We start from the raw sequence: 72,089 nt of genomic DNA, 5'->3' as shown, positions 1-72,089 counted from the left end.
TCTGTGTTTGTGTCAAGTTGGCAAAAATGAAGTATGAAAAAGGATGAGGACATGTCACAAAATCTGGAGAGCATCGTAGAAGTAGGAAATCATGCTAAAGTTGAAGTCAGGAAGAGTACTTCAGAGGATGAGCCCCATGCAAGGTAAGTTATGTAAGAGTGCATGAGACATGAGCTGGAAGAAAGGTCCATTTGTTAAGATAAGGCAATTAGCTCAGCAAATGAAGGAAAACAATGCGAATCTATAGTCAGTCACTTTTTACAGTTAGGATCTTACAAATAGTCCCACCCTACCCTGTCCCTCCATCTGAACACTAACTGCTTTTGTTGAGTACCAAAACAAGTCATTTGACACCATCATATAAAATAACTTTCCTTTCATGTATGATATGAGCAATTCAGTTATGCCTAAAATTTTCATGTTTATCGTTATCTTTAAATAATCTACACTGATTTACATTCGGTTTGTTTATATTGGATCAAACGTGCCAGTGTCCTTTTATGTTCCCAAGTATTTAAAGAGAGTGCTTAGTGTCACCTTTCCTCAGCTCTGTACACACCTAGTAGTATGGAGTCAGAAGCAGCCCTATCTACTAACATCATCCATTAGCATCCACAATAGTCCACAAAAGGCAGGCTAATAGATTAAGAAAGGCCACATAGTAATGGTATGAACATATTGCATAGTATTAATCTTAAAAGATTTAAATGTTAGAAAGAATAACTGATGAGGTAAGAACCATTACCCTGGGGCCTCCCATTCTGCAAGTCCCTTGAAGAGGAGAGATTAGCTGAAATGCAACTCTCTGTAGAGAAACCGCAAAAGGGTTCGCCCTACCCTCAAAAGAGGAAGTATCTAAGACATGCTGGACAAACCTACACTGTCTACGTAGATTTAACAGGACTGCACACCATGTGGGTAGGGATAAGATGCCCAACTGACCTTGACATTGGACTGTAGGGCTAGATGTTATGTCAGCTGTGATGTGTGTTAAGAGGGAATCCTAGAAGACTCGGAGTCAGAAAATATTCTAACTAGTAAGACAATTGATTTCATGTAGGGATACTTAGTGGGAATGTGAGAAAATTTATATGAGAGAAGGTAGTTATTCTCACATAAAAAATGTTGATTGTTATGACAGAAAGTAAAACAGGATGCATTACAGTTTAGGGAGGACTCCCATAGGCCAGAAATCCTGTTAAACAGAGACTTTTGTAAAACAGAGAAGTCTGCAATGGAATGCAAAAGCTGCTGGATGGGTATGGGAAACATCTATTTGAGGTTGGATGTCAATCAAGATGGTCTCTGTGGGGCTGCAGATCCCAGATTCTCTTGTTATAGATCTGCATACACGTGAAAAAGTAGTCTGCTTAGTACCACACAGCTCAACTCAAAACACTGTTCTTTCTGCTGAAGATGTGAGTAACCGCCCCTCAAAAAGATGGGCTGAATTTGCTGTATATGTGATATCTTTGTAAATACTTTTTTGGTTCATTTATTGGTTCTCTGGATTTTGCTTAAAGCAAAAAAGGTTGAAGTATTCCAAAGGACTCTTTAAAATTTGGGGACCAGGCTCTTCAAGTTGCTGATACCCCATAGGGCTGAGTTAATGTTTCCCTCTCAGAGCTGGTGTAAACAAAATGAAAACAACAGTCTCAAGCATTTCCTTTGCAGATATCTTGAAGACTGTCTCTCCTGAAGTCTTAATCCTGATCCTAAATATTTGCATCCTAAATTGAGATAAAGTCATGTCTGTAACCATATTGTCTGTTCTTCTTCATACTCATCCTCAATGCCAAGGGGCAATTCTTCCTGGAAAAATTCATTGTTTGTGATAACAACATGCAATGTGTTCCTAATTAATAAAGTTGCTTTCTACTGGCAGAGTGGAAGTATCTTATCGTCACATGCGAGGGGAATTCATGCAGGGTCCTGTCTGTGCATGCTGAGCCCTGGAGCCAAAGAAAAATCTCCTGTCGTTAACTGCTCTGCTTAACTAGCCTGCTTATTAAGAACCAAGCCATCCGTCATGCTGGATAAGCATATCAGATGCAATGGATGCCAGAAGCTGATGAAATACTTTGGCGAGAGCAATGACCAGTTTTGTTATATTAAGTTGTGGTTTGTTTCCAGCGTGGAAGGAGAAAAAGTCATTTTCGATTGCTCAACATTCTTGGGTAAAATATTCCTGTCATCTGAATCCAGAGGTAGAGAAGAGGCTTTATTTATTTGTTTGTTTTGCTTCATTTTTAAGGAGAAATATGGTTTTTCAGTGGAGGGGCATTGGGAGCAGAGCTGACTTTGGGGACAATCCTGGCTTGGATACAGTACTCAAAGCTGTCACTTCTCTGTTCTTGTCGCCTCTCTTCCCCTTGACCATGCCCCCTCGTTGCAGGGGAAGGATAGGGGCCCCCACACTGTGATGGGTACATGAGATACAGCATGGAAAGCCGTGGGCGTGGGCTGTGCAGATAAAGACATCATCCTTCTTTCTTGAAACAATAATTTTTATTCTGAGAGACTCCACTAATGAAATAGCTGGGGGAAAACTATCCTGACTGTTTGCTAGAAGAGAATTATCAGGCACTTCCTTTTCAATGTCTGACAATGTTTTAAGCTTAAATCTGATCCACAAAGGCTACTTGGGAATTCATCCCTGAAGGAAACCAAAATTAAATGTAGGTATGGAATGCAGAGAACTTTCTGATAATGAGGGAAGAAAGGTATTTATAGTTTGGGAAATCATTTCCTGGAAACATTTATAACTGTGGGATTAATAAAAAATGATGGGTTCAAATGTAAGTACCCTGTAAGGAAGAAGGGGTGTTGCAGGCTCATATACCCCCGTATTACTAAGCAAACTCTCATATTTACACACACACACACACACACACACACACACACACACACACACACACACAATGTTACATGGAGGTTTCCTGCAAGGCTAATGCAATACCCAGCAACTAAGCAAAGGTAACTTAGAATGAAGAGCAGTTGGGGAAGGAGAAATTAAACTAATTGCTTTTAATCACAGAAATACAAGCCAGGTTGAGTCATCACTAAAATGGGATAATTTTCATAAGCATTGAGTACTCTTCTAATGTTAGAAGGATTAGTCTGATATTGTCTTTAAATTATAAGCTAAGGGACTAAGAATGAAAACCCAGGCAAGCCTGGGACACACTGGGTACAAATAAAATGCTTCAGCCAAAGGCAGACCTTTAAAAGTAAGGCTCTGTTTCTGTCACAATGTCTGCAGATGACGGAGTCTATGAAGACAGTTGAGACAGTAGATGAAAAAAAGTGGTGAAGATGCTAATGGGTCAAGCAGACCTTGTTCTTTCGTTTTCTTGGTATAGCAGAGTAAGGAATGATTTCCACACAATCTGCCTGCTTTATCCTCTGATGTCTTCCATAATCAGTAACCTCTTCACAATATACTCCCCAGTGTCTCCTACATATCCTCTTTCTTCCCATCCAAGCCTCTAACAAATTTAGTGAGGGTTGGATCAAAGATATATTAAGTTTTGGTACCCCAGTACTTCTGGGCAGTATGACACACATAAAATAGACTGAATCACAAAAGAGTGATCCTTTTGAGTTGCTGAACTGGGTTTATCCTACTGGGTGTAGAAGAGGAAGTGGTGATATTGGCCGTTCAGGGTAGGCAAACTTGTCTGGAGACCTCCTTTTATCAGGATGATATACTTCCTAGCTAGGTATGGTGGTGCATGCCTTCAATCCTAACTCTCAGGAGGCAGAGATAGGTAAGTGTGAGGCCAGATTGTTCTACATTTCAAATTCCAAGCAAGCTTGATGGCTGGGTAATGCTAATACCACAAAGCAAATGTGAGACCTTTCATACCAAGATGATACTTTCAATGACAAGAGAAAAATGCAAATTTTGGTTCATCTCCATTTCATGAAGTAAGTTCTCTGTGGACAGGAATATTTCTTTCTCTTTCTCTGCTGTGGCTCTGACATGTGGACAGCATTTCAAATCAAAATACCCACTCTGGCAGTACAACAGGAACAGGATGGGGACTGACCTGAACTCCTGAGTACCTTGTGTTTTCAGTGTATCAAAGGACAATTGGTGTCTCATCAGGATAATGGAGATGTTATTATTCAAAATAAACAGGAAAACTCATATATCCACACATGTGGCATAGATGTGGAGAAACTACAGACCAACAGATCCTTATAGGGCCACATTCAAAAATTGTGTAGACTCCAGCACAGAGTCATTGTTTAATACTAGGTTCCCTCCAACATCCTGCTGAAGAGAAGGGAGAGTGAAATATGCAGGTTGTATAGTATAAGTGACTTTTCATGAACTGGAATGCAGAAGAACACAGCAGTCAAATGTTAGGGATTATTTGACTCACATGGCTCCCTCTTCCTTAAAAATAGGAAGAATTCCTCTAGCTGGTCGCCATTCAGTGTTACATGCATGCATTCATTCATTCAAGTTAGTCTTCTTGAGTACACGCTGAGATTCTGCTCCACACCAGAGAAGCTAGAGGAGAAGAAGAACCTCCTCTTAAGACACACCAGAGGAGCATCTAGCCACAGTTTAAAGCTGGCCACACTGAGGCTGTGATGCTACTGGTAATGTAGGAAGATCACACTGAGAGAGAGATGAAGATGGGAAGAAAGGGGAGAGACAGAGAGAGGGAGAGAGTGATGCAGAATGAAACCTGGAGACCCAGCCCCCAAGTGAGTCCAGACCCAGACATCAGACACTGGAGTGAAGAAACCTTAAATCCCACATCTAACACAAAAGCCTAAGAGAGGAATGCAAGATACAAGAGGCGGCACCTGAGTGGAGAGGTTGGCAGGCCTCTTTCAATAAGGACTTGAAGAAAGGGAGATGATAATATTAGAAACCCAAGGCAAAGGCACTGTGCTATGGGTAAGTCAGCAATATGGCCACAAGAAGTGATACAGCAAAGAGCAAATTCCAGAGCAATCCAGGATGGGTTTAGGAGACTAAAGTGTGATTGGTGTATGTTAGCTAGGTGTGTATTAAGATGAGCATAAAACCAGGAGTAGTCTTCAGTGTCCACCTAAAATACCTAAGGCCCTGTCTCAAACACACACACACACACACACACACACACACACACACACAAACACAAACAAGCAAGTGAGAAAAGAGAGACCACTGTTTTTCATGCAAAACTTAAAGATTAAAAAAAAGCTGCCATGTCTCATAGATTTGAAAATAAAATTCATTTACCATTATTAGCATAGACAAGTTGCAGACAATAATAAAATGATACAGATGTTCAATTGGTGGTCAGAGATGAGCAGATATCCTCAGGTCTGGACCTCTCAGACTCTTTCAGTTGAAAATAGGGTTTCTTAGGCTCTGAGGTACCTGCACCAACTACCACTGTACAGAAGACCAAAGACCAGAGGGCCTGTGATTAGGCACCTGCTAGTTGAAATAGGTTCTGAAATTGTAGCTTCTGAATATCCACCAATCTTTTTAAATGCTTGCTATATGGAAACATGAGTACTTTGGGGGGAAATATATATATATATAAATGAAGGTGTTGTTGGTCTTAAATTGCCAGGGGTAATGATGTAGGGGGCACAGCTCTAAAGTAACCAGCTGCCAGATCCCAGCCTCCACAGGACATGAATTTATCCTCAGCCAGTCCAGCGCTTTTCTAGCTGCATCTGTTAACATAATCAGAAGTGATTATGATCCAAAACACACTGGCCTTAAGAAAGTAAGCTATCCAAGGGAGCTTTACCCAGTTGGTGAACCCCCTAAGTGAAGTGAGTGTGGAGCAAAAGGGACATCCAAAGAAACATACCCTGTCCCTGAAACCAGAGCCAAAAGTTTAAAAAGGGACAGTGAGTAGAAACACACTTTGGCCCTGTGCCGGTTCAGTTGGGAGCTGCCCTTTTCCACTAAGGCATATGGCAGAGGCTACCACTCTCCTGGATTCTCCCCTCCTAAAAAATCCCTTGAGTGAGGTTTGAGTGAGACCTTCTTTCTCTAGAGTGGAGTGGAGCAGAGAAGTAACAACTTCCGATGGAGCCCGAGCTGAGCAGAGCTAACTGCTACACTTTTGCTGGAGAAACCTTCCCTTAGCCAAGCAGAACTGTTGCACTCCTGGGACCTAAGCAGAACTGCCATCACTTCGATGAGAGTTCCGGGGAGCAGGGCCTGAGCAGGGCCTGATACACTTACTGTGAGTTTGTGGTATTCCTTGGCTCCTGACTGCCAGGATCCCTCTCCATCCGACCTGCAATGCTTACATTGAGACCACCCTAGCTAGTGGCAGGAGATCAAATTATTTTCATTATGTGTTTTTCTCATGCAAGGGATGGTGGGTAGCCTCTGGCCACTGAGAACCAGCAGGGAATCCCAGAAATAAATTCCACCAGAAACTGGTGTGCCTGAAGGAGGATTATGGCCAACACTCAACTCAGTCTTGTGACTCTAGCAGGGATCTCGGCTATGTTTGACATGGGTTTAGAACTCATGGAGACCTTGAAACACAAACTTACATTTTAAAGCCACTAATCTGTCAGTTTGTTGCCCAATGAGAATAAAGCTGTGGAAAGTCCTGAGATTAAGAAACCTTCCCACCATTTCTTATGGGAAAAGAAGGACCACTCATAACTCAGAGAATGGAACCAGAAGCCACAAATAGCATCATTTGACAGTGGCCTAGACTTGGCACACTGACTGAGCTGATCAATATCTGACAGGTTCCCAGCTGATCCAGACCAGGGAGCTTCATGGTCCCTTCACTTCTTCCAGAAAGGAAGAGTCTATGCTGATCATTCTAGTTCTTCCCCATTGTGGTCCACAGATGCTTGAGGGATGGAGAGTCTGTCTCTTATCCCCAGGCTTTTAGCTATAGGAAGAGAACTGTAGAAACCCCGTAGGAAGCATTTTCTTGAGCCCTGGGTGGCCTGAGACACTGCCATGGTGTGGAGGAAGTGATGCTGTGTGCTGTCTGAGGTTTCCTGATGGCCACAAACCCACTGGCTTCTCCTGCTCCCTCCTACAACCCAGAGAAGTGCCCACTCAGAGTCCAGTACACAGAAAGGTCATATGGATGTTGAAGAGAGAGAAAGAGAATTGTCATCCCAGGACAAGACTTAGGTGGTATGCTGGACAGGTTTATGTCACCTTGATACAAGCTAAAGTCATCTGAGAGGGGACCTCAATTAACAAAATCCCTCCATCACTTTGGGCTGTAGGCCAGCATGTAGAGCTTCTTCTTAATTATGATTGGTGGGGGAGGGCCCAGCCCACCATCACTGGGCTGGTAGTCCTGGGTTCTATAAGAAATCAGGCTGAGCAAGGCATGGGAAGCAAGCCAATAAGCAGAGCCTCTCTATGGCTTCTTCATCACCTCCTGCCTAAATGTTTTGGATCTGATTGAGTTCCTGTACTGACTTCCTTCAATGATGAACTATGATGTAGAATTGTAAGGCAAATAAACCCTTTCCTCCCCAAGAGGCTTTGGTCATGGTGTTTCATCACAGCAATAGTGACCCTAACTAGGACAGGAGGTAGGTGACTTTGAGAATGCGCCAGCTCCAGCTGCTGTCTGAGGCAGCCATGGTCAGATAGATACAGGATGAAAACAACCCTGTAAGCCATCTTAGGCTGAGATACTTGAGCAAAATCAGTGACCCACAAATTCTGTAAAAGGAACTGAAGATAAAGTGATTACTCAAACAATAGTTTGATTCAACAGTTACTAGAGATTGTTCTAAAATGTAGATGTGAATGGGGAGGGGATAAATTTGTTTTTATTTATTTATGTTTAGGATATAATTTTAAAGGTCCCCTGACCAGGAAAGAAAAAAAACTTTTAAGTTTAAATTGAAATGACCTTAGAAGTGTGGTGATATTGTGTTCCCCAATATATCGTGCACCCTAATAAATTTATCTGGGGTCAGAGAACAGAACAGCTACTAGAAAGACATAGAGGCCAGAAAATGGTGGCACTCACACCTTTAATCCTGTCATTTGGGAGGCAGAGATCCATCCGGATCTCTGTGAGTTTAAAGCCACACTGGAAACAGCCAGGCATGGTGACTCTCGCCTTTAATCCCAGGAAGTGAGCCTTTAATCCCAGGAAGTGATGGCAGAAAGCAGAAAGGTATATAAGGTGTGAAAACCAGGAACTAGAGCTGGTTCAGCTGAGATCCATTTGGATGGGGACTCAGCGGCTTCCAGTCTGAGGAAACAGGATCAGCTGAGGAACTGGTGAAGTGAGGTTAGCTGTGGCCTGTTCTGCTTCTCTATCTTCCAACATTCACCCCAATAACTGGCACCGGGTTTGTTTTTATTAATAAGAACTTTTAGGATTCGTGCTACATAGAAGTGTTCACAATCATTCAGAAACAAAATTAATTGTATTGGAAGATATTCTGGGGAGAGAATTGAGTTTGAAGGCACAGCATGCTGTCTTTAGTGACTCCATTAGGCAAAAATGCCAACAATGGCTCCTTTCTTACATGCCTGACACTCCTTTCCATGCTAAGTTTGGACATCTACCTCAGTACATCCTTATGGAATCTCTAGGATAAAGGCTTTGTGTTTCATGGAAGTCCATAACAATTTTCCTAAAATGAGAGTTCAATGTGCCCCCAAATCATTGTTTTTATATATATTATGGCCATTTTGAGGACTGACATTTTCTGTCTGCAAAATTTTGTCAAGCACAATGATTGCAAGTGTGCATGTAATAAATTAAAACAAATGTCTACAAAAATCACATGCAAATACTAAGCTTTGATGAATTTTAGGCAGTTAGGAAATGTTCAAAGGACCAAAGTAGAAAACATGCAAATATTTGTATTCTGCCTGAATGCACAAGTCATTAAAAGTCACCCCGTGTTCGGTCTTCATCTCCTTCTCATGTCTAGCTCCATCCATCATGCACAGTGGTCCTCCATTCCTCTGTCTCTGTGTGGGGTGTGACTTATGTGCTCTAGGACTGCTTACTGAACTTGGTATTTGCGAATACCAAGGGCCCATTCTATTAACTGTAATGGAAAGGCTTTGCACATCCAATGGTAATCACAAAAGTTCAAGTTTTTGTAACTCATCACACCGTGTTTGCTATTTAACCAGTGCCCAGTGTGCTAGATCAGAAATGGGAGCTATGATTTTATACAGGGAGCTAAAGACAAGTGAAATGTAATATAACCAGTGCCAACATGGCCATGAGTGGGGATAGCTTCACAGAGAAGACCCGTAGCTTCAAGTGACATTCCAGAGAATCATATGGACAAATCAGGAAACCAAGGTGAAAAGAAAAGGGAAAATATATGCTTTAAAATGTATTATTTATTGTTTGAGAATTTCATAGATGCATATAACATATTTTTTAATTTAACTTTTTATTGATCCTTTGTGGCTTTCATATCATGCATCCTGATTCCACTCACCTCCCTGCCCCTTCACATTTATCCTCTGCTCTTGCAACCTCTGCCCCCTCCCTCAAGATAAAACAAAATAAAATTGAAAAGAAAATAAAAGAAAACTCTCCTCATGGAAGCTGTAGTGTAACACAGTGAGTCACCCTTTAGTCCATAGATCTTACTAGCAAGTGTTCATTGTAATGAGTTGTTGGTCTGGTTCAAGGCCTCTGGTTTTTGCTACACTATTGATGCTGGATCCCCACTGGGCCTCCTCTTGGATAACCTCTTGCTGTCCTGTGTCCTGGAGATCCTGCAACTTTGGATCTGTAAGACGGGCGCCTTCATGTGCTCCAGCAGATCAATGATGAGGTAGATGTTGGGATGGGCCAACTCATAGCCCTGGCTTTGGGCCTGGGTGGTTGCTGGGTTGGTCAGCCTGCCAGCTTTTCCCCATCTAGCTCACCCTGTGCAGTAAGGAGCAAGGGGCGGGGCTGGCTCTCCTGCTCTCATACCCTCAGGGCGACTCACCTACACCTACACCCCCAGGGCCAGCTTTACTATGTTGCCCAGGCAAGGTGCAGGGGCCACTCTGCCTAGTACTGCAGCTGGTGAGAGGCAAGGCCAGCTCTCTTGCCCTTGTGACCTCAGGGACAGCTCTCCCACCTGCTATGGGCAGCAGGGGCAGGGGCTTCTCTCCTTTACCCTCGCCACCACATGGCAGATGATGGGGGCAGAGCCATCTCTCCCACTCTCACAGCCACAGGGCAGGCACACCTGAGCCCCGCCAAGCTTGGTCAGCACTACAGTACAGCCCAGGTGAGGTGTAGGACCTGCTCTCCCAAGCGCTATAGCAAGTGAGGGGCAGAGCTCATCCACTCTCATGACCCAGGGGCCTGCGCTCCTGCGGGCTGCAGGCTGTGAGAGGAGGGAAGAGAGCATCTCCCCCTTGCTCTTGCCATCATATGGCAGATGAGGGGCAGGACCTGATTTCTCACACTCAGATTCTCTGACTGGTTCTCCGGTGCCCCTGTCAAATGGATTGGCTCCCTTGTGCTGCCCAAGAGAGATTCAAGGCCTGCTCTCCCTAGAGATGCAGTTGGTGAGGGGTTAGGCCAGTTCTCTCTAGTGTTGCAGCCAGCGGGGGCAGGGCCAACTCTGTGCAGCCTTATCCTCTGGGCCTTCAGTGGTAACAGGAACCACAGACATCAACATGGACCAGAGCTGCTGCAGGGCCACAGGTGCAAACATGGCCCTTGGCATCAGTTCAGGCCCTGACATCACTGTGGTTCCTGGTGGCAAAAAGGTCACCCACCTCAGGCCTCTTCCTCACCACCTTCGCCTCTTCCTCTTCTGATCTGCCTCTCTCCACAGGACATGAACCATTCTCTCTCTCTCTCTCTCTCTCTCTCTCTCTCTCTCTCTCTCTCTCTCTCTCTCTCTCTCTCTCTCTCTCTCTCCTATACCCCACACTATACTTTTTAGCCTGACTGCCCAGCACCACACCAGGCAGCCTTGTGTTGTCTCCTTCTGGCCCTGGGGTGGAGAGCCCCTGACAGGCACATGGATCTTTGTCTTCTGCTCAGTCTTCATAGCATAAAATATATTTTGATCAAACCCAATCCCCCATTCCCACTCTTCCCAATAATACGCTATTCTCCATTTAACATTTGAACTTCATGGGTTCCTTTTTAAAAAATGCACTGAGCCCACTTAGTGCTGCCTGTACATGCATGGATGTATGGAGCATGGTTAATGATGAATGTGCTGGTTGGTTTTTGTCAACGTGACACAAACCTAGACACATCTTGGAAGACGAAATCTTCATGGAGTAATTGCGTTCATCAGACTGGACATTAGGCAACTCTATGGAGTCGTTTTCTTGATTATGATTGATGTGAGAAGGCTCAGCCTATTACGGATGACACTGCCCCTAGACAGGTGGCCGTGGGCTGTATACATAAGCACTCTGGGTAAGCTATGGGGAGCAGGCCAGGAAGCAGCATTCCTCCACAGTCTCTGATTCGGTTCCTGCCTTTGATTTGATGTTATGGTAGACTACAAGTTAAATAGTTGAATAGACTCTTTCCTCCCCAAGCTGATTTTGGACATGGTGTTTATAACAATGGTAGAAACCTAAAGAATCTGGCTTCTCAAGGGCAGTATCCCTGAAGAAAGCTAACTCCCCCTTTCCCAGCAGACATCAGTTGCTAATAGCTTTTCAGCTAGGGGTAGAACTTTATGAGCACCTCCCTATCCGTGCTAAAATTGTGATCGCCTTGATCTTATGCAGATTTTGTACATGTGGTCACAGGTCCTGAGATTGAGTTCCTGTGCACCAGGGCACTGAGAATATGCTTTTATAGAATTTATTTTATTCCTTATTTTTTTTAATTTTATTTATTTATTATGTATACAGTGTTTTATACTCACATATACCTGTATGCCAGAAGAGGGCACCAGATCTCATTATAGATGTTTATGAGCCACCATGTGGTTGCTGGGAATTGAACTCAAGACCCCTGGAAGAGCAGCCAGTGCTCTTAACTTCTGATCTTAACCTCTAAGCTATTTCTCCAGGGCCAAATTTATTTTATTTTATCTTATATTTTGAAACAAAATCTTCCTATGTAGTACAGAATAGCCTCAAAGTCACGAGCTTCTTGCCTCAGTCTCTTCCTAACACCCATGCTAAGATTCAGGCATGTACCAGCCTGCTCAACCTGAAAATGTGCTGGCATTGTATTTTGAACCCCTCTTTTAGCAGACCCCATCACCTTTCACAACTGAGATTTTTTTTGTGCAAGAATAACCATCAAGATTTTAAACGTCTCTTAGTCCAGCACCCACATCTGGTTGGTTTGTGTCCAGGTAGCTAAGACCTGCTGACCAGCCTTCCCTCTTCCACTCTGCCAGGACAAGATGTGGACTCTTTGGTCTACCTTCTTTTCTATCACTATAGGCAGAGTTTCTATCGCTGACAAAGAAGAAATTAAACATCTGTTAGTGTGATAGGTGACATCAATAGTGTAGAAGCCTTTCTATGCCATAAACATGAAATGAATTGCTTTCAGCCTGAATATTAATACCATGAATGGAAAATCATAATCATTTGAATATTCCTAGCATGCTCAGATTGGTATAAAAAACCTGAGAGCCTTTGACTATTTGAGGCTTAGGTTGAGTTTGTTGACTTCTCCAATTTAAAGAAATAAGTCAAAAGGTCATGCCCTCTGCCTGTACAGATGCAGCCTTGGGTTTCAGGGAAGGGAGGCTTTGCAGTGAAACACTGCTTATGCCCCAGCTCATTGCTGCTCAACCAGAGTGCAGCCAGAAGCCTTGATGCTTGTACCATTATCTGGAATTCACAAGTTCCACACACACAGTTCTGTGTGTAACAGGACCTCATGCTGGCTCCACCTGCCCACTGATCCCATGTGTCACTCTAGATAACAGTACTCCACTTCTGCCTGACACTTGGCTCTCCTTCTAGAAGTTGCCTTCTTCAAAAGTAGATATTCTAAGGGTCTGCAGACTAGGCTTCTTTCCCACCAGTACTCTGCTGTACACAAACAGTGTGTCCAAATGATGTCCCTGCCCCCCCCCCCCCCGGCTTGCCTGCAAGGTCTGAGCAAAGGCACCCACGGGATTCAGCCTTGGGAACAGAAGTTTGGACATGATCTTCTGGCCTTTTGAAGTGTGGTCTTAAGGTGACACATAACACACAAGTAGTGGAATTTACCTTCTCACGCAGTTGACATTGCCCTAGGTCTCCAGATGAGGTGAAAGACAGCAATTTATTCACCTGCGATCAACATTTCTTGATTATGTCACCTGCCTAGACCCTTTGTTTCAAATGTTCTTTTCTTTAAGCACTGCTTAATATCATTATTTACCAAGATTTTCCAATATACCCTTCATAGGAATAATCACTAAAAATGTTTAGGAAGAATAGGAATTCAAGCACTGAAGAGGCATTCTTTCATTGAATTACCCTTAAGGACATACTCAAACTCCAGCAGGGGGTTAACTTAATATAAAGAAAAAAGTAGATTCCCAAACATACCTGAATGAGGATCACCTGGGACAAAAGGTAGACTCTACATGGTGGTCACCATGAGCTTTAAGTATTCACTTGGAACCTATTTTTAATTTACCTCCCTCTGTGGAGCAGAATGCCATGTAGTACTTAGTATCTTTTAAAAGGTGTTCTCTGGAAAGAAGCTGTTTCATTACAGAAACCCTGTGAGCCATATTAGCCTTCTACTGTCCATGATTCCCCCGGAACACAGCAAACAGGACAGATTATGCTTCCATTATATACTAGTTGAAGAGGAACATAAGGAATACAGATACATTTAGCCGGGTCTTAAAGATTTTGAGAAGTTAAGGACGACCTTACTACATATATAAACATGCCTTTGTGCCACATCACTAAGACCTCCCATTGTAACTGTTCAGCAGCCATTTATGACCTATGCTTGTGAGTGTGTATGTGAGTCTTCTTAAGTAAGAACATTGCATGAAATACAGGCCTGCTTAAGCAACCAGGTACCACAACTTCATTTGAAGCATAAATGAGGATGACGCCTGAGAAGGATTCCTGTGTCCTGCTCCACCTCCCAGCTGCAGACACAGGCCTAGTACCTCAGCAGGACTGCTCTGTTTAGAGCAAGCATCGTTAAGCAATGGCAGTCTGCTCATGCCAGCAGGCTCTCAAGAGTGGGAGAACTACTCCTCTGCCTTCATCGTGGTTTATGCTGCGAATGAACCTTCACCCTCCCCCACCTCAAAGTTCACATCCAGTTCTTCACTCCATCTTTCTGAGGGTAAGCCAATTGGAAACTAACTTCTGGGACAGAAAAAAGGCATCCAAACACTCATGTGGGCCAATGATGAGTGCTGTCCAAGGCACAGATGACACTCTGGAGAGATAAAAGTTAGGCTGAGGAATTTTATCTAGATTTCTTGTAATTACAGAGAAAATTGCACTGGAGGAACATTCAAATAAGATAAGAAATAATAAGGGGCATAATAAAGGGCATTCACTTGAAATTTTTTAGGCACCAAACTGAGCCTCTGTATCTAAGTTAACTAGAGGCCAAGTTTGAATTGTCTTCTACCAATTATCACAGCTATCTAGCAGTCTCTACCTAATTCATGTGACTCCTCATCCACATCTTCAGTATTTTTCTCCTGCAGCCATTTACAAAGTACAGGAGACAAGCTTTTAAAGAAGGAAGTGCAAAATGTCTACCACTTTCCCTTCAATTATTGCTTCAACCCCGTACTATTTAAGCCCTGTCATAGACATTAAGGTGAAAGAGTACTGAAACTTGGAGCTAAACATTTCAAAGTGTGTGTGTGTGTGTGTGTGTGTGTGTGTGTGTGTGTGTGTGTAGCTTGAGTTTTCCCCAGTCCTGCCTGGTCCACAGTCAGGACAAATCTCTATCACCGGCCAGTCCCACAGCCGCTCAGACCCAACCAAGTAAGCACAGAGACTTTATTGCTTACAAACTGTATGGCCGTGACAGGCTTCTTGCTAACTGTTCTTATATCTTAAATTAATCCATTTCCATAAATCTATACCTTGCCATGTGCCTCATAGCTCGTGGCTTACCTGTGTCTTCACATGCTTCTTGTCATGGTGGCAACTGGCAGTGACTCCTTCTGCCTTCCTGTTCTTTCTTTTCTCCTCTGTCAGTCCCACCTATACTTCCTGCCTAGCCACTGGCCAATCAGTGTTTTTTTTTTTTTATTGACCAATCAGAGCAACAGATTTGACATACAGACCATCCAACTGCATGTGTGTGCGTATGAGTGTGTATGTGTGTATGAGTATGTGTGTTTATGTGTGAGTGTATGAGTGTATATATGTGTGTGTGTGTGAAATAATTTAATTTCTTAGAATTCCTTTTGTTCTTATTGGTAATGATGAATAATATTATTAAAGACTAGACTCTTCTCCCCTAAAGCTAAATTCAACTATTATAATCTCCACTCTATGACAGATGAAATCAAGAAAACCTTAAAATATCCAAAATATACCCCAAGAAATGACTTACCAAACACAAGTCTCCAGAACCTAAATACTATGTTGAACTTATAGAATGAAAATAACTACAAATTAAATCCCATATCTTTATGGTCCTTGTATTTGTCTGGGGGAAGGTATTCCTATTTTTAAAATGGAAAGAGCAATGGTTGACTTGAGGCCTGTAAAGAGCTACCAAGTTGTGCAGAGAAATTGCCTTGCTTGTCCTCCTCAGCCTCACATTGCAAGAGACAGAAGAGCACTGTGTAAATCTTTCTACTTGCTTGTTCACTTAACAATGAAATATTTATGTGAATTAAAGCGTTGAGCAGGAGCAAAGCACAGTGTTGAACAATGAGCATTTATAGAGCGTCTGCTCTACTGTGGAAGACAGCTGTTAAATGTCTAAATTGATCAGCACTTGACTGAGACAGCACATAGGAGATCTGACCTTGCTGTGGAATGAAGACTCCTAAGGAAGCCCTCTAAGGATGGAAGGAGCTGCTTGTACAAAAGGAAGAACATTGCGTCAGTCTGCTCTTTGTTGCTGTGACCAAACATTGACCAAAATCAACTTAAGGAGGAAAAGGTTTCTGGCCTTACATGTCCCAGGTCTATCACTAAAGGAAGGAAAAGCAGGAGCTCAAGGGAGTTAGGAGCCTGGATGCAGGAACTGAAGCAGAGATAATGAATGAATGCTGCTGACTGGCTTGCTCTTGATGGCTCACTCAGTTTGCTTCTTTTATGCAAACCTGAACTAGCTGTTCAGGAGTGCCACCATCCACATCAATAGTTAATAAAGAAAATGCCCCAAAGACTGACCTACAGACCAATCTGATGAAGACATTTTCCCAGTTGAGGCTCGCTCTTTCTAGATGACACTGGCTTTGTTAATTTAGCCAGAAAGAAGAAGAGGAGGAGGAGGAGAGAAACTAACAATACAGGTGGTTCAAGCAGAGAGTATGGCCATAAAGAAGGGCTGGGCACATTTGAGGACTGGGGGCTTAAAGAGCACCGGAGTTAGAAGAAAGAGCAACAGTGAACTTGGGATGAGATATAGAAAAAGATAAAGCAAGCCTGTCTCTTGTTGTTGGCCCAATGAGGTTTGTTGTTGTTGTTGTTGTTGTTTTATTTTCTGAGACAGGGTTTCTCTGTGTAACAGTCCTAGCTGTCATGGAACTCCCTTTGTAGACCAGGCTGGCCTCGAACTCACAGAGATCCACCTGCCTCTGCCTCCCAAGTGTTGGGATTAAAGGCGTGCGCCACCACCAACTGGCAAGCCCAATGAGTTTGTAAGAGTTTTAGAACCAGTAAGAAAATGAGCACCTTGTTAAAAATGGGCAGAGATCTAAACACCTCATCAAAGAAGATATACAGATAGAAAATAAGCATATGAAATAAACTTCCTATGCCATTTGGAATTACAAATTAAATCAAAAATTAAGAGTACAAGACCATAGGTTCAAACACTGGGGCATAAAATAAAATAAAAAGAAACAACTGTACACCTATTAGAACAGCCAACGTCTCAAATACTGATGGCTGACTAGGATATGGAAGTAACACCGCTTGAGGGTGAACAAAATGGTGGATGTTCCAAAAGAGAGCTTGACGGTTTTCCACCCCTCCCATAGGATCCTGTAATTATGTACCTTGGTGTTTACCCAAAATGAGATGAGAACACACTCCACTCAGAGATTTTCACATGGATGTTTGCTCATTATTGTCCAAATTTGGAAGCCACAAAGCAGTCCTCTAACCATGGTTTCTCCACCAAAAGGGTTATTATTCAGTGTCAAAAAGAAATGAACTATCAAGCCACAGGAAGGCACAGTGACTGGAGGACTCTAGCGGGCCCAGGCATGGCAAACATGACTCTGGCAGGCCTTGCCTTTCTTCTTTCCCTGTCCCTTATAAACCATGGGTTACATCCCTAAAGCCAGCCACCAAGGTCGATTCCCTTATTTGGACACTTTCTTATGTCAGACTCATTCCGAAGGCTGATCACCAAGGTCCAGCTATCAAAGTATTGAAATCCAGCAATCAGAAGCTCCCTTTGCCTCCCCTAATTAACATGCCCAACCAAAACACCACCACATCCTAGCCCATACTAACCCAGAGCTCCCTTTTATTTTTCCTCTTAAAACTCACACCTGGAAGGTCCTTTGCTGCTGATTTCTGCCTGAGTCAGAAATCAGCCACTTTACTTTTCTTCCTCCCTTAATAAAGGATCTCTCTGTGAAAATAGGTGCTTGGTTGTGCTTTTTGTCTAATCTAGGTACCAGGGGAAGTCTTCCCCCGACCCACACTGTGTGTGGGTCCCTTAACGAAGACTTAAATGTTAAAGGTACCAATCTGAAATGGTACCTGCTATTTGATTCCAACTATGTAACATTCTGGAATAGGAAAATTCTGAAGACAACAAAAATGATCAGTAATTTCTGGGGAGAAGCCAAGGAGGAGGAGGAGGCAGCTAAGTAATCAGTGCTGGAAACTCTCTGCTTTAGTCAGTCTTGGCAAAGTGCATGCTTGAGCTTAACAAAAGCACTTCTGCAGAATGTGCTGTACTGTCAGAGAATCCATGTGCAGAGCTAGAAATAGTCCCACGTTAGAGCTGGCGTTCCATTACTTTAAAAACTACCTGCTCTTTGGATGTAACTGTAAAGATGACATAAGGGTACAGCAGTACGGTAACCATGGACAATGTGACATGGCAATGTCCCGTGCTTTACATAAATGAATACCTATTGTTGTAGTAGCAATAGTTAAGACACCACCCAGTGCTGGGACGAAATAGAACCACTCAAAGGAGCCTCGAATCATTTAGCAAGACAGTGAGGAAGGCTGCAGGCCGTTTGTGTGATCACCGAGAACTAACTTTGGATGAGTAAATTCCTACTTCATCTTTTGCACATTGAGGAAAGAGGTTACCAGTGTTTTCCGCACAGAGATAATTCCTGTGGAGAGTTGATTCATCTCTTTGAACAGTTCCTTCACCAGTTTCCTCATGTTTTCCAACACTGTTTTGGCTTTTCCATCATTCTCCGTGATTTCTGACTCCTGTTGTCGGAACAGTCTTCAGTCAGGCCTTTGAAGCGTGACTTCTATTTGACTGGCCTGTTCCCGGTGATCTGATTTAACCATTGTGGAAAAGGTGATGCAAATAAGTTGCTTCCAAACTGAGCTCTTAGGATCAGGAGTTCCTCTAAAGAAGTGAAGGCACAGAGGGCTGGATCTTGAGGTAAAATGGAAGCTCTTGAGGTAAAATGGAAGGCAGGCTTGCAGCAGTCAGGAACACTCCCTCCATGTTAATGTCATCTGGTATATCTGGGAGAACTTCCAATGGTCCAGACTGTTCCCTTTGTGTTTATTCAGAAGCTTGGAGCCTTCACAGGATCTGCTTGATGAAGTCATCAAGGTCATGTTGATAAAAGAATTATGTTGCAACTAACAAAATCAGACTCCTTATCATCCCACTAACCTTTCTACTTAGCAGAGTTTCCCACATCTGGGCATTTCTAGTCAGCCTTGGTTGTCATAGAAAGCTGGTAGAAATATCAGGAAGCCCTTGCACTTTTTCTGCTGCCCTGTACTTACCCACAGTCTCCTGAACCCAAGCTTCATTCCATCAACTACCAATCTGTTCTAACAGCTAAATTCCATCCTATACTCTTCTGTGCAGTTCCCACTCTGGCTATCTTTCAAAACACCCCTCCCCCACTATTATTGAAAACAGATTCCTTTCTTATATAATATATTCTGATTACAGTTCCCCCACCTCTGCTCCTCACAGTTCCTCCCCACATCCTCTCCTATCAGGACCCACTGCCTTTCTTTCTCTCATTAGAAGAGAACAGGCTTTCCAGAGATAACAACAAGGCACAACAAAATAAAATACGATAAGACAAAACAAAAAGTATCACATTGAAGTTGGACCAGACAAACAACAGAAGGAAATGAGCCCAGGAGAAGGCACAAGAATTAGACCCACTTGTTCACACATCTGAGAGACCCATAAAACTATGAAAACGAGAACTATAATATATACACAGAGGTCTTGGTGCAGACCCCCATAGGCTCTGTGCTTGCTGCTTCAGTTTCTGTGAGCATATATGAGCCTTACGAAGTTGATTCATAGGACATTGTTCTCCTGGTGCCCTCCATCCCCTCTGGCTCTAACATTCTTTCCATCTCCTCTTCTGCAGGGTTCCCTGAGCTCTGAGGGGAAGGATTTGGTGAAGACATCCCATTTCAAGTGATGCATTCCAAGGTCTGTCTGTCTGTCTGTCTGTCTGTCTGTCTCTATCTATCTATTATCTATCTATCTATCTATCTATCTATCTATCTATCTATCTATGTGTAATGTCTGAGTGTGAGTCCCTGTATTTGTTCCCATCTGCAGAAGGAGGAAGCTTCTCTTATGAAGGATGAACAAGGCACTGATCTACGAATATAACAGAAAGTGATTAGGACATTTTATCATTGTCTTTTATTTAATCAGTTGTATTGGGTTTTACCCTAGGTCTCTGGGCTATATAGTCTCTGATTCTTGGTTGCTCAAGCAGTGTTGAGTATAGGTTCCATCTCATGGATGTGTGCCTTAAGTCATCTTTTTCTACTAAGTCAACAATGACTTTTTCTGTTGTCTCAGCTTTCTCAAGGCCAAGTACGACAAGATCTATGGCCAGCAATGCTTCTTCATTACAAATATCCTCTCTGCCCCATACTTCTCCAATTCCAATGCAAACTCCATGTTCATTGGTCCACATTTCTACTCCCCACAAACAAGCTGGATAAGAAAGACAATAGTATATGTCTCAAGAACCTGATCAATTTCCATATAAGTACACTTAATATGTTTTCTCTAATAATCCTGAATGGCAGCTAGAAAGAGGTGGTATTCAAGAGTCTACACAAAATTTTTCTAAAAAAATAAACCTATTATCATGGCTGCTGGATGTAATACCATAAAAGTGTCACAGGAATGGGTTTCCATTTCTTTAAAACTCAGTTCTGTCAGCCCACTTGCATACATGTCCATCTCCCTGTGGAAGCTACCACAAGTCTAATTGTTTTGTTTTATTTTATTTATTAATTATGTGAAAATTCCATGCAATGTTATTTTTTTTATTTTATTTTACAATACCATTCAGTTCTACATATCAGCCACGGGTTCCCCTATTCTCCCCGCTACCACCCCCCCCCCTTACTCCCAGCCCACCCCCCATTCCCACCTCCTCCAGGGCAAATCCTCCCCCAAGGACTGTGATCAATCTGGTAGACTCAGTCCAGGCAGGTCCAGTTCCTTCCTCCCAGCCTGAGCCAAGTGTCCCTGCATAAGCTCCAGGTTTCAAACAGCCAACTCATGCAATGAGCACAGGACTTGGCAATGTTATGTTGATCATATTCACCTCCACTTTGTGTCTTCTTTTAAAAAAAATTGAATGTAAGTTTTGCTGTTCATAAAAATCATGGGTGCCAAGCCAACCACTGGAGAGTGGTTAACCCTCATTAACAGAAGCTTCATTTTGCAGTAGATGACAATTATCTCAGAGAACCACAACTTGTCAATGTTTAGAGAATAAAAGACTGTAGAATGGCCAGCCCTAAGCAGGATATCTGTACCACACACCCTCCTCTCAAGGCTCGAGGGTCATAGTATAAGAGGAGGCAAAAATAAGGTAAGATTCAGAAGTCGTATGACTATAAAAAATACTGCTTCCTGGACACACCAGTATAGTGGCACACTTGCACTCATAGCAAGTGTGAATACACACACAAGACCTGTGTAAAATCGTGCCAGACAATGCCAGCATGGAGGAAGGTGATCACAATCTCCCACCCCTAGCTGAGGAACTACCGGCGACTGATAGCGGCTGGAAAAGGGAGAGTTGGGTTTGTTTGTTTGTTTAGGAAGAAAATTAAAGGATGGTTTTAATGTATTAGGGCCCTACTTTCCCTTTTCAATTCATAATACTCATTCATGTTACCTTTGACAAGGCATTCCAAGATCATTTCTGATGCCTCACTCTCTAGTGGGACCAAAAATATTACAAGTAAAGTGTCTGCAAATGAAGACTATTAGGACACCTTGAGGGATGGAATGTAGGTCTTCTATTCAAATGCCATGAGATTTTCCAAATGCTATATCAGCTTTTTCTTTGGCACATTTTCCAGTTATGGTGTCTAGCCCAGTATGTGTAACTGTAAGGATCCTGCTCTCACTCTTCCAGGTTTAATGCCTTACGTCATCAGCAGGCGACTGTGTCCCCACCTTAAAAGGCCACACATGAACCCCCACTTTCTCTGTGCCTTTCTTTCTGTTTCCTCTCTGCCAGGCCTGGCTTCTCTGTCCTATCCCCTCTTCTTTCTGATAAAGCCCATTCTAACTCTGGTAGCCATGGCCTGTGACTCTTCCACTGAACAACCAGTGCCATTTATCCTTTCAATAACATGATACTTTCTGCCAACCAAATCTGTGCCGTAATTGTTAATAAACAAAGTAGCAATTTTTTATTACTCATATATACATTTCTCTTCAGTAAAATGGAATTCCTTGGGTCCATTTTTCTGTTAACTAAAAGGCCTTTTCCTCATTTATTTTTATGTTGGTAGATGATACAGACAGATGGATGATGGATAGATCGATGGTATCTAGCTAGATAACAGATACATTTATACATAGATGGATGGCAGAGAGAGAGAGAGAGAGAGAGAGAGAGAGAGAGAGAGAGAGAGAGAGAGAGAGAGAGATGCAGGCTGGTTTATAGTTCAGTGAGATGTGCATTACAAATATCTTCCTGTTTTTTTATATTTATGTTAATTTTCTAAGATATTGTTTGATAACCAAATGTTTTTCATTTCCACTGGAGACCAGTAATGAATGATTTGGGTGTCCTGATGAAGAAATCCTTCCCAACTTCAAGGGCAGGATGATTTCATCCATGTTGTTTCGACTCATTTTAAAGCTTTGCCTTGACCCATCTGGATTTAATTTCCCTGTAGTGAGAGATAGAAATCTATTTGATGAATTCCTTGCAGAAATACATTCTTAGATCTACGTATTATGCAACCCTTCCTTTGAACAATAACCTGCCATAACACTGTCACCATCTATCACAATGCTATCTGTCCTTTGAGTTTCTGCATGTTATGTGGTTTCATTCATTCACCGGTCCTCCCTACTACACATTCAAAATATCCATTTCTGTACTGTCATTAACAGATAGCTCTGGCAACATGCACCTTGGTTCTTTATACACTGGAAAGGCTTTGAAGATGGAGAATGGATCCTAGTGGCTTCTATCTCCTTGAGGGCTTATTGTCTGGCACCTAACATGGTCTCAGCAAACACTCGCTCCGGTATTTTCTTACATGATGATCCTCCCATCAGAAGTGGAGTCTCCCTTTTCTTAAACCTGATGGAGCAAGTGGTTGTTGAACTACTGAGGACAATATTTAAATGGTTCATTGAAGACTAAGCAACTCCTACCTCATTCATTATGGCCTTTGTTCTTAGAGCCCTAAGTCATTATGGAGGAGTCTCCCTACTCCGAGGCCTTCTTGGTATAGACAAGGCCACATAAAAAAGTCACATATAGGACAGCCATCCATCCCTTCTCCTGACCCAGGCCCTTTTCATGATGCCAGAGACTTAGAGAAGAATTCTTTGATATAATTCTAGCACTATGCACTTTGAACTACCTATACCTGTTAAATCTTCCCAGTAAAGAAGGATAAGCCAACCACACTAGGCATCACTCATATTCCTGGTCTGCGGGATCTGTGAGCCCTAGGAGAAAGCTGGACTTTGTATTCTCCAGCCTCAGAGTTCTGACACTGCCATAGAGAACAGGAGACTCCAGCCATGGGTCTGAAAGAGGATCCAGTACAGGCAAAAGCCTGGGCCATAGTGAAACTCTGCAGCTTGATAGCCTGAGGGGTAGTGCTGTCTCTATTACCATGCTCATTGTCTCACTGACTCAGCCTCAGTTTCCCCAACATAAACCCACCATGTCACACTCAATAATTCAAAATATTCTTTCTTGCCTTTACTGTCGTACTGTAAATGAAATCAGTTTGATATTCTTGCTCTCTGAATCCTAGGGATGCTGATTAAAGTTCAATTATTCCTACTCAGCTCATAATATCAAGTGCTATTCTCAAGATATTGAAAGTAGTTGGATGATAATGGTTATTATTAATGAATTTCATTACTGGGGATACAACAACATAAATTTCATCACAAAATCACTTATCATTCATAATAAACACTGTGACTATGTTTAAAAGGAACAGATACTTGCTTGGTATACCTTTCTTAGCTAGAATTTAAAGGAAACAGATCATAAGTCAAAACTCACATTAATAAAGTCATTGATAATACCTATAACAATCATTAAATCTATTTCTGAGAAACTTAGACTCAAAAGCAAAACATCATGGGTGATAAACCCCACTGTCTGATAAAATCTAGCTCACACACACACTTCTGAGCAAAGTGCAAAGATACTTAATAAATAATAGTAAGGCTCTGGCCGGAAACAAAGCAAGCCCTGCTGTTGGGTCTCCTAAGGCCCCATCTGTTTGATATTACAGTGTTGCATTTTACAGATAAAAAAATAAACAAGAATAAAGCATACTGATTCTAAATGTAGGAAATGATATATGTTCTGGGGGCCAGAACAAGATCCAGACATAGACTCATCTTTGTAAAATTTCATTTTCTTTCTGCCCTGCTCACAAAAATGGAAGTTTGGCTCACCTTATATACCAGGACATTGGCCAATCTGTGACCAATATTTATGATAACAATGCTGCAAAGATATAGAAATGTGTCTTTTTATTATTAACTTTCCAAAAAGCTGAATTTCCAGATTGAAAAACAAAAAACTTAGTAGCTGGTAATAATGTGAGGGTTATAAGGAAAACTATCAAATGAGATTCATAGGTGTTTAATATAGACAGGAAGATAGGTTGGTGGCAAATAATAATAATAATAGTAATAATAATAATAATAATAATAATAATAATAATAATGGAACCAACTTGCCCCATGTGAGCCTGATGACCTGAGGTCAGGCTCTCAGAAGTCAGTTAAAAGTCAGAACTGTAATCACATTGGTAAATTCAACAATCCTAGGGTAGGATAGGAGGCAGAGACAAGGGGATTATCCAGAAGTTGGTGGGCCACTTAGCCTGAAGTGTGTACTGCAGAGGCAAACAGCGAAAGACACACTGCTTCAAACAGGGAGAAAGATAAAGACTGGCCCAAGGTTGTCCACTGACCTTCATATCCAAGTTGCAGCATGCACATGCCTGCACACATGCCACATTCACATACATGCATACACATACCTTCACACACATACATTCTCCCACATACCATAGACACACAAAAAATATTTGTTGGTAAGACATGCAGTATATTTAAAATCTCTTGGGAGAGCTGCAGTTACAAGCACAGATCATTTTTTAAAAGCCTTTAACATGTCCCTTTGAGTATATGGAAGACCAGAGGCCTGACCTCATCTAGGTCTATGGTAGGATTTGGAGAGCAAACAAAATGATTCTAAACTGGTTTTTCTTGGTGAGTTCTTGAAATAAACACATAACATCAATTTATCCGGAGCCACTTCAGTGCTCTGTGTCCTGCATGTATGAGTGCAGAAGTGTTGTGTGGCCCAGCAATTTAGGTCAAGGTTTTCATCACATTAAGGCAGGTCTCTTCCAGTTTGATCTCATAGGGGGCCGGGAATGTTTGTGGGGTTCAGCTTCAGCAAACCTTAAGCTTTGAAGCATGAAAAGTTTCCTGTCATTGTGAATACAGCTGATTTTCCATTACTCCTGCATAAGACCCATTCAAGACACTCAGCGAATCAGAAGGAAGCCAGGACCACCCTGGTCTCCTTGGTGTCATTCCCCACAGTAAGGCGCTGTGGTTCTGCCATGCTTCCCCACATCAGCCTGCATTCTCTGTTGGAAGATTTCCTGGACACATGGAAGAATTATTGCAGTCCCCAATAGTCTTAGGTAGATCTATGCCGCTTCCCTTCCCCGGTCTTCTAAGGGTCTTGGTCTTTTTGACCTGAGTAAACGTTCACTGGTATCACAGGCTTGTTATACCCTGTGATCCTGTCTTCCCTCTTAAAGATTAGATATGAAAAAAATATTAAGACTTTGAAATAACCTTGAATTAGAACTTGGGTTGAATAGATTTCTTTTCCAAAACATGTCTTGACGTAGGATTTTATATTCAGTACATTGGAGAGGAATTTACACATAGGCCTTTGTTCTAGGACTAAGAAGCATATGTATCTTTTCATAGCCCCTTCCTTTGCATAGAATGCTCTTCTGTCTTATCTTCCAAGCTCTTGCTTGGATAGTCTGACTTTTACTCCTTCTTGTATTTCCCCCAATTTCTACAGACAGAAGTGGGGATGCTTATAATCTTTAGAAAAGTCATTGTCATACAGTTTCCAATGCATAGTTACCTAAAAGGAGTGTATGCTTCTTGTCTGCTGCACTCCAGACACAAAGGCGAGAGCAACAGCTTAGTCTGAAGGAGGCTGCATTGGGTGGAGGTCAACGAGCACTCCAGTCCAAGAAGAGGGCAAAGCAGGACTCTAGTCTTATGGAGTTGGGGCCTCATGAAGTGAAGTCTTGGCAGAAATTGGTGAGAAAAGAGGCCCCAAGAGAAGGAAGAATAAATGGGATGTTTCTGATGGGACCCTCTCATGGAACAGCAAGAGGGCAGCGGGGCTAGTGTGAGGGCAGAGTCAGGGAGAAGTACTTGGGAAGTGACAAGGCGCCCATCGCCTAGGTCCCTGTAGAACATGGTGAGAATTTTCAGTGGGTTTTCATGTATTCAATTAGACACGTTGATCCTCTGCTCAAAGCAGTATGATTTCATTTGTATCTTAGGGGCTTCGTGACCGACTGAAGACAATAGCAAGAAAATCAGCCTTCCTTCCTCACCCCATCCTTTTGTTTTACCTGACAACACCTGAGCTGGTCTCTCCCTGGAAACCTGCTGCCTATGCTAGCCAGAGAATCAGGGAAGGGATTTTCACTCTCCTTCTCAACCTCCAATTCCAATTCTCAGTGCCCCACCACCACCACCACCACAGCTTTGTAGCAGACTGCCTGCTGTGCCTCTCCTGGTCTCTGCCCTCAACCTCAGGAACTAAGCAGATCCTCTCCAGCAGCCTTCCTTCATCAGTCCACACCTCTGTCAACAATCAAGATTTTCTCTCTCTCTCTCTCTCTCTCTCTCTCTCTCTCTCTCTCTCTCTCTCTCTCTCTCTCTTTGGAAACCTACTGGCCTCACTGGCCAGGGAATCAGATCTTCCTGACAGACCCAGCCTTCCTCCCACCCCTGGACCATCTCAGACAATTCCACTTTAATCCACCCTCAAGCCCCCAAACAAGTTCTACCTAAGATCTCTAGTTGTCACACTTGGCAGGGCCTCAGAAGCACACCCTACCAGGTAACAAACAGCCACCACATAGTCCTAAGATCCAGAGACAGCAACAGAAAACAGAGCAGGAAACCCACCCAACAAAGACAAGACCAGATGTCAACACTTAGAATTACAGTCATCCCAAACCCAGATGTTTAGATGTCAGAGTAAAAACACAATCAATGGCAGCCAGGACAATATGTCTCCACTAAAGCATAGCAACTGTGCAACACTACAGTATGCTCTGAGAAATGTAATATAGCTGAAGCACAAGACAAGGACTTCAAAAGAGCTGTTATGAATATAGTAGAGACCTTAAAGAGGATATGAATGACATCTATGAAAACACACACAGTGAAATGAAATGAAGAAAACTGTTCAAGAAATAAAAGTGGAAATAGAATCAATTTAAAAAAAATAGTGAAGGAAAACTGGAAATGAAAAATTTAAAAACTTGAACAGGAACCTCAGAGCCAAGACACACTAATAGAATATAAAAGTTGGAAGAGAGAATCTCAGTCACTGAAGACAAAGTAGAAGAAATAGATAACTTGGTCAAAGAAACTGTTAAATTAAAAAAATCCAGGCATAAAACATCCAGGAAATCTGGGAAACTATGAAAAAATTAAAACTAAGAATATTAAGAACAGAAGAAGGAGAAGAGAGCCAGATCAAAGGTGCAGAAAATATTTTCAACAAAAGTTATAGAAGAAAATTTTCTCAACCTGAAAAAGAAGAAGCCTATAAATGTACAAGAAGCATACAGAACATCAAATATATTGGACCAGAAAAGAAAGTCCCCTTGCTACATAATAATCAAAATACAAAATATACAGAACAAAGAAAGAAAATTAAAAACTGCAAGAGAAACAAACCAAGTAACATAAAGGCAGGCCCATTAGAATACCGCCTGACTTTTCAATGGAGACTCTAAAAGCCAGAATCATATGGACAGATTTTCTACAAACTCTAAGAGACCACAGATGTCAGCCCAGACTAGTATATCCAGCAAAACTCTCAGATATGATAGATGGAGAAAGAAAGACATCTCACAATTCAAAAAGATCAAGCAATATCTATCCTCAAACCCAGCTCTACAGAAGGGACTTGAAGGAAAACTCAATCTGAACAGGATAACCATAACTAAGAAAACACACAGGATAAATAATCTCACAGCAGCAAATCGAGCAGTGAACAACCACACCACCACAAAAAGGGGGGGGGGCGGTGAACAAACACTGGCCATTGGTCTTCCAATATCAGTGGTCTCAATTTCCAGTAAAATGATGCAGACTAACAGATTGCATATGAAATAGCATCCATCCCTCTGCTGCATCCAAGAATCACACCTAAATGTCAAAGTTAGTCTCAGAGCAAATTGATGGAAAACTACATTCCAAGCAAGTGGACCCAAGAAACAAGTCAGAGAAGTCATTTTAATATTTTACAAAACAGACTTCAAACCAAAACTAATCTGAAGAGATAGGAAAGGATCCCATATGCTCATCAAAGGAAAACTCCATCAAAAGGATATTGCAGCTCTAAATATCTGTATCTTGAGTTTACAAGGGCACCCAAGTTCTTAAAGAAGAACTCCTACAGCTTAAATCACATACCAAACCCCACACAATCATAATGAGTGGCTTCAATACCCCACTCAATAGACAGGTCATCCAGACAAAAACTAAACATAGAAATGCTGGAGATAACTGACATCAAAACCAAATCAACCTAACAGATATTTACAGAACATTTCACCCAAACACAAAAGAATGGATCTTTTTCTCTGCCCCTCACACAATTTCTTCAAAATTGGCCATATACTTGGACACATAGCAAGTCTCAACAAACACAAAAGAATTGAAAGAATATCCTGCATCCTATCTGACCACCATGGATTAAACCTGGATGTCAAAAACAGAAAATTTACAAACTAATGGAAATGAAATGGAGAATGGACCAAGACAGAAATTTGAAAGGAAATTTAAAATGTTTTAGATTTGAATGAAAATGAAAACACAATGTACCTAAACTTATGGGACACAATGAAGACAATTCTAAGAGACAAGTTCACAAGACTAAGGCCCTACATATATATAAATAAATAAATAAATAAATAAATAAATAAATAAATAAATAAATAAATAAAAATTAAATTGGAGAGATCTTATTAGATTAAGGGCATATTAAAAAGTCCAAGAACAACAACAAAGAAATAATACACAAAAGGAGTAGACTACAAGAAATAATCAAACTCAGGGCTGAATCAATAAAACAGAAACAAACAACCACCACCAACAAAAGGAGTCAATGAAACAAAGAGTTGGTTCTTCAAGAACATCTGAAAGATTGTCAAACCCTGCTGTTCAGTGCCATTACCATGGAGCAGCTAGAAGCATCAGGAAGAAGCCAAGCAGGCCAGGGGCCATGCAGCACCTGGCAGTTGGGCACCATTATGGTGAGCAAATATATTGTGAAGTATGGGAGGGAGAGAGAGGCAGAGAGAGGTTCATGTTCTACAGAGAAGATGTATTTGAAGAGGCATAGGCTGTGAAGAACAGGCTGATGTGGGATGCCGTTTTGCCACACAGGGACATGGTATCAACCGGTTCTAGACTGTTGCCAAGGGCATGTCTTTGTCCATGGCCGTACAGCAGCCTCGGTCTGTGACAATGTCCATGACCCCTGCCACCAACAAGCGCTGTAAGGATGCTTGGAGTTGGGGCTGTCACACGTGACCATGTAGGTGCCTGAGGGCCATGCCACTGCAGGGAGTATCTTAACCTGAATGGCCTGGGCTGCTTCCCAGGCCCATTGAGTGGTCCGGGCTTGAGCTGCAGCCAGGGGCCATGTCTGGATCCCTGGCCCTGTTGCAGTCAAAATCTGTGTTAATGTCCATAGTGCCCATTACCACTGGGGTTGTGTGGATGACCGGGTCTGGGCTCCAACCTGGGGCGGTGTTGGGCCCAATGACCACCAAGCAGCAAGGGTGATGCCATTATGAATGGCCTCAACTGCCACCCGGGGCCACAGTTGCATCTGGTCCCGGGCTGCTTCTGAGGAACATGTCTGGATCTATGGTCATACATCAGCGGAGGTCTGTGATGATGTTTACAGCCCGTGTTACCACCAAGGGCCCATGGAAGCCTGGCTTAGCTTTCCTTGGGGCTGGAGAGGGGGAACAGGCACTACAAGTGACAGGGGTGGAAATAGAGGGACTGGGAGATGACCAGGATTGGAATGCATGATGTGAAATTCCCAAGGAATTAATTTAAAAAAAAAAAAATGTCAAACTCGTATCCAAATTAACTAAAAGGCAGAGAGAGAATATTAAAATTAACAAAACTAGTGACAAAAAGTGGTACATAACCACAGACACCAAGGAAATCCAGAGAATCATAAGGACATACTTTAAAAACCTTTATCCTCCAAATTGGAAAATATAACAGAAATGGATAGTTTTCTCAATATACACCACCTACTAAGGTTAAATCAAGGTCAAATAAGCAGTTTAAACAGCTCTATAAACTCTAGTGAAACAGAAGCAGTCATTTAAGGTCTCACAACACAAAAAAAGCCTAGAACCAAATAGTTTTATCAAAGAATTCTACCAGACTTTCAAAGAAAAGTTAATGCTAATATTCTTCAAATTAGTCCACAAAATAGAACAGAAGGAACATTGCCAAATTCTTTGTACAAGGCCACAATTAACCTGATACCTAAGCTACATAAAGACCAAACAAAGAAAATACAGGTCAATCTCCCTTATGAAACATAGATGAAACTCTTAAAATATTTGCAAACCAAATACTAGAACACATCAAAAAGATCATCCACCATGATCAAGCAGGTCTCATCCCAGCCAATCAGGGATGATTCAACATATGTAAATAAATAAATGCAATACACAAAATAAACGAACTAAAAGACAAAAAATACATGATTATGTCAGTAGATGCAGAAAAGGCCTTTGACAAAATCCAACACCCCTTCATGACAAAAGTCCCAGAGAGACTAGGAATACAAGCAACATACCTGGATTTCTACTAAGATCAGCACTAAGTCAAGGCTGTCCACTCTCTCCATAGCTATTCAATATAGCACTTGAAGTCTTAGCTAGAGAAATAAGACAACTCAAGGAGATCAAGGGGCTACAAGAAAGGAAAGAAACAGTAGATTTATTTGTAGGTGATAAGGATTGTATGCATAAAGACTTTACCAGGAAACCTGGTAAATAGCAAAATACAAAATAATATCCAAAATATTCAGAAAAATTATATCTTTCACTATAGACTCCAAAAATATAAAATATCATGGGGTAATTCTAACCAAGCAAGTGAAAGACTTGTATAATTAAAAACTTTAAGATATTGAATAAAGAAATGGAGGAAGATATCAGGAGCTGGAAAGCTCTCCCATCCTCATGGATTGATTGGTAGGGTCAATACAGTAAAAATGACCATCTTACCACAAACAATCAAATTCCAACACAGTTCTTCACAGAACTTGAAAGGATAATTTTCAGCATCATATGGAAACACACACACACACCCACACACACACACCCACACACACACACACACACACACACATGAAGGTAGCTAAAATTTCTAAATAATAAAAGAACTGCTGGGGATATCAACCTTCCTGACCTCAAACTATATATACTACAGGACTATAGTAATAAAAACAGCATAGTGTTGGCACAAAAACAGACACATTGATCAATGGACTCGAATGGAAGACCCAAACATAATTCTACATGCCAGTGGATACCTGAGTTTTAATATATACTTAAAAAAAAAACCATCTTCAATAAATGGCACTTCTCAAATTTGATGGCTGCATGTAGAAGAATACAAATAGATCCATGCTCATCACCCTACACAAAACTCAACTCCAAATGAAACCTCAAAACCTCAACATAAGGACAAATACACTGCTATGAGATGAAACTTCAAAGTAGTTTTGATTTGCCTTTCCCTGATTGCTAAGGGTGTTGAACATTTCTTTAAATGCTTCTCAGCCATTTGTAATTCCTCTTCTGAGAATCCTGTTTAAATCTGTACCTCATTTTGTAACTGGGTTATTTGTTTTCTGAATGTCCAGTTTTTTGTGTATTTTTAAATATATTCTAGATGTTATGTCTTTATTAAATTTGTAGTCAATAAAAGTCTTTTCCCATTTTGTAGTCTGCCCCTTTGTTCAAATGATGGTGTCCATTACTATACAGAAACTATTCAGTTTTATGAGGGTCAACTTATTAATTGTTGTTCTTATTGCCTGTGATAGCAAGTGTTATGTTTAGAAAATTCTTTCCTATGCCAATGAGTTTAAGACCATTCCCAACTTTTTCTTCTATTGGATTGAGGTTTCATCTAATACCAGTCACAATAGCCAAGATCAATAAAACAAATAACAGCTCACGCTGGAGAGAACATGAAGGAAAGTGAACTCTTATGGAATACTGCTTTATCTAGGCAAAGATGTGTTACATTTGTTTATGTTGCAGAATAATACTTTAATTATGTAAAGGTGTGTTGCTTATGTTTATGCTGCATTTGTTTAATTATATAAAGATGTGTTGCTGTTCAACTTTGCCTGCCTAAGGCATCTGATTGGCTTGTAAAAAGCTGGGTGGTCAATAACTAGACAGAGGAAGTATAGGCAGGCCTGGCGGGCAGAGAGAATAAGTAGGAGGAGAAATCTAGGTACAAGGAATGAGAAAGAAGAGAGAACAAAGGAAAAAGAGAAGGAGATATCTGGGACCAGAAGCCAGACAGCTGCCAGCCATCCATGGAGGAAACAGAAAAATATGATATGCAGAAAAAAAGAAAGAAAGAAAGGTTAAAAAAAAAACCCAGGGCAAAATGTAGATTAAAAAAACAGATTAAAACAAGAGCTAAGATAAGGCCAGGAATTCATAACTAACAACAAATCTTCAAGTCATGATTTGGGAGCTGGTTGGTGGCCCAAAAGAATGCCTGCTATAATGAATCCATTGCTAGTGGGAGTGCAAACTTGTACAGCCACTACGGATATCAGTGTGGCAGTTCCTCAGGAAAACTGGAATCAATCTTCCTCAATATCCAGTTATACCACTCTTGGGCACACATCCAAAGACACCGCAACTACTACAGAGACACTTGCTCAACCACACCCATTGCTGCTTCACTCATTATAGCCCTTTCATGATCAAAGTCCTGGGGAATGTTCATCAATGGATGAATGGATAAAGAAGATGTAGTACATTTTCATAATGAAATATTACTTGGCTGTTAAAATTGAAATTTGCAGGTAAATGGTTGGAACTAAAAGAAAAAGAAAAAGAAAAAAAAAACAGTCTGTGTGAGGTAACCCAGACCCCAAAAGACAAATGCGATATATATTCACTTATTTGTGGATGTTATTTGTTGTCTTCAATAAGCAGACTACAATCCATATAAACACAAAGGCTAGATGTAGATAGTCAGTTACAGATTATGGGAGGAAGAGACTGGAACAGAAGGATCAAATGGGGAGAGGGAGGAAAAAAGGAGGAGGGAAAGAATATGGAGAGGGACAGACAAAACAAAGGGCCATTTGAGGGGCTGTATGGAAACCTAATATAGTAGAAGCTTCCTAAAATATGTACATATATGAAAGTGATCCAAAGGGAATCTCCAAATAATGGTAGAGACAAAGCCCCAGCTGGAAATCTCTCATTGCCAAATGAAGACTCCAGTTCTAGGAATGGATTATATCTAATTGAGTTGTTGACCAGAGGAGCCTCATGGGAACTCTCAATCAACCCAACCTATAAACAAGGTTATGGGTTGCTCTCCGCAAACTGACAGTAAGGCCCTATTGCTGAAGACAACAATTACACAACTCACTGAACATAGGGAATTCAATCTGATGCCTACCTAGAGTCTTCACCCCTACTGCCGTGTGGTCAGGAAACTGGAAGGTGCTCTGCATGCTACCAGAAGAGAAAGGTAAATTCCAACCCAGCTACAAACCCTTCAGTTTACAATGACGACCTGTGTGCAAGATGCACTACTGTAATAGTGGCACAAAGCTTGTGGAGTAACCAACCAATACCATTAAGGCCCGTTCCATGAGATGTAACCCATCCCTTATACTGCTCCAGTGGCCAAGAACTGAAGATTAGATAGGCCAGGGACCTAGGAGAAAATCAAATACTACTGTCCTGCTAAAGGAACATGGCAATAAAATGAATCCTAATGATGTTTTGCTATACTCACAGATCAGTGTCTTGTTTAACCATCATCAGAGAAGCTTCCTCCTTTTGTAGATGAGAGTAAATATAGACAACCTGCAACTGGACAATGTACCACAGAGGGTGGTAGACCTTGTAACACTTTGTCCTAAATCAGCCGTCTCCATCAGTTTCCTCCCCTCAAGGCTCAGAAAACCCTGCAGAAGAGAAGGGGAAAGATTGTAAGAGCCAGTGGAGATGGAGGATTCCAAGGAAACAAGGCCTTCTATACACAGCAGGACCTATGCACATATAAACTCCAAGAGACCGTAGAAGTGTACACAGAGCCTACATAGGTCTGCACTAGATGGGGTCCCCTTGCTGAGAGTGAAAGTGGGCACAAGCCCACATCCCCACCACAGAAGCTATCTCCAACTGATAACTACTTGCAAATGAAAAACTCGTTTTCTTCAATGGAGTCTCACTGGATATTCAAAACACTATGAAGGACAAGCCTTGTACCCAGTAGTAGACGGCCAACACAAAACAAACTCAATGGCATTTGAGGAGGTATTTTTGCCTCGTGATGTCTTTTCTGGGCTTTTTTATTTTTATTACCTCACAGGTCTCCCATTAAGAACATTAAGTTCTTTCTTTTTATATGTCTTTTTGTTTTCTAATGTGAGAACAAGAAAGAATGTGGATTTGAGTGGGTGGGAAGGTGGGGAAAATCTTGGAGGAATTGGGGGAGGGGAAACAATAATCAGAATATGTTGAATAAAAGGGTTTCTTTGCAGAAAATAATAGAAGTAAATAAATAAATATATGTTTAAAGGCTTCATGGCCACTCAGTGACTGCCATATTTGATAGTACAGTGCCTACTGCGACCTTATTGACAGTCTGGCATTGTCTGCCCAATTATCTCTATCTAGGAACCAAAACATTCTGACTTCTGAAAGTAGAGAATTAACAGAGTTCTCTAAGACAGTGGTTTTCAATCTTCCTAGTGCTGTGACCTTTTAGTGCAGTCCCTCATGTTGTGGTGACCCTTAACCATAAAATTATTTTGTTGCTACTTCATAACTATGATTTTGCTATTGTTATGAATCATAATGTAAATATCTGAAATGTAACCCCTATGAATGGGTCACGACCCACAGGTTGGGAACCACAAGTTTACAAGTCTTAGAAGAGACCCTTAGCATTCCAGGAAGACAATGATCATAATTTATCAATGATCAAAGAGTGGACTCAAAGAATTCACAGGCTGTTTGTTAAAAGTCCTTGAAGTCAGTTGTGGTCTTCATGTATACAGGTTGACTTAACTAAGCACGTGTCTAGAAGGTCAGGAATAGTCACTCGTCCAATACTGGCACAAAAAGACTATGATTTTTAGACGAATCCTGGAAACTGCTGCTACATCTTAATTATGAAATGCTCCAACCTAGAGCTGAGGAGATCAGAGACAATAGAGAAGTCCCATGAATGTCCAGATGGTAAAGCTGAGTGGCCAAGACTTCAATAAAATTAGTGCAAATTTTTTAAAGAAAATGGAATAAGAAATGTAAGCAATCAAACTATCCAAATGATAACTTCCAGGAAGAAAATACACGATCAGAAATTTAGAGCTTACAAAATAGTCTCAGCTGAATGAAGGACACAAGAAAACAGGGTTGTGTCCAATTTGAGGGGAATATTAAAAATGCAGTAAAAAATTTCCTATCTAAAAAACCAAGGGAAAATACAGAAATACAGAAAAAAATGTTAAACCTGAGACTTAAAGAGAAGTTAAGGCCTAACATAGGAGGCAGCCAATGAAAGTGGCCCTGATCCACACAGTTGAGCAACCCTGCCCCTTTGAAGTGGCTGGACCTAGCGGCTCACATCTACTGAGAATTGGCAGTTTTGAATATGAATATAATTATAATTTTTATTTATAATATAATACAGTTTTGAATGTAAGTAGATTGAGACAACAAAATCAACGTGAGGCCCTAAGATTCCACAGCCATGGAAGAGCCACAGTTTAAATGGCTAGAGTTCATTTTCATGGCAGCATCATTTGACGTTTCTCAGGATTAAAAGCTTTCATAAACTGTATATGAGACCTCATTAGCTTGGTGAATCTTTAGTTAGAAGTTCAGCACGTATCAATATTGTTATGGCATTACAGTCAATTATTGTATTATGTCTGCATTTTGTTACTATAACAAGATACTTAAGGCTAAGAAGTTTATAAGGAAAATCCATTTTTTAACTCACAGTTCTGGGGGAGCAAAATGTGCCAGAGGATAGCTCAGTTAGTGATGGAAGCTAAAATCAGCAGCCAGAATGTACCAAAAAAAAAAAAAAAAAAAAAAAAAAAAAAGCATCCCTGTAAGAGAAGAAGGAAGAAGGGGCATTTACCAGCTTTATAACTGTCATATCTCATTAACTGCTGAGTTGACACGTTAACTACTGCAGGACCCACTACTAGTGAGGTCCAGGATAGTCTTGAGAATGCTGACTCAGTCTCTCTAAAACAAGCTTCTAGTCAGGAGGGTGCACCTGCCCCAGGATCTAATCAGCTCCCATCAGGTCCCACCTCTGCCATGGTTCATTAGCTGTTATTTAAGTTTCTTTTACAGAGAAACTGAGCAGCCTATGCACAGCGCCAATCCTATGCTTCTTCAGGGCTCCTGGTTTTCCAGTTGCCTTGGTATCTTCTGAGTATTTGCTGCAGTCATGAGCCACTTCTACTTTTGATGATGGTGGGAAATAACTGACCAGCCCGTTCACTAAGCCCCTCTCCGTATTCCGGGCCACCCCTTAGTTGCATCTTTCTGTGGATTTGACAGATACATGTGTAGTGTCTCCAACACTGAAGCATTATGGAAAATAGTAAGCCCTTCTCCCTGCCCCCTCCCCAGGACAGGATTTTTTTAACAGGCCCAGTCTTGCCCAGGTCTCCTGTTGTCTCATCTGCAGAAGCAAGAGTACAACAGAGATGTCCTGTTCCAAAGACAATGCTCCATCTCACTGAATTCTTACGTTCTTTCTTCCCTGTCTTCCACCATGTTCTCTGGGCGCTGGAAGAGGTACTATAGAAGTTCCAAATATGCTTAAGCAATTGACATTTCTACAGCTGCTGATGTCTCCTGCAAATAATAATAATAATAATAATAATAATAATAATAATAATAATAATAATTTCTCTGACCAAAGCTGTGGGAGCAGCAATCTACGGGTATAAACACAGTTTTTAAAAAACTATTCATGAGATTGTGCATATGTCTGTGTGTACATACCACACATGTGCAAGTGCCTAAAGATGGCACCAGGTGCCCTGGAGCTGCAGTTCCAAGCAGTTGAGAGCCACTGAAGGTGTGTGTGTTGGGAACTGAATTTGGGTCCTCTGCAAGAGTTCCAGTTATACTTCACCACTGAGCCCTTTTTCAGCCCAAAACACAACTGCTGAGGTGGCTGACACTCTTTAAGGTCCCATTCCTATTACTACTATCATTAACTGGAGACCAAGCCTCTTGCACACGTCCCTTTGGGGACACAAACCACACCCAAACCAAAGCTATTCCCTTAAATCAGAAGTACCACAGCTCGTCTCTATCATCACATTCAGCTGCTGGCGACTGCAGGAAAACAATTTGAAAAGCAAAGACCTGGAAACTGATCTGTTCTAAGACGACATTCGTATTCATTTAGAAAGAAAGTCCAGGAGAGTTTCTGAGTGATGGCAGTCGAATTGGCAGATAAAGAATCTTGGCTTTCTTGACAGAAACACAAGTACTGGCAAACTGTAGGAATCAAACTTCAGTAACTTGGAAATCAACCAAGAGCTTCAAAAACAGAAAGAGACTTTTTAAAAAAAAAATAATAATAACTTTGCTTTAGCAGGAACAGGGAACTTTGTACGGGTTTAACTTTCCCCAGTCCCATCTTCACACTGTCTCTGCACCATCCCCACACACCATCTCCAAACACACTGTCCCACACACCATGCTCCCACACCATCCCTGAACACACCATCCCCAAACACACCATCCACACACACCATGTCACCACACCATCCCCGAACACACCATGCACACACACCATTCACACACACCATCCCACAACCTCCCAAACACACCATCCTGTACTAAGCAGGAGCCTTGAAAATCACACCTGCTTTCCCATTACTTCATATATTAGAATGGGTAACAAAAAGAATTGCATGATTTTTCAGACATGTTTGGTGGATTGTGGGAAAATTGGCCAAAAATGGAGGATTTTCCTGCCTAACTCAGAATTCCCTCAGTTTGAAAGTCAACACCCGAGGTCACCCTGGAGATATTTTTTAAAACAGAAACAAGCAAACAAACAAACAAACAAACACTTACATATTTGTTGTTGTTGTTGTTATTGTAGAAAGTAATGACTAAACATTGAAAAAATTGACAATGGAGTGCAATTTTCAGAGGAAAATCCAGAGAATACATGATTGGGGGAGTAAAGTCATTGGAAAGCTGGGTTATTTCTGAGAATCTGGAAGGACATATGCACTCAAAGAGATGTATGTAAGTTTGAGGAAGACAGAGATGGTTCTAACCTTGCACCTAACCTTGACCTTCAGACTGAAAAAGCAGACTCTGTGTGTGTGTGTGTGTGTGTGTGTGTGTGTACTTTGACTGAGTTGTACAGTCCCAATGTGTACAGAGTAACCATGTGGAAAACATGGTTAGTTAGTTGGTTGGTTGGTTGTCTGGTAGGTTGTCTTGTGTACTGATGGGTTCTTATCAACTTGACATAAACTAGAGTCACTTGAGGAGAGGAGACCTCAGTTGAGGAATTAAATCTACTGCATTAGTTGTATTAAATGGAATTCAAGCCCCTGAATGCAATTTGAAGTATTCTAAGTACATCAAAATAAGAACTCCACCTCTAAACTATCATAAAAGAAAACACAAGATGCTCACAAGGTGCACTGCAGTCAAGGCTCAGGACTATGCATTAAGAAATTACCCTCCTCGCCACTCTTCTTGAGAGAGTAGAGAAGTGTACGAAACCAAACCAAGTACAGAAAAAGGAATAAATAAACAAGCATAAAGAAAGGGCTGGAGGCATGGCTCAGGGGAGAAGCACTTGTCATATACCCATGCACGTGCGTGTACACACACACACACACACACACACACACACACACACACACACACACACGAGGACTTGAATTCAGACTTCCGTAACCATGCAAATCTGGGCACAACAGAATACATCTGTAATCTCAATGCTGGGGCAAGGAGCAGAGACAAGTGGATCATGTGAGCTTGCTGTCCAGTTCTAGTCAAATATATGAAAACTCAGATTAAGTGAGAAACTCTCTAGATAGATAGACGGATGGATGGATGGATGGATGGATGGATGGATGGATGGATGGATGGATGGATGGATGGATGGATGGATGAATTTATGGGTGGGTGGACAGACAGATGGACGGACAGACAGATGGGCAAGAATACACACAAAAAGCTTGAATAATCAGCCAGGAATGGTGGCACATGCCTTTAATCCCAGCACTCAGGAGGTAGAGGCAGGTGGATCTCAGTGACTCTGAGGCCAACCTTGTTGAAAAAGTGAGTTCCAGGACAGACAGGGCTGTTATACAGAGAAACTCTTGAAACTGGGGGAAAGGGGTGGGGGTGGGGCTTGAATAATCATTCACAAAATAGACAGCTTCAAATCACTACCAGAGATAGATGAAAACAAAAGTTGGTTTCCTAAAGAAAATCGACTAAATAGACAAAAGGGAGTGAAGACTCATCTTATTAAACCAGGAATGAAATGTTGACATGATCAAAGACCTTACAGAAATAAATTAAACGTTCAATTAAAATGCATATGTCAAAAGTTAGGCAACTTAGAAATAAACACCTTACAAAACTATACAATCTATCAAAATTGACTTAAGAAAAAACATTAAAAATTAACCTCAGCAAAACAATGGATCAGTAATTTTTAAAAATCTAATAAAATTAACTCCAGGGCCTGGGAAAGGCACAGTGAATAAATTGCTTGTTGTACAAGCTTAAAGGTTAGAGTTCAATCCCAACACTCATGAAAATGTCAAGTTGGTGTGGTGGCCTGCCTGTGATTCCAACAGTCAGAACGCAGAGACAGGGGAATCCCATCACAAGCCAGCGAGGCACACTGGCTGGATCCAAGAGCTCTAGGTTCAGTTTCAAGACTCTGCCTCAGTGAACAAGATGGTAAATGATCAAAAAAAAATTGTGAAATGAGCCTTAGGCCTCCAGAGGCATGTGAACATGCCTTTGCATATGAATGCATAACATACATGTGCAAAAACAATTTAATTGATTAAAATTCAGGACAATATGGAATCATTGGTGCATTCTGCCAAATATGTCAAGAATAAATGCCAACCCTTACCAAACCCATTCTAAAGTAATAAATGAAGAGACTTGCTCATCCTGTTTTTCCATAATTTCCTGACACCACAGGCAGAAAAGGAACACAAGAAAACTAAAGATTAATACCCCTTATGAATATGGCCTGAATATGTTCAACAAAATGCTAACATTGAACCCAGAGCTTAGAAACATTAATTAGCATTTTCAGAGACATAAAGGCGATGGGATGTGAGTATATGCACAAAATATTTGAGTTGTCAGCTCATATACTTGTGGGATGTTGCCTCAGTTTAGTCTGTTTTCTCTGTGGATTTCACCTGATTGGACAAGAGCCATTCACACTATGGAGGGTAATCTGCTTTATTCAAAACCTTTTGGTTTAAATATAAACCACATATCTGAGTACTGTGACCTATCTAAATTGACAAAAGACTAGTCACCTTGACGGCCAAGAGAGATTTACAAATTACTTAAATAATACACTATAGAAGTTTATTAATTATTAATAGAAGTAAAGAAAAATGTATCACCTCAGTGGAAAAATTATTTAAATCTTTACATTTGCATGAAAAAACCTGAAAAAGTAGGAATAAATCTTTCTTAATAGAGTAGACAGAGTCCAGCTGTGTCAGAATTGGTGGTAAAAGGCTAAAAGCTGTCCCTTTGTGAGGGCAACACCAAATCAAGACCAGCCTGCTGCTGTTGAACACGAACCAAGAGCGATGCACAGAAGCAAGAAGATGCCATAAGGACTGGAATGCTCAAAGAAAACCACATCTCCTCACTGACATCTATTGTATTTAAAAAAGAAAAAGAAAGAATTCTCAGAAAATCGTGAGGGTAATGAATGAGCTCAACTTAGTTACACCACAAACGCAAAACACAAAAATCTTTTCTTCTATACATCATCAACAAATTATTCAAAATGAAACTTTGGAAACACCTACCCTTTCTATGTGGGACTTTGAGCTGGCTTGATCTGGTGTCAGTCACATGCAGGTAAGCACAGCTGCCACGAGTTCATGGGACAAAGGCCACATTGTGGCCATAAGCCTGTACTGCATACACTGCTCTCCAGCTTCTGGCTCTTCCATCCTTCCTGCCCCTCTCCTATGGTGTTCCTGTGCCTTGCGTTGGGGGTGGGGGTGGGTCATGTGGAGCGCCAATGTCCCACACAGGGCTGAGCACCTCTCATTCTCAGTGCTTGAACTAGTTATGTGCCACTCTGTTGATCTGTCTACTGCAAAAATATGCCAGTCTGACCAAAGTAATAAAAAATAAAGTCATGATGTTGACAGGGGAAAGATCAGGGGACAATGGAGTGAACTGGAGAAGGGAGATGGGAGGTAGATTTGATTATATTTCAGTGTATTTGAATGAAGTACTCAAAAATGAAGAAAAAATTAAATTAGGAAAACAATTTAATTTTCAATATCATTAAAATATGAAAATAGCAAGGCATGGTGGAGTACACCTTTAATACCAGTACTCAGGAGACAGAGGCAGGTGGATCTTTGAGTTCAAGGCCAGCCTGGTCTACAGAGCAAGCTTCAGGGTTATTACACAGAGTTATTACACAGAGAAACCTTGTCTCAAAAAACCAAAAATCCCAAAACAAAAAAATTCACAAATTATATCTCTCAAAAGAGTCTAGTATCCAGATATGTAAAAATATCTGTCTATCTATCTATCTGTCTGTCTGTCTTTCTATATCTCTACGAGAGAGAGAGAGAGAGAGAGAGAGAGAGAGAGAGAGAGAGAGAGAGAGAATCAATGAGATTTGCAATGAGATTTGCAATGAGAAAAGGACAGAGCCCAGTTTTATAAGGACAAATTCCTTTAGTAGAAAGTTCCTGAGGATGTAGAAGGGTCCACCAACTAGGGAGGTACAAACAAAAACAAAATGAGATTCATCTAGTCATCACTGCAGTGGTGAAGAGAGAGACAAAGACAGAGGGGGATGAGGTAGAACAGCCACAGCCACTGTGCAAAGCAGTTTTATGGCTCCTTGAAAAGCTCAACAGAGATTATCATATGACTTAGCAATCATACTTCAAAGAGACCTAAAAACCTATATTCAAATTAAAATTCTTTTCTGTATGTTTAACATAGCATTGTTCACCACAGCTAAAGCATTGAACAACCAAAATGTTTATCAGCCAATGACAGAATAAGTCCTGTATGGTACAGCTTAGTGGAGAAATGTAATTTGATGTACAGTGCTAATATGTGCTGTCGTCAATGAAGCTCAGAACATTTATGATGGATGAAAGACACCAACCAAATGTGGAGGCATAGCCTAGAATCCCAGACACTGAAGAAGCTGAGGCAGGAGGATTACAGGATCATAAGGATCATATGCTCCTGGTCAGCCTGAACTATACAGTTGTCTCAAAAGAAAAGTTTCTCTCTCATATCTCTCTCTGTCTCTGTCTGTCTGTCTGTCTGTCTCTCTCTCTCTCTCTCTCTCTCTCTCTCTCTCTGACATAGATAGAGATAGATATATAGGCAGGCAGATAAAATAGAGATAAATAGATTGATAGATGATAGATAGATAGATAGATAGATAGATAGATAGATAGATAGATAGATAGATAGGTAGATAGGTAGATAGGTAGATAGGTAGAGGCAGGTAGCTCAGTGATGAAAACCTTTGCCTAGCCTTGCACATGGGGTTCAATCCCCACAATAAAAAATAAAAGTGCCAGACAAAGGTGGCGGCTATGATATGATTGCCCTTGTATGTGATGTGGAAAATAAGCTAATCCACCCAGAGAGGAAGCAGACTGTGGTTTCTACAGACAGGGAGAGGAGGACACAGGCAGTGATTGCTTAAGGACATAAGGCTACTTTTTGTGTTAATGAAATCATTCTGGAATTGGGTTGTGATGACAGCTGTAAATGCTATGAGCACAGCAAAGCATTGGATTGAGTACTTCAAAATGGCCAAGATGGTTATGCTGACATACATGTTAGCTGGAATTTTAAATGTGCTCACTGACATGCGCTGCTTAGAGAGCTAACAGAAAATGTTGAGGTGTCCAGATAAGATCACCAGACTCACTTACCAGTTACATTAATTAACTTTGTTAGTAAAACTAAAGCAAACAGCATGAGGATGATGTGGGGACAGGCGAGCACATCAGTGAACAAAGCCCCCAGAAAGAAGGACATAGTTCTGTGCAGTAGCAAAGGCATTTCCCATAGGAAGGGAGGGGAGTCCACAGTTAGGTGCTTCCCATAATGAAACGGTAATAAATTATAGCAATGACACCCTACCTCAGAACAAACTCCAGATGTGGGCTATGAGATTTCATTTCAAAAGGAAAATCTCTTAGACTCTTGGAAGAGCACATGGAAGAATATCTTCATTCATTAAAGTGGGATTTCTTAAAGACTCCAAAGCAGCTTTCAAGACTGAAAATAATGAATCACCAAAATGGCAGCATGAATTATAGTGTGAATCCTGCATGACTAAGATGCAGGCCTCTAGACCTGAAAAAGCATTTACAGCTCGTGCAAATGGGAGTGTGCACACTGGATGCACACACACACACACACACACACACACACACACACACACACACACACACACGGGGGAAAGTCAGGGAGACTCTAAGACAGGGCCCTTTTAAGCAGGAATCATGAAACAATGACGGGAGCCATAAGCCTAAATGACCCTTAACACACATGCTGCCATATTTGGGTTTCTCTCCCCTTTTCTTAGATCTAGGCCTTGCTTAAGTCTCCATAGCACCAGAACCTCTTCTCACAGATACCAGAACCTCTTCTCAGATATCAGGTGAATGAGCTGCAGTTAGGCAATTAGGCAGTTAGATAAGAGTAGATAGATAACTCCCAGAGTAACATTCCCTGCTGGCCGAACAGCCTATAATTAAGTCCCTTCCTGCTTGCAACTCCCATAGTTAAGTCCCTTCCTGCTTGCAACCCCCATAATTAAGTCCTTTCCTGCTTGCAAACCCCTTTGCCTACCTATATATGCCTTGAGAGAAAAATAAAATTTTGGAGCTTGATCAGACGTCCTGTCTTGCTCTCATTCTTTGTGTCTCTTGTCCCTCTCATTTGCCGGCCCTCCCTTTAGGTCCCTGTTGAAGACCCTGCTGGCCAGGACAAAACAAGAATGAGAAATTGGTGAAAAGAAATTCCAGCCTGCCTATCATCAGCAAGAAAGGCTGGTTACATTCGAATTTTTGATTCCATAGCCTGAGATTGGCCATGAAGTCAGTAGAATTTTTTCACTTGGACATAAATTCTAGGAAACAAAAGTGTGTCAGTTTGGGGAACTGGAAGGTTCACTGTAACACAAATCTTAAAAGGTCTTATGAAAAAAAACAAAACAAAAAATCCAGAGCCAGATATCAGGGTGAAAACTGAAAGATCAAAGAAACAGAACAGCCAGCCACTAGCTTAACTCTACAAAATCCTCAGTATAAAGAGAAAGAGTTCCTGTTTCCTCACACCTTATATACCTTTCTGTGTCCTGCCACATTACTTTCTTGGATTAAAGGCGTGTGTCACCAGTGCCTGGTTCTGTAGCCCAGTGTGGCCTTGAACTCACAGAGATCCAGACAAATCTCTGCCTCCCAAGTGATAGGATTAAAGATGTATGCCAACGCTGTCTGACCTCTATGTCTAATTTAGCGGTTGGCTCTGTCCTCTGATCCCCAGGCAAGCTTTGTTGGGATACACACTATATCACCACAGTTCATTGTAGTCCAAGCTGTGCTTTCGTGACCTGGTTGGTTCTGGTTCTTCCTCATGCATCCCTGCTTCCAAGTTGCATTCATCTTAATACTGTATCACCTTCCTTACCTAATCCCTGACTATGAGTCCCTTATGTCATCCTTCCTACCCAGTTATTCATCTGGTGCCCCATGAGAAGGGTCCATTATTTGTTGTCACGGATTTTGCAGATGAGGGTTCTGGTGCACCGAGGTTGATTCTCACCCAAGGCCCAGTGGCTATACTGTAGACTGCACCCTGCACAGAGCAACTTTTCAGTTTTAACAGTGGGGACCTTAAAACTCTGTCCTGAGCTCTTTCATCCATCTCTAGGATAACAGCGAGCCATTGGACTTGTCTAGAAAAGCCATCTCCCCATATCTGGGAAACAGGGAACCAAGGAAAGCTTTTAGATGCTGTTCCAGGGCTGCTGTGCTTTAGAGCATCACCCTGCAGACCCCACCCACCCACCCTGCTCAGGGGCCTCCTCCCACAGTCTCACTGTCAAGCCAGCTGCTTTTGAGCAGCTCTGGGCAAAGTTCTTTATGGTGTTGTAAAGGAACCTATGACACGACTCTTCACTTTAAACTTCACTTGTTCTTTTCAGGGATCCAACAAAAGCACGTCAACTCTAACCCTTGAAACTGGGAATGTAGACTCTCAGCTTGTGACTTTACAGTGCCTACAGGGTCTGTGAAGGACATACCTCTGCTCTGGGCAGCTCATGTCCTGTGCAATGTCTACTATAATCATGGGTGCCATGTTTTTCAGGAGTCACTGAGGGAGTCCAGGTCCAATGAATCTTCAGACAGAAGCATGCTGAGAAATCAAATAGTCACCAAATGGGAAAGAGAAGATGCTAGCTGCTTTCTAGAGACTGCCCAAAACCTCTAGTCAGAAGCATGCAGACTCCTGAGAGGGTAATATATGTGCTGTCCACCTCCGTATTCCAAAGTCAGCCAGGAGCCTACAGCCAAGTTAGGTTCACGGGACATTTTGAGTGGGTTAGTTAGTTAGTTAGTCAATTAGGTGATTTGCTATTTTAGCTGCTAATTCTAAATTGTGACAGTTACATGATATTATAAATCGTGTGACATCCGATAATCAGATAGCATCAAGAACCTTGATGGAAGATTACACGATACAAGCAAGAAATGGACGCAGTGAAAAGAAAACAGAGCTGAACTGCTAGTCCAGGTGCCCTGTGGGTCTGCTCCTAACTGCCCTGTTCAAGCACAGAAGTGAAGATTGGGCCAAGGAAGAAACAGGGTGAGAGGTGCAATTAGAGCACCTGGGTGAGGCTATCAGGTGAGGCTCTCCAAGGGCAGTCTAAGTATAGTCTGACCTGTGACCCAAGACCCAAAACAATGCTAGTCCTCAAACCAATTAGTAAGAAGGGCAGGCACACACCTGCTAATGGGCTTGCAGAATATCCTTTTCTTTTCAGGTAAAACTTTGTAGTGCAAGCTGTGCATTGTCATGAAGTGCTTCTAAGAAGAATGCTTGGGAACTGGCCCACCCTACATGAATGTGTTTATGGCCCTAAGCAAAACCTCCTTTGTTCAAGGAGTGCATCACTCTGGAAATGACCCCATGCTGTTCATGCCTGCTGCTGGTCATCTTTTCCCATTCTCCTGTGCCTAGGCTGTGTGAGACATAAGCCTTTGGTTATGGCTGGAGCCAAGGAAATTCTGCATAAGTTTAAAGTGAATAAAAGATGCTTCAAAAGGCGGAGCCCTATGATAGGAACAAATAAACATTATTTCAATGTTAGGCTGACATGGAAAAGGCCAATTCCCTTTTTCTTGTCTTAGGCTGGGTCTGTTTTGAGATTTGTTACAGCTTCAGGTAAGGTGCTAAATTCTCCTGAGTTTCACATCCGTTGCTCTTTCCTCCTAAGCTTCTGTCACTTGCAAAGCAGGGGTCTTGAAAGCTGTTAGCATGTAGGCAATTCAGAAGGCCAGCTGTGTTGAGATGGAAGGCATGTGTGGAATGTGACCATCCCCCCAGTCTGTACTGCTTGGGGCTCTTGTCCACACTGTCAGGGAATCTGAATTACTTCCTATAAGTGTTTTTGCATAGACTTGCCTTCATTCCTGCAGCTGAGAGGTATTTCTACTTCTATTATAGATTCTTATGCTTTTGTTGTACTGGGGCTTGAAGCTGGGGCCCCCACGAGCTGACAAGTATTCTCTCACTGAGCTGTATTCTTAGCTCTTTTTTCATTTGCTACTTTGAGGCAGGGTTCAAAGCTTCCTACTTCAGCCCCCAGGTACCTGGGATTACAGGCATGCACCATCAGGCATGGGCCACAATTTCTCTTTAATTATAGTGTGGATACCTATAGACTTCTGTCATAATGCAATTTCACTAATGAAGTTACAGTAAAGTGTACTTGTAACTTTCCATTTGCAGATTGCATTAAAAACCTGGGAAACTTTTATACACTGGAGTCTTACTGTATTGCCTGCTGTGACAGTTAGTTTTAACTGTAAACTTGACATAATCTAGAGTCATCTGGGAAGGTCTTAATGAGGTAATGGCTATATAAGGTTGGCCCCCCATAGAGAGATATGTAGAGAAATATCTTGATTATATTAACTGAGTGGGAAGACCTACCCACTGTAGGGATTCTGAACTGCATGGGAGTGGAGAGAGCAAGTTGAGTATGAGCATGCATACATTTGTTCTTCCCCTCTTGATTGTGCATTTAACTAGCTGCTTCAATTCCTGCCATCTTGACTTCCCCACAGTCTAGAATTTGAATTAAAACTAGTCCTTCCTCCACTACATTGCTTTAGTCAGGGTGCTTTATCACAGCAACAGAAATGTTACTAAGACATCTTTGGAAAGCTAGAGTTGTGTTCATATTACCCACAGGCCTTTATGGTGCTGAAGGATGGAATGGGGTCTGGTAGCTGACAGGGAACGTTAGTAATGAAGTTTCCCACTCGGCACAGAGGTTGAAGCAGCTTTAGCCTTTCCCACCAAAGAGCAGCTTAACTCAGTGCAGCATTCAGAACAGAGCAAGCACAGGGTGTGGCAGCCCCTGCTGCTCCCTGCCTGGCTCCCTTCTTCACCAGCAGGATTGTGATTGTGCTCACCAAACTGGCTTACAGTACAAGACAGCACCCAGAATAAGATGCTATTGATAATGTCCACCCAGTGACGTTTCAAGATTTCCAGTGACCAGTAACTTCTTTCATTCTTTTTTTTTTAAGACATGGGCTCACTGTGCAGCCTTGGCTGGCTTGGAATTCACTATGTAGACCAGCCTCGACCTCACAGAGATTTGTCTGCCTCTGCCTTCCAAGGGCTAGGGTTGACTGCATACCGAGTATGATTTTTCTGGTACTCCGGGCTTCCTTCTTCTTTCTCTAAAGCTCTGTGTTGTCCACTGTGGTGTTGGCCTCCATGCTGTCTTAACTCAAACAGCATACTTGCTTTTCTTCTTTTCTTTTCTTTTTCTTCGTTTTCTTCCTCTGAGCATCTGCTTACCTGCCTTGGGTTTTTTTTTAAACTCTGATAAAAGTGCTCTCAAGTGTGTGTGTGTGTGTGTGTGTGTGTGTGTGTGTGTGTGTGTGTGTGTGTGAGAGAGAGAGAGAGAGAGAGAGAGAGAGAGAGAGAGAGAGAGAGAGAGAGAGAGAGAGAGAGACCATACCTCTGAGAACATCATTCAACACAGTTCAATGTTGTTCCTTTATGCCTAGATGCATTTCCTCTTGCTCGGGCTGTTAGCAAAGACTGAAAGAAACAATTGCAAAGTATCTCATTCTCCCTGGAGGGATATTGGTTCCTCATTGCTGTTGTTTACTCCTTATTAGAGGGGTGGACATTATTTTTGGAGGGCAGTGGCCGTGATGTCAACATGAGGGGAAATCTCAGTGTCACAGAAATTGGCCTTAGGTCCAGCTCTGAAGTAGGGGCTATTTGTTTCTCATCATTCATGAGACATCCCCACCGACACCAAGACCTGGACCTTTTTGTTGAAAACCACAGCTCTGAAGGTGATTTCTTTCTGTAATCACCCTGAGAAATTCTGAAATGGATTTTGTTTCCTCTCTTCATTTCAGGCATCTTTAGTAAATCCTGTGTCCTGCCTTATGCTGTTTCCCAGAATCCAGAAAAGCTTTGAGAGGATTCAGTTTTTGAAAAGTAGACCAGAATGAATATGTTTGTGGAGCAACGGTGCTGGGATTATTTTAAGTCTGCCTTCATCTTATAGCATCGCCTTATGAATAAGACGTTGAGATAGGCTTGGGTTAGACAATTGACCTAAGACCTCATGGCTTCTTAGAAACAGAAGGTAATAGTATCAGCTTTGGTGACATTTAATTCAATATTATTTTCAAAAAAAAAAACACAAATAGCCTGGATTATAATAATAATAATAATAATAATAATAATAATAATAATAATAATAGCAAGAGGAATTAAAAGAATAGCCTATGCCCTTTAAACCGATTGCAGGCACACACTCTGTGCAGGCTGTGAGAGTGGCCACTGTGCCATCACTGGGAGTCCAGTGGTCCAGGGAAGGTGGAACCCTCCCAAGGGTGGGTCTGAAGTGGAGGCGGGGCAGAAGCAGTGCAGTGTCTCAGCCACTCAGTGGAAACTTCCCGAAGCATCTGGAAAGACTGGCACTTTGCAGAATAAAGTTAAAAACATAATGAAGTCTTCGTGAAATGACTCAAGGTAGGCACTAAAACTAAAGCTGAAAGGTAGAGCCACTCTGTAACTCTAAGTTATTTCTGATAGTTAAGAAAATGGAAGGACTTAGAGCAATTCCATAATTTTAGTATTTTAAGTATAAAACAGCCCTGAGTGAAAAGTGTAGTTTGAATTCTTATAAAAGAAATATAAAACTTGGTTTGAACACGTGTTTCTGGGCAGTATCACATCATTGGTCCACAGAGACAAATGCATAAAATTATTTTATCCACCATTGAATATTAAATATTCAGATTGCTAGTTACTAAAATTTAAAAACTGGTTTCATCCAAAAGCACCTCACATTTTTACTAGAGAAAAAAACAATTCGTTAATAATTTAGTTTAAGAACGTAGCAAAATCATCACAGAAGCAAGTTCTGGCTGTAGGGTGTTTGTTTTCCCAGGGTGGAGCTTGCTGGGCTCAGCTGGGAAGCTGATGGAATGAGCCTTATGACTCTGTCGCCATCAAGTGGAGGATCCATTCAGTAAGTGTCAGAGGGAGCCAGGCACGAAGGTCTGGTCAGGCTTCTTGAGGCCTTCTCTCTTGAGCCCAGGATGCCCTGCCCAGGCTCCACAGGATAGGAACCTGTAAGCACACTGTAGGCTTTCTGTGGGTGTAGGCATGTTTCTGGGTAGTGTCTGCCAGAACTTAGAGATGTTGTGAGAAGTATGTCCCAGGAGCCAGCCAGTAGCTATATGGTCAAAAAGTAAATTCTGCAAACACAAATGTAATGCAGAAGTTCTGATTTCAGCAAAATACTAATGCGACACAACTCTATACATGTCTGTGACACTTCTGTTTATTGCATGTGTGCATGCATGTGGGTGTGCATGTGCGGAGGACGCGTCAGGAGTTGTTTCTCTTTGTTCACACTGTGAGTCCCAGGGATCGAGCTCAGGTTTTCAGTCTTTGAGACAGGCCCCTCCACCCACTCGGCCATCTTATATATACATTCCTATACATCTTAACAAAAGGAAGCTCCCGGTGGTGGCGGCGGCCCAGCGTTGACGCTGGGTCTGACACATGGCCCTTGCCATTGCCGCTGTCATCTTTACCCAGAATTTCCCTTAGTCATTTATGACTTCTCTTTGAAAAGCTGTGGTTTGGGTCCCCCCCCCCTGTTTTTCAGCAGGCGGGGGAGACCTATAAATTGTCTATAGTGAAGCCAATGCTCTGCCAGCCACATGACTCACTTTTCAAAACAGTGACGTTCAGGCACCAGAGGGGAAAACATTCCACGATGTGGAATATTTACTAAACCAGAAGGGTGACTCCTTGAGACTGTGGATCTGCTGAGATCTCTATGTCTCCTCACACTATGACTGAAACTAAAACTTCAGATAAGCAGCAGGCTTCTCCTTTACATAAAATTCTAAAATGTCACAGCAAAATTCTGTGCGAATAATAGGAAGCTGTGGAATTTTCCCAACAGCTGGCAAAATTCTCCCCGACAGTCTTTATGAGAAAATCTGATATTGGTTCCACAGGGTAGACCTGATCTATCCCGGAAATGACCGGAGGAGGCCAGGTGACAGCCCCATGTGATGATAAATGGGTGTGTGGCACCTGGTGTGCCCTGCGCTGTCACAGACGAGCCAGCCAAACACGAGGAAATCTGGATGGATCCTGTCTCTGTTAGAACAAAGGGATTCTAAGTGCCCAGTGAGAGCTTCAGCAGGGTCTCAGCTGCTGACTGCTATCAGAAACAGATTAAATTTCAACCAAATTTGATTATATTTAGTCAAGTATACTTTTGGGAGAAGATTCCAAATCTTGTCCACATAAATCTCGGTGGGATTTCTGCCCCTCCCCCCATTCCATGCCACTAATGAAAAAAAGAAAATAAGTTTTCAGTGAAAATAAAAAGTTACAGCAGGCTCACACATACAATTTATTTCTTAATTGTCACCTGCAAATTCTTTAACCTAGTGAATATTCCTATTTTCTCTCTCTCCTTCTTGTCACCTCCTTGTCTCCTTTCTATACATTTTTTTCTTTCTCTCCTTCGTGCTCTCTTCCAAGAGACAGTTCTAGAAGGACAAAGAGGTCCCAGCCCCTGCCCACCTGGCCCGGGAGACTGCTGAGCCCTTGAATCAGCTGCGTGTGGTAACACAATAAGGAGTCAAGGATTGCATTCTTCCCCTCTTCTGCACCATCTTGGGGTGCCTGGGGAAGGGTTGGTTGAGCCCATTCTCTGGTTCTCTGAAGAGTTAAAAACTTGAACTAAATTTGTTTCCACATTTAGTCCCCGTCCCCGTGTCCCCCCCCCCCCCCGAGTATAAATCTCATTTCTTTTCTGCAGAAAGCAACTCACTTGTTGGAAGCTAGCCTCGGGATGCCAGGGTGGTTCCGTGGATAAAGGCACTTATCTCTAAACCAGATGACTTGAGGTTGATCCCTACATGGCACATGGTGGAAGGGGAGGGCCATCTATTGTAAGTTGTCCTCTGAACTCTGAGTCACAGTATGTGGCTGTGGCATACTACCCGCCCCCCCCCCACACACACACACAATAAATAAAATAAAACAGTTTAAAGGAAATTTCATTATAAAATGAAGGAAGTCAGCCTCAAAAGTGACATGTTAGTATGAAGACACTAAGACAATTGGCCAAGGGGATGGGTGTCCCAGAAGGTACCAATTTAGGAAACAGATGACAAATAAGCCTTGGTGTACGGTATAGGCAGAGATTGTGAGGTGTGGGACTCCCTGGTCTTCAATCCAACTTTCTTATGCAGAAAACAAAGAAAAATCCAGTGTTCCCTGAAGCAACTGCTGTGGGGTGTGACAGCACTGAGACTGAACTTGGAATGGTGTATAGGTTTCCATGGCCTGGGTTCCCGTGATGAACAACACTGTCTAATAAGTCCCCCCCCCCCCCCGCCATCTCCTTCCTGCCTTTAAAAACCCTTCATTTCCTCTCCCATCATCAGACCTGGATGGATGGTTCTCCATTCCCAGCAGACTCAGTAAGCCTTGCAAGCCCAGTTGATACTGAAGAACATACCAGAAAGGATGAGTCCAGTGCTTTGTGTTGTCTTCCCCCTCCACACACCAAAATCTACACCTGGAGAAGTTTAGCTATTGACCTAACTTGGAACCTTACAAGTCTTTTGAGATTTCTTCCATCTTTTCACTCCTTCCATGATTTTAAGGCTGTACCTCTCAAGTTTTATGTTGAATATCTTATTAATTTTAAATTTTTTATGTTTTAACTAAAATTATGTGTCATGTGTGTATATATGTATATATGAATATATATATGTATATATGAATATATAGGCTGTCATATACCGAGGATAGACTACTGATTTCTGAAATGTCTACCAACCATTTCTCAAGGTTTCATTTGACATTTGTATTAACTAAGTTTTTGACATGTGGTCCTTTGGGGTTATTGAAGATCTAAACTATACTGAAATCCTTACAAAAAAAATGACACCAAATTTCTTCCTGGATTATGGATTTACTTTCTTCCGATAGCTTGATGACTCAGGAATCAATCTGCTTGCTGTTGACAGTTCTTGGCCAGCATCGTGTTTCTGTTGAGTTACAAGTTCATTGTTCTGTCTTTAAATCATAGGCCATTCCTATTTCCACTAAGTTTAACCCATGTTCAACTGATATGCTTTTAAGGTCAGAATTGCTATTTACCTGGGACTATTCAGACTGCAAGAAGATTGTGACTTGAACATTTGCTCCATGGTACCTAGCTAGGTACACTACTGGCCATCTGAAATTTCTTTGTGTGATATAGGGGTGATCAGAAGAGTCAAGCACCAGTCCCCAGCCAGAACCCTGGTGTCACCATAGACTGTATTGAACCACACATTCAATCTCTTAGCTGCAACATGAGAGCAATCTCCAACCAGTAGCAACAATATGTAATAGAAAGAAAACAAGTCTGGAGGTTGGACCTAAATTGCAGTCCTGGGTCTTCCAACTGATAACTATTTTGTGATTATAAAATAGAAACAAAAATAGTTACAGGAATTGAATTAGGCAAACCAAGTACATGAAAGCATCTGTCTTAGAGCTGGAAGCTTGTAGGTTTTCAGGAAGTCATCATTATCTACTCATGAGGTATCCTGAAGTCCTTCTTATCAGAGTCACACAAAACAGAGTAAACCCAAAACCAAAGAGTGTGTAGGCCTCAAGACCTCCCCTCATGAATGAGCTGGAGGAGACAACTGGACTCCAGTGTGGAACTGTCTGCATTCCCCAGCCTGTGACTTCACCTACAAATGTCCCCAGTGCTCTGATTTTATTTCTGTTCTGAGACCACCTACAACCCCATGAATGTCACCCCACTGCGTCCCACTGTGCCTTCATGGGCAGCCACCTCCAGAAACTCTGAGATCCAAGCACTGCAGCTTAAGGTCCTAGAAGGACTGTTCTTTCTGTCTTTTGGTGATGGCTGCTCCTCTGCCCTCTTCCTGGTCTCTATTATTCTCTTACACAACTAATGATACCAAGCAACTCTACTTCACTTCACTTCCGTTTGTTCCAGATTCTTCAGCAACCTCTTTGTGGACCTTTCAAGCCACATAAATAAGCTACTGCTGGGTAACTCCACATCACACCTTCAAACTTCAACGTCAAATACATGAAGGAAATGAGAATTGATGTGCCCTCAGTCCAGGTAAGACGGGTGTCAATACAGAGGGAAATTTTCCTCAATGCTTCCAAGTAAAGCAGTGGTCAGGCAAGGCCTTTGACTTCCCCTCACACACTTTTGTGGAACAACTGGTAAAGGAAGGCTGGAGGAGCCAAAGTCACTCCTGAGGGCCAGACCCTCTGTTGGCCTTAACAGGAAAGAAAAATTTCATTTTGGCCACCTGCATAGTCTTAACCATCCAGCAGGAAAGAATGACTAGGATGAATTTTTTAACAGTCCAAGGGATTGCTCTTCCCCAGATGTTAGGCATAAATTAATATGAGATGTTATTTGGACAACTATGGTTCACTAATCATTTCCTTCTTGACAAAAAATTGATGCCCAGATATAAGACATACCTACAGTCAAAAGAGACAGGTCCATTACTGTTTTTAACATAAATATTAAAGGGTGGGTAAATATCTCTCTTCCAACCTGGAAGTCATATGGAAGGGACATCACCCTGATTTTTAGCCACTCAGACAGCTATCAAAGGGCATGAAAGCAGGCCATGGGTTCATCACACTGGACACCAGCCTTGGAGATCAAACACTAATAATAATAAAGTAAATTAGAAAAAATAAGGAGCCCAATGGAAGATGCCCTTGTGATCCCATCAAGAGACATTAATGGACTTTGATTTAGATGTCTTAAAATATTTTGTGTTCTAGTCTTTCCTGGTTCCCAGTGTGGGACTTGTCATGCTAGTCTTCTCCCTCACATCTCTGTCCGGACACCAGTCAAGGGTGTCCTTTTCTCCCTACATCTGATAGTTGGAATATTTTAGATAGTCCCTCTGGAGGGGTACCCCCAAAACTACCATACCCAACATTAAGTTTTAAGAAGTCAGATCAATCATCACCCTAATCCCATGAAGCAGTTAGGGTTACCTCTTCAAGGGGAGATCAATGATAAGAACAGGAGGTAGAGGCCGGGCGGTGGTGGCGCACGCCTTTAATCCCAGCACTCGGGAGGCAGAGGCAGGCGGATCTCTGTGAGTTCGAGGCCAGCCTGGGCTACCAAGTGAGCTCCAGGAAAGGCGCAAAACTACGCAGAGAAACCCTGTCTTGAAAAACCAAAAAAAAAAAAAAAAAAAAAAAAAAAAGAACAGGAAGTAGAAACAGGCAGTTTAGGGCAAAAAAAAAAAAAAAAAGACCCCAAAGGAAAAAATCTATTTTTTTCCTGGCTAAGAGCAAACAAATGTCATTGGAACTCTTGGCAGTTTCAGCCTCAACAGAGGCCAAAGATGGTGTTGAGGGTGCTCTGGATCTTAAATGACTCTAGTCTTTAAGGAAACAGAGTTTCTTCAATGAGTTTGAAGAAAAGAATGTTTAAAAATAAGAGGAGGTATTTGTAAGAAAAATCAATATCAATGTTAAAGTAGCAATGAAAGCCTGTTAAGAGAAAATTCTTCCAGTGGAGAGAATCGAATCTCTGGCCTGGGTGCAGACCCAACATTCCAATGGAGTCAGGTCAATCTCCTGGGCAAGAGATTTCCCCCAGGAAGGCAGGCCCACCTTAATCATACTAATGAAATAGATGGAATAATTAATTCCTTGTACTAGGGGCCTAACTCTGGCTGATTGAGTCAACTATTATTAAGCAGACTGCCCCCCCTCCTTACTGCAGTATTTTCATTCCAAGATAGGACAGGAAAAGAGAGCAAACATCTCAATGAGTTTGAAGAAAAGAATGTTTAAAAATAAGAGTAGCTATTTGTAAGAAAATTAAATATGAATCATTTCTATCAAATATTATACAACTATTTTATAATAAGGATTCAATGTTTTCCCCTCACCTTGTAAGACTTTTACACAAATGTTTTAAAATCCCTCACCCAGTAAAACCTTTGTTTATACAAAGGCCCTACTGCCTTCTTGACCCCTCCCCCATTCTTTTTTTTTTTTTTTTGTATCAACTCTTTTCAAACTAATTGTGATGGCTATTCTTGGTTGTTAACTTGACTATATCTGGAATGAACCCAAGCAGCTGGGTACACCTGTGAGGGATTTTTCTCAATTGAATCGTTTGAAGTGAGAAGACTCACTTTTAATCTAGATTTTTGAAGTGGGAAGATCCTTAATCAAGGCCCCACCTTCTTGTGGCAGCCTATGTAAAGGACATGGAAGATAGACACTTGCTCTTTTTACTTACTTGCTCTCACTCTCTCTGACAAGTCCGTTCCTTGGCTGGCATCAGAGCCTGCTTCTTTGGGATTCTGGCATATATTGAAGACTTGCTGAGACATACAGCTTTGTGGACTGAACAACTGGGATCTTGGACTTTCCATTGGTGGACAGCCACTGTTAGACTGGCTGGACCACTGTCTGTAAGCCACTCTAATAAGTGTCCTTTATATATTAATAGTTATAGATAGATTCATTCTATCAGTTCTGTCCCTCTAGATAATCCTGACTAATACACTAATCAGTCTCAAAAGACTGTGAGGTGAGACCCCAGCCAAGGGCTAACAGACATAGTCACCACCTTTTGTAGAAAAATCAAAAGCACTTCCTCACTCTTGGTGCTTGCTCCTTGGATTTTGTGAGTAGCACATCCTCTTGATCGAGTGTAAAGTTTTACCTTACAAAGACACTTCAGCTGGGGATCTCTCTCTTTATGATCCTGAGTTCATTTCTAACATGCTAGAGGTGAACATTTCTGAGGCAACAACACTCCCATCCTTGATATATGATGTTTGTTTTAGATGTTGAGGGAAGACTCTTGAGATTATTAAACCCATGTCAATTCCAAGGGCATTTGTAATGATCTCTTCAATGCATAATAAAGATTTTTTGTAAATGACCCTTACGTTTTGAAAGAATAGGTTTGAATGAGTGACCCCAGAAAGCTAAGAGGAACACAGAGTCAAACTAACATGTGTGGACTAAGGAGTTTTTCATAAGGCTAAGCAAGCCCAGTTCGCATAGAGGGTAGAAAGTGTGGCTCGTTCCATTAGTTGCAAAATAAATGAGGTCTCTCAAGCCTCCTTACATCCTTCATTTTAACATGTCTTCTAACCCCCCCTTCTTTATTGTCCTCCTTCTTCCCACTTTAGAGACTTAGAGACTCTGTCTTTTGCCCTGAATAACAAAGGCATTTGGAAGACCTTCCCTCACTCTTGAGGACTGTGGCTGATGCTATGAGATATTGCACTGTTTTACCCAGATAGACACTATAGTAAGAAGAAGGAGGAGAAAAAAATTGTTTTGTTTTTTAAAGACAAGGTGTAGTTGTGAACTCTAATAATCCCTGCACTTAGGAGGTAGAGATGGGGGAAGCAGAACATCAAAGCTATCCTTGGCTACATAGTATGAAGACCAGCCTGAGCTACATAAGACCCTGTCTCCAAAAAAAAAAAAAAAAAAAAAAAAGAAAGTCTGGTACATCCAAGGTTGTAAATTCTATTAAACAGACTGCCACAATATTCTGTATAAATTAGTTTTTTTTAATCTTTTAAGCTCTAGAACAAAATTTCAAAGGAAGAAAATGTGTTTTTCCAGATATTGCTGGATTCATTTATATTTATAAAACTTTTGGTAGCTCTGAACTCTGTCTCTTGAAAGCATGAAATGCTTCGAGGCTTGAGAGGCCAGTTAATAACATCTGCACTGCATTCAATCACTGAACCGTCTAACTGTTTACCCAGGATTAAAATATCACTTCAGGACCACGCAAAAATTAGGCTGTTCGTTTTGGAGACTCTTAGTAGTGAACTGAGTTCTCCAGAAGGAGAAGCCAGGACTGAAGGAGGGAGACAGTCACAGACTGGGCAGCCCGGGAAGCCATGGTGCAGCTTGGAGCCAGCTCAGAATTTACAGTGAGCCCCTCCTAGACCCAGCAGTAAAATCAACAGCTCTCTGCGTGCCCGTTCCTAGGTTTGCCTTTCTGAGGTGGCAACGTGGAACTGTTTTCCCCAAAAGAAAAGAAAGCCATGCCTCCATCAAAAGAAAAGGCAAAATATTGCCTGTGTCCCACCAGCCTCAAGGAGAGAAAAAGATCAGTTCTCTTGAAAACAAATCTGCATTTGCTCAGGCCATGAGAGGGGGTGGGGTGTGACCAGAGATATGGTTAAAAAGTCCTCGGATAAAGGTGGACCTGGTATTTTGGGTAAATGTGGGCCACATCCCAGGTGTGGGGCCATGAATAGGGCCTGACCCAGACTAAGGAACTCTTTAGAAAAGTTGTTTTTAAAACTCTCTCAGTAAGAGCATTCCCGGAGTGGAATGTACTAAGGAAGGGGAAATGTGAAGCAGAGCCTAATCAAACATTTTCCTAATCCAAAACTGAATATAATTTGGCTTTACAGGACCCAGGAGACACATTGAGTAGATAAATGACTGACCATATCCACAGTCAACCAAGCAGAGTGTTATAAGTCATAACACAAAAAAAATTAGGTTCTATCAAGTGTCACAAATTCTTCTTACTTCATACAAAACAGCTTGGGAAATTAGTTGACATGGTCTGCCTCCAATTCCTCCTGTACCCTAAGAAAGTGTTTGAACATTCCCATGACCCACCACCAGGTCCATGTTGTTTCCCGTCATCTGATGGCCACTGAGTCCTGTAATGCTGAAGTTCTTTCCTACACAAACAGCAGTGAGGCAAGGGCTCGACTAGTCACAAATGTTTGTGATCGCCGTCGTCACTGGAAGTACCTGGAACTCTATTCCAAACACAGATTGCCTCTCTGACTGTGCTGTGAATGTTTTGCAAACTGTGTTCCTTCTGTGTGGCTTTGGGGAACACTACACGGGATTGTGTTTGGGAAGCACTCTCCACAGTGTGTGGCCCTCAATGAACTCTTAATACGTACTCACCACACAATGGTGATAATCAAAGAGGAAGAAGATGGACCCTCACTCACCTTAGGAGTTTAATTGGGTTTCCAGTAAAGTTTCATTTTGATTTATGACATATGAAACAATACTTTTGACATTTATCTGAATTAATCTCAAAAGAGAGTTATAATGTTTACCTAAGAAACTTTATTGCACATTAAAATCATTTGAGTAAAATATTTTGCTTGGTATATTGTGATATAATTCATAATAACTTTTAAAATGAAAACAAATAAAAGAGTAGCCCATAGCCCATAATAACCAGTAGCTAATATTAATGTTACCATTACTGTTAATAGTATTATATTACTAATGCATGATCAATGGAGACACGTTTTAAATAAAACTACTAAAAAGAATCCCTCAGATTGGGGCTGGCTGTGAGACAGTTCAGCTGGGAGAGGTACTTGCAGCACAAGCCTGGAGACCTCAGTTCAACCCTCCAAACCTACATTAAGCTAGAAGGAGAAAACTGATTCTACAGCCTTGTCCTATGACCTCCATGCATGCTCTGTGGCACTCATGTCCTAACACATACATCATGCACACATAGTAATATAAAAAAGAACCTCCCAGGACTAATGCCTCTGATATGTTTTGCATAGCTCTTCAGACTTACCAAAAGGGAAAGAAGGTATGTCTATTGGCAACTACATCGTGCAGAAGCTGGGCTAACGAAGCATCTACAAGGTAAAGAAAGTCAGAAAGGGAAGCAGCAACATTCTTCCCATCCAAACAAACCAAGCAAAGTTGCTCATGTACCTGCTTTTCCTATACTGTTTGAAACCCTATAACCATACTGGCTTTAGTTATAATAGATTGAGGCAGAAACAATGTTCTAAAAACAGAAATGCAAGTCGAAAGTCCATCAGATGCCTCAGTGGGTAAAGATGCCTGCCACCAAGGTTTTACAACCAGAGGTTAATCCTGGGGATTCATAGGGTGGAAGAAGAGGGCAGTCTCTTGATTGCCCTCTAACTTCCATATGAATGGCATGGCATATGTGTGGCCCCCACCACATACGTATAATAAAAAATTTAAAACAAAGAAAAATCAAATCCATAGGGAACTCTAGAGAAAATAAAATTTCACATAAGCAATCTAAAGCAGGTTCCCCTTGAAGTCCAGTCACTAAGCAATGGAAAATTCATTTCTACCATGCCGAGTAAACTACCACAAACACACTGGCCTCAAAGAATAACTATTCATTATCTGCAGTATTTAAAGGTCAGGAGTCTAAGCAGGGATTATCTAGGTTCCATCTCAGCCTCCCCAAACCCAAACCTTCCCATCTAGTCTGGGCCTCATCTTCTCAGTTTGAATCCCAAATTCTCATCCTCCCTTGGATCTGTATTGGGTTGATTCCAAGGAAGCTCCTGGGTGCAATCCAACGAGTCCTTTGTATGGACTTGAGAATATTGAGATGTCTCTAAAAACAGAGCCCTCTCCAGGAGTTAGGGGTCAAATGTGATGGCTACCATAGCTTTCCCAAGCCAGGGGCATTCTTGTCCTGCAAATCCAAATAATGAAATTCACAGACCACAGAGGGTGAGTTTTAGAGAGAGGTTTATTATAAATTCATAGGTAGGAGCCTGGGGTGGGGCGGCGGGGGTGCTCTTGTATAGATGGAAATAGGGTACCGTTGAGATGCTGGTTCAGAAGTCTTTTAAAGGACCCAGGGTAGAAGTGGGGTGAGGTATAGGGAGGGGGGTTGATGCTCAGTGCAGCTGGCCCACTCAGGGGTCCAGGGGTCCTGCCGCAGCCTCTGCCTCACCGTCACGCACAGCCCCTTTCGGCAAAGTGCACATTTAGGAGATGACAAAGATACAGAAGTATTACTCACTCTGGTGTTCCTGGCCTCAGGCAAGGGTATTCTCAGAACAGTCACTGTGGGGTCCAGTGCCCACCCCAGTTCCTAACTCCTGTTCCCATGTCTATCTGTGAATCTATAAAATTAGAGGCCATATGTCTTTAATAATCCCAGAATGCAGTAAGATTTAAAAAAAAAAAAATGAAAGGATAAGAGTTCCTAGGACAGGACGAAAAGCCTTCTGGGAGAATGAGAGGTTCGGCTGGTTTTAGATTAGAAGCTCTGAGATTTGTTCCCCAACTCTTGATCCCACTGCCTCAGTCTCCCTTCTTAGTCTCATGAAAGGTAGACATGAATAGTGTTCCTGTCTTATCAGCCCCCTTTCCTTTGTCCTCTCTCTGTCCCTGGTCGTCCAAACTTGCTGGTTTCTGATGAAATAATTTCTTTAAAACTTTGTGGGTTTTCCACGGATTAGACTCCATTAAACAAAAGCCATAGCCACAATTCTTTTCAAGATAATCATGAGTCAGTCTTTGGCGCCTGCCGAGGTCATTGAGAGACAAGGAGCTTACACTTCCTGAGAGGATCCCGCCCCTAATCTCTTGAAAGGGCTCTTTGTGTGCAGTGAATAGGCGAATCTTTGGGTCATCCTGCAGTTTTAGCAAAAGGCTGCATTCTCATGCATACTAAGCCTTTTTCTAGATGAAAGCTGTCAGCAGCCACTTCTTATTTTTAGGACCCTTTGTCATTTGGAGAGACTAAGGATTCTTCGCCCCATCTGGTTCTGGTTCCCCCTCAGCAGCTGTTTCCTCCATTCAGCTCCCTGGCCCGGATCTTCCCAGTGGTAACCAAGCAGAGGCACCTTCATCACTCTTCCCTATCATGTAGAGCAACTTTGCCGATTGCTTGTTTTACTTCCCACATCATTTCGATTTTTCTGAGTTCTCTGCTTCTGCGTTAGGATGCTGCCTCCTCCAGTGTCCGGTGGCCTAGGTCACTTCATCCTGAACCACTCCTGACAGGACCTTCAGGGTCCAAATTCCCAGTCCGACTGTTCACAACACTGCTCTTCCTTTGTCACGCCACTCAAAACGCTTCCACAGTCTCCCCGCTGTCCAGTCTGAAAACCACATGCGTATTTTCAGTATCGTGGCTCTTGATTTCTCGCAAGCCAGGAGGGAAGAACTGACCGACCGACCTTTCTGTCTTCTTCGGACTTCCTTCTTTAGCCCAGGCCTACCCAACTTGAAGTCAGATGGGTAATTTAATTACATCTGAAAATAGTTTGCCAAGCAATATTCCATCATTATGGAATTGGAAGATGACCAGTTTCACAGGTACTGCCAAGCTCTGGGAAGGCATACACTTCGGGGAACCTTCTCCAGGGAATGTGAGCCCAATGCTTTAAATATAATTTCACACCCTCAAACTAGCACTCAAGTTACGAAAATTGCCTCGAATTAGAAACTGAAAAAAAATTAAATGGATAAAGACAGACTTAAAAAATTTAAATATATTTAATTGATCTCAGAAAGAAGTTTAAGAAAAAGACAAGCTTATCTCAGAAATAAAAAAGAAATGTCAAACTTCTTAAAAGAAATAGACTTAAATAAGAAAGTGTATCAAACTAATGAGTCATACCCTGTACCCGCCCCCCCCTCCTCCCCTACACACACACATCAGGTCGATCCTTAGTTACCCAGTTAAAAGATCCAAACTAAAAGTGGAAAGCAGGGGTTTGGAGGCAAGAAAGGAAAAGGAGAAATGATGTAAAATAAACCTCACTATTTTATAATCAGCATGTTGGTCGCTGTTAAAAGATGTAGTCACCAGCAACAAAAACCTAAGATGCCAATCAATGAAGCATAAGAAGAAAGCAAGGAGATGAATACACATAGCACAAGAGTAAAGACATACAGTAAGCACAACCCTTCTCAAACCCCCAAATTAAATAGAACACATCCTATACAAAGCGCCCAAAACTGTAACAAAATATACGTCATTATGAAATATGCAAAAGTTGAACACAAAGGAAGCCTGACTGTGAACAGCTAATTCTTTTCGTTTTTGCTTGTCAAAAACGTTAGTATCGGCATAACGTGTGTTAGACGCCATTGTGATGTAGTCTAACAAAATGTATTTTGTGATTTCCCTTCCGCTGGCTCGCTCACATCACAGCTACTCCTGGTCCCCACTTCTTTCTTCACCTCTAGACCATATTCCTCTTCCCTATCCCTTGTGTTCTTTTGCCAAAAGTATCTACAATTCGATGCCCAAAATAAAAATCTAGCTATAGAGGTAAACAAAGGCACGAGGGACACAAAGCAACAGAGAAAGGTTAAAATGGAGGATGAGGGTTGATGAGCTACAAGTCACAGGTAGACTGAGAAGCTCTGCACAGGGAAGCTGAAAGACTGATAGCACCCACCCGTGGAAGCTTCTAATAAGGAGAGCCACATACCCAACCTGCTGGGCTCTACCACTTCCAGAATCCAGGGGAGCTGACCAGCAGATGGAGTCTTCCATCTCCAGAGTTCTCTTTTTTCTATCCAATAGAATCTCAAACCCCCCGGGGCCAAGTGTGCACAGTCTCACTTGGAGAAACAGCAGCCCTTCAGTGACTCTGACAAAAGAACAGTTCGGCCTCTGAAGGTGCCTGTCAGCTCTGTTTATCTTTACACCATCTCCATCAATCCCCATCTACTGGGGGGTGGGGACTGGGGATGAACAAAATGTATCAAGAAATCAAAAGATTTAAAACCTAGAACCAGCAGAACAGCGAGCCTATCAGAGAGATCTCAAAACTCAAAGTACTAAATGTGGCGTTTAAAGAGAATGTTTAATGCTGTAAGCATTTATCTCTGTCATGGAGATGAAATTTTTCACTTCTGTGAAGAAACTATTACAGGCAATGAAAGGAAAAATAGACCAAGAGGATTCAGGGCCAAGGTGTAGTTCAGGTGATAGAGTGCTTGCCTAGCATGCACAAAGTCCTGGGTTCAATCCTTGGTACCACATAAAACTGAGTGTGTGTCACACTATAATCCCAGCACTGCAGAGATGGAGGCAGAAGGATAAGTAGTAGTTCAGTAGTTCAAGGTCATCTTCAGCTACCTAGTGAGTTCAAGGCCAGCAAGTTCAAGTATAAACAAACAAACAAACATAAAGCAAAATAGGTATAATAAAATAATAATGTTATCTTTGGGGTTATATAGAAAATCTACAGCCTACTAACATAGAATACATTTTCTGCTCAAGCAGTGAGCAAAAACAGATATTAGCTGACAAAGAAAACATCAACAACTTTTGTAGAGGAGAGATTTCTCAGACATGTGAACAGAAAGTGATAAAACTAAGAGATCCAAGATGTCGAGTGGCATCCATACATGGTCTACCAGAACCTCCCAGAGGTAAAATGAGGAGAGCCAGATAACAGCTGTCAGAAAATTGTACCTATAAACCCTGGGGAAGAACCGAGGTGGTACTACACAGCACTTCACAAGATAGAGTCAAAAGTCTCCAGTGGACTGCCTGATCGGGAAGGAACTTCCATGATGGGGCCAATCAAGAGGTGTTAAAAGCTTCCATGACCTGACCATGTGGCACAATCTGTGAAAGATGACTCGCTGACAGGACTTGACCCAGTGAAGAAATATGCTGGGATTCAGTAGGCATCTGGGAGGAGTCAGAACAGGAATGCCAAGAAAGTCCAGGTTCCAGGCAATAGCCGCATAAGACTATACTCCAACACTGTACCCCCAGGCAGCCTTTTCCTCTTCACAGTGATCCTTCCTATTTCATATCCCATGTCAATTCAAGAGGCCAGCTCTGCTCTGTTCCCCCCACACTCTTGGCTTTAAAACTGCACTCATTGTTTAGTGTGTGTGTGTGTGTGTGTGTGTGTGTGTGTGTGTGTGTTTGTGAATACACATGCCATGGCACATGTATGAAAGTCAAAGAACAACTCACTGTGCCAGTCAGGTCTCTTCTTCTAGACGCAGGCTCTGGACTTGAACACAGGTCACCAAACTCAGCAGCAAACACCCACTGAGCCATTTTGCCAACCCTCTCCCTACATCACTTTGTAATCTGTGTAGGGTTCCTCCCCACCTTTTGGTGAGCTTCCCAGTGCCTAGAATGGTTGGGGGAGTCTCCATGGCTCAGTCTCTTGAGACTTGGTATTCTTTTATGATGTCTAATGGTATTTCTTTCCTTCTTTCTTTTATTCCACTTTCAGCAAAGTCTGCCTTATGGCCCTTTTTCCCCATTGCCAGCCCTCCTTCTATATATACTCCCCCACTACGGATAGCCAAATACTAACCACTAGTCTTACTCTGGTTTTCTTCTTTCCACTCAAACCAGCAGTACCTAATATCTTTTATTTCTTTCATTTTTCTTTATTAAGAAATTTTCTACTCACTCCAAATGCTATCCACAGATCCCCCCTCCTGCCTCCTCCCATCCCCCAGCCCTCTTTCCCAAGCCACCCCATATCCCCACATCTCCCAAATTGAGTCTCCCATGGGGAGTCAGCAGAGCCCAGCACACTGAGCCTAAGCAGGTCCAAGCAACTTCCCACTGCACCAAGGCTGTGCAAGGTGTCACACCACAGGCACCGGATTCCCAGAAGCCTGCCCATAGACCAGGGACAGATCCCAATCCCCCTGCCTGGGTGCCCCCCAAACAGTTTGAGCCAAACAACCATCTTCCATATCCAGAGGGCCTAGTCCAGTCTAAAGGGGGAGGGTCCACAGCCACCAGTCCACAGTTCACGGGCTTCCACTAGTGTGGCCGGTCATCTCTGCACGTCCTCCCATCGTGATCTTGATATCCCTCGACTGCAGTATCTCTCCTCTCTCTCATCAACTGGATTCCCGGAGCTCAGCCTGGTGCCTGGCCGTGCATCTCTGCATCTGCCTCCATCAGTCACTGGACAAAGGCTCTATGATGACAGCTAGGTTATTTGCTAGGCTGGTCACTAGAGTAGACTGGTCCAGGCACCCTCTGGACCACTGAGATACCATCTTACACCTGTCAGAATGGCTAAGATAAAAAACACTGAAGACAGCTTATGTTGGAGAGGATGTGGAGAAAGGGGAACACTCCTCCACTGTTGGTGGAAATGCAAACTTGTACAACCACTCTGGAAATCAGTATTGTAGTTTCTCAAAAAATTGGGAATAAGTCTTCCTCAAGATCCAGTTATAGCACTCTTGGGCATATACCCAAGGAATGCTCAATCTTACCACAAGGACATATGCTCAACTATGTTCATATCAGCATTATTCATAATAGCAAGAACCTGGAAACAACCTAGATGCCCCTCAACTGAAGAATGGATAAAGAAAATATGGCACATATACACAATGGAGTACTACTCAGCAGTAAAAAACAATGATATCATGAAAAATGGATGGAACTAGAAAATACCTAATATCTTAGTTTAGTACATGCTGTCAGTGTTCTGGATTGGAGCTTAAGGGTGAATGTTTGTTATCTGACTATTACTGCATGTTCACAGCTGGCCTAAACTCTGGTAGTGATTGCTATTATAGACAGTATTTTACTTCAGAAGAGTATTGAGAATTGAAGCTTGGAAAAAAGAAGACCTCAACACTTTATAACCTATCCCCCTTTGAGAACTGAAAACTCTGCTACTGAAATAATAAAGGTGATTTAAGGGGGGAACCCCAACAACCTAGTCACAGATCTGCAAGTCTCAACAACAAAATCCACCAGACAGTTGAAAATCCAAGGCATCATGACTCCTTCAAAAACCACTAATCCTATTACAATGTCCTCCAATGCAAGTGAATGAGATGAAATCCCAGAAAAGAATAAAAAGAATGGATGTATTTAGAGAAACTGAAGAGATGACTGAAAGATGGCTCAGCAGTTAAGAGTGCTTACTGCTCTTTCAGAGGGCTTAAGTTCAGTTCCCAGGTCCTAACCATCTGTAATTCAAGCTCCAGGGGATCCAAAATCCTGATCTGGATTCCAGAGGCATCCATACACATGTGTGCATACATGCGGGAGTGCAAGTGTGAGCACACCACACATACCACACACACACACACACACACACACACACACACACACACACACACACACGGAGGGAGGGAGGGAGAGAGGGAGGGAGGGAGAGAAAATCTTGAAATAATAGAAATAAAAGAAGACACAAAAACTCCTGGCAAATAGGAAGGTCAGTATAATCTATGTATGTGGAAGTCAATAACAAGAAATGTTGAAAAATCTAAAATACTGGAAATGAAAAAGTCAATAAATCACATTAAAAACACCATGAAAAGCCAGACAATACAACAGGTAACAGAGAACACAGAATTAATAGCCACTAAAGTAGCTCTGCGAAACCTGAGGAAATCTTTTGAGTAAACTGAAAGTTAAATTCATCCACGAAGCTGCAAAAAAGAATAAACCATACTAGAATGGCAATTAGTAAATGAGAAAAATACCAAACACCACAAAATGGGCAGAATGATAGAAATTAGTGCATAACTTCAATAGTAACTTTGATTATCAATGGTCTCAATTCCATAATCAAAATACATAGAGTGGCAGATTGGCTTAGAAACAGGACCCATCTGTTTGCAGCCTCCAAGAAAAGCACCTTACTGTCAAAGACAGATACAACTTAGGTGAAATCATGGACGAAGGTATTCAGAGCAGATGGAGTGAGGCAAGAAGTGATATAGCTGCTCTAATCTCTGAAAAAGTACACGTGGAACCAAAATTAGTTAGAAGAGATAAATAACACCAAAACAAACCGATTAAAGAATGTGTCGAGAGAACATGGTGGTTTTAAACTTGTGCATGTTGAACAGGTGTCCACCCAATTTATAAAACAAACACCACTAGGTTTAAAGACATAGATTAACACTAACACAATAATAGTGGTGACCGCAATACCCCCATTCTTACTAAAAGTCATGCCATTCTAACAAGAACAAATATTTGAGTAAAATGGCATCACAGATCAAATGGATCTAATAGACATCTGCAGAATATGAAAAATACACATTCTTCTCAGAAGCTCATCTCTAAAGCAAATGACATAACATTGTACAGAAGAGGTCTTAACAAGGAAAATTGAAATAACTTCTAGTAGTCTGTTTAGGCACAGTGGAATAAAATCAGAAATCAACAGGAAGATAGACTACAGAACATACACAGATTCATAGAGAATGGATATCACACTGCTGAATAATCTATTGTTTACCAAAATAATCATAAACAAAATCAGAATATGTTTAGAATTAAACAAAAATGAAAACACAGCATACCAAAATCTATAAGATATGTTAAAAAACAATCCTAAAGGGGAATTTTATAATCACCAGTGCCTAGATTGAAAATTAGAAAAGATATCAAGCAAATAACTTAATGATGTTACTTGGAGCCTTGGAAACATTAAAAAAGGCCAAGCCCAAATTAGAGACAGAAAGAAATAATTGAAATTAGTAAAAAAGTTAATGAAATGGGGAAAAAACATAGAGTATCACTGGAAGAATTGCTTTTATGAAAAGGTAAACAAGATTGGCAAAGCTTTAGAGAAACTAACAGAGACAAATAGGAGAAAAATTAGAGATGAAAATGAAAATAGATGTAACAATGAAATTCATACTATGTGTCTCTATTGAAATCGGGATGGCACTTGAAGTCTTAAATAGAACTCAGGACAAGAGAAGAAAATACGTAGGCTATAAATATAAAAAGAAGTTGTCAAATTACTGTTATTTGTAGATGAAGTGATTCTTTGATATAAAGAAGCCCAAGAATTCCACCAGAGCCGGGCGTTGGTGGCGCACGCCTTTAATCCCAGCACTCGGGAGGCAGAGGCAGGCGGATCTCTGTGAGTTCGAGGCCAGCCTGGGCTACCAAGTGAGCTCCAGGAAAGGCGCAAAGCTACACAGAGAAACCCTGTCTCGAAAAACCAAAAAAAAAAAAAAAAAAAAAAAAAAGAATTCCACCAGAATCCTCTTAGATCACATAAATGCCTTTAGCCAAGTGGCAGGATACAAAATTAACACACAATACTTAGTAGCCTTTCTACATACCAATTACAAATATGCTAAGAAACAATTCATGGAAATAATCCCATTCACGATTACCTCAAAAACAAAATAAAATACCTTGGAAGAACCCTACCAAGGAAATGAAAGAACAGTACAGTGAAATATTTTAAATATTGAAGAAAGAAATTCTAGATGCTGCAAGATGGGAAAGCTTCCTGTGGTGGTGTGTTAAAGAATTACTATTGTAAAAATGCTTATGCTACCAAATGCAATCTACAAGTTCAATGGAATTCTCACCAAAATTATAACATAATTTATCACCAAAATATAAAGAAATCATATGGAAGTACAAAAGACCCAAGATAATAAAGTCAACGTGGAGCAAAAAGAGCATTGCTAGAGGTATCACCATACCTGATTTCAAGTTACATTATGGATCCAAAGTAACAAAACAGCAAAGCACTGCCACAAAAGAGAGAATCCTGCATAACCCACAAAACTACAGTCACCTAATCTTAATGTAAGAACTGAAACAGACATTCCTAGAGGAAAATACCTCAAGACATAGGCAGACAAAGGGTTTCTGGAAAAGACTCAGGAAATAATGCCAAAAGTTAACGTTGGATTTTACAAAGCTGAAAATTTCTGCATGTCAAAAGAAAGAACCAAGTAAAGAGAAGCCCTACAGAATGGGAGTCAATCTTTTCTAGCTATATATCCAACAGAGGATTAGTATCCAGAATATACAAAGAGCACAAAAAAAATAAATATCAGGAAAGTAAAACCCTCAGTCAGTTAGTGGACTGATGCAATGAGCAGACAGCCCCCAAAAGATGAAGGACAAATGTCCAATAATCATGTAAAAGAATGTCCAGCATCAGTAGCCTTCAGAAAAATGTAAGTTAAAACAGCATTGATACTCCATCTCTTCCCTTGGGGAATGGCAATCACCAAGGAAACAAATAGCTACAAATACTTGTGAGGATGTAGAGAAAAGGGAACCCTAAACATTGCTAGCAGCAACAGAGACAGCTCCAACCACTACTGAAATTAGTGTGGAGTTTCCTAGAACAGTAAAAATAGATTTAACTCATGAGTGTGCAGTACCAATCATGGGTGATTACACAAAGGACTTCAACTCAGTATATCACAAAGATACTTGCATAAAAGTGTTTTTTATCAATGCTATTCTTTACATTCAAGTTTTGGAACCCACATAGGTGTCCATCAACCAAGGGACAGACAAAGAAAATGTGGCATGTTTACAGAATGGCATTTTTTTAGCTATAAAGAACTTACATAGTTTTTATGAAAATGAATGCAGTGGGAGATAATCATGTTAAATGATTTAAGACAACGACAGAAAGACAAATGGCACATGTTTTCTCTCATTTTCTTATATTGGAGTATATATATATATATATTTTTTTCTATGACATGAAAGTAGAAGAGAAATTGTGGGAACAAAGGAAAGTGGATGTCGTGGCTGAGAGATAAAGGGGGAGAGAGGAAGAACGTGTAAAAGGAGGGGCACATAGGAGTTGTCTTGGGGGAGGGGTAGAGGGAGAAAGAACTGTCAATTGTCTTCTGTGTCTATAGTCTGAATTTATAGACAACACTGTGAACTAAAACTATTCGGGGGGGGGGGCATAGTTGTATCCGCACTGAATTGCTATAGATGTTTTCTTGTCAACATAATCTGAGCAGCTTGTTCATATAACATTACACTGAACTAGCATGACCAACAGTTGAGAGATGATTTAGTGTATGCTGGGGGTGTGTAGGTCACATATAAATAACTATTTTATATATAGGACTTGGGTAACCACAAATATTACTATCCTTTGGAAATGAGCTGCTTTGGAATTGATTCCCAGAAAATACAGGGGGCAACTCTTTGCAAGGGATACACATGTGTACATCTAATGAATGTGCATCTAATATAAAAGAAAGTCAGAAATGTCAGGAGGCCATGGAATCTTTTTCCCTTTTATTGAAAGTAGATTTTTTTTCTTATATATAATGTATCCTGATTATGGTTCCTCCTCCTCTACCCCTTCCTGTTTTCCCCCACCTTCCCTCCCATCTGGATCCACCCTCCTTTCTGTCTCACATTAGAAAACAAACAGGTTTATCAAAAATAATAATAGAATAAGATACAATAAAAACTAACATATTGGACTAGGACAAAAGAAACAGAAGTAAAAGAGCCCCCCCCAAAAAAAAAAAGCACAAGAAACTAATACAGAAACCCACTTGTTTGCACACTCGGGAACCACATAGAAACACTAAGCTGGAAGTCACAATATATATACAAAAGATCCATAGGATAAAAAGAGAAAAATTATATAGCTAGATACACATATAGTTATGTAATAAAGATAAAAAATAAGATCAAATTAAAAGCAAAAAGGTCCTAGCCTGACTTTATGAGACAAAGAACTTCCAAAGATACCATTGAGCTCATTTTCTGTTGGCCGTCTACTGCTGAGCTTGAAGCCTACCCTTAAAAGTAGTTGTTTCCCTGATGAGACTCCCTTGGAGAAAATTAAATTTTCATTCTCAACTGGTTATCAATTGGAGGTGGCTTCTGGGTTAGGGATGGGGCATGTGTCCAACTTCTCCTTTCAGCTCTAGGACCCCATCTGGTGCAGACTTATGCAGGCCTTGTGCATGCTGCCTCAGTCTCTGTGAGTTCAGATGTACTTTGATCACGTTGATTCATAGGGTCATGTTTTGATGGTGTCCTCCATTCCCTTTGGCTCTTACACTCTTTCTGCCT

At 41.6% G+C, this 72,089-nt stretch overlaps 1 pseudogene; it reads right to left on the bottom strand.

Moving 5' to 3' along the window:
• Window positions 1-18,647: 18,647 nt before the first annotated feature.
• LOC114708029 lies at window positions 18,648-65,330 on the bottom strand (annotated as a pseudogene).
• Window positions 65,331-72,089: the final 6,759 nt, after the last annotated feature.

The sequence above is a fragment of the Peromyscus leucopus genome, chromosome 10 (genome assembly GCF_004664715.2).
Source record: "Peromyscus leucopus breed LL Stock chromosome 10, UCI_PerLeu_2.1, whole genome shotgun sequence".
NCBI classification, from domain to species: Eukaryota; Metazoa; Chordata; class Mammalia; order Rodentia; family Cricetidae; genus Peromyscus; species Peromyscus leucopus.
The sequence above is the reverse complement of the archived record's forward strand: the minus strand, read 5'-3'. Positions and strand labels throughout refer to the sequence as shown.